The sequence below is a fragment of the Salvelinus alpinus genome, chromosome 3 (assembly GCF_045679555.1).
Source record: "Salvelinus alpinus chromosome 3, SLU_Salpinus.1, whole genome shotgun sequence".
NCBI classification, from domain to species: Eukaryota; Metazoa; Chordata; class Actinopteri; order Salmoniformes; family Salmonidae; genus Salvelinus; species Salvelinus alpinus.
In genome coordinates, this window is record NC_092088.1 from 98,810,124 (window position 1) to 98,874,304 (window position 64,181).

The 64,181-nt window shown below is 43.7% G+C and overlaps 1 protein-coding gene across 2 annotated transcripts; it reads right to left on the reverse strand.

The window, feature by feature from the left end:
* Positions 1-31,859: 31,859 nt before the first annotated feature.
* On the reverse strand, positions 31,860-60,662 carry LOC139571610 (glutaredoxin 3-like). Of its 2 annotated transcripts, none has more exons than XM_071394637.1 (9): positions 60,594-60,662; positions 54,090-54,294; positions 49,258-49,430; positions 45,249-45,310; positions 44,671-44,728; positions 41,351-41,403; positions 34,296-34,335; positions 34,004-34,096; positions 31,860-33,115 (listed from the first exon to the last, which is right to left on the reverse strand). In XM_071394637.1, the coding sequence occupies exons 2-9, from the start codon at positions 54,127-54,129 to the stop codon at positions 33,065-33,067; spliced, it is 570 nt and encodes a 189-aa protein (XP_071250738.1). In that variant the 5' UTR covers positions 54,130-54,294; positions 60,594-60,662; the 3' UTR covers positions 31,860-33,064. The 2 variants fall into 2 exon arrangements, with proteins under 2 accessions (XP_071250738.1, XP_071250739.1); XM_071394638.1 differs by lacking the exon at positions 60,594-60,662 and adding an exon at positions 60,429-60,444.
* Positions 60,663-64,181: the final 3,519 nt, after the last annotated feature.

The window sequence follows — 64,181 nt, forward strand, 5'->3', positions numbered from 1 at the left end:
ATCTGCTAACCATGTGTATGTGACCAATAACATCTGCTAACCATGTGTATGTGACCAATAACATCTGCTAACCATGTGTATGTGACCAATAACATCTGCTAACCATGTGTATGTGACCAATAACATCTGCTAACCATGTGTATGTGACCAATAACATCTGCTAACTACGTGTATGTGACCAATAACATCTGCTAACCATGTGTATGTGACCAATAACATCTGCTAACCATGTGTATGTGACCAATAACATCTGCTAACCATGTGTATGTGACCAATAACATCTGCTAACCATGTGTATTGACCAATAACATCTGCTAACCATGTGTATGTGACCAATAACATCTGCTAACCATGTGTATGTGACCAATAACATCTGCTAACCATGTGTATGTGACCAATAACATCTGCTAACCATGTGTATGTGACCAATAACATCTGCTAACCATGTGTATGTGACCAATAACATCTGCTAACCATGTGTATGTGACCAATAACATCTGCTAACCATGTGTATGTGACCAATAACATCTGCTAACCACGTGTATGTGACCAATAACATCTGCTAACCACGTGTATGTGACCAATAACATCTGCTAACCACGTGTATGTGACCAATAACATCTGCTAACCATGTGTATGTGACCAATAACATCTGCTAACCATGTGTATGTGACCAATAACATCTGCTAACCATGTGTATGTGACCAATAACATCTGCTAACCACGTGTATGTGACCAATAACATCTGCTAACCACGTGTATTGACCAATAACATCTGCTAACCATGTGTATGTGACCAATAACATCTGCTAACCATGTGTATGTGACCAATAACATCTGCTAACCACGTGTATGTGACCAATAACATCTGCTAACCATGTGTATGTGACCAATAACATCTGCTAACCATGTGTATGTGACCAATAACATCTGCTAACCATGTGTATGTGACCAATAACATCTGCTAACCATGTGTATGTGACCAATAACATCTGCTAACCATGTGTATGTGACCAATAACATCTGCTAACCATGTGTATGTGACCAATAACATCTGCTAACCATGTGTATGTGACCAATAACATCTGCTAACCATGTGTATGTGACCAATAACATCTGCTAACCATGTGTATGTGACCAATAACATCTGCTAACCATGTGTATGTGACCAATAACATCTGCTAACCATGTGTATGTGACCAATAACATCTACTAACCATGTGTATGTGACCAATAACATCTGCTAACTACGTGTATGTGACCAATAACATCTGCTAACCATGTGTATGTGACCAATAACATCCGCTAACCACGTGTATGTGACCAATAACATCTGCTAACCATGTGTATGTGACCAATAACATCTGCTAACCATGTGTATGTGACCAATAACATCTGCTAACCATGTGTATGTGACCAATAACATCTGCTAACCATGTGTATGTGACCAATAACATCTGCTAACCATGTGTATGTGACCAATAACATCTGCTAACCATGTGTATGTGACCAATAACATCTGCTAACCATGTGTATGTGACCAATAACATCTGCTAACCATGTGTATGTGACCAATAACATCTGCTAACCATGTGTATGTGACCAATAACATCTGCTAACCATGTGTATGTGACCAATAACATCTGCTAACCATGTGTATGTGACCAATAACATCTGCTAACCATGTGTATGTGACCAATAACATCTGCTAACCATGTGTATGTGACCAATAACATCTGCTAACTACGTGTATGTGACCAATAACATCTGCTAACCATGTGTATGTGACCAATAACATCTGCTAACCATGTGTATGTGACCAATAACATCTGCTAACCATGTGTATGTGACCAATAACATCTGCTAACCACGTGTATGTGACCAATAACATCTGCTAACCACGTGTATGTGACCAATAACATCTGCTAACCACGTGTATGTGACCAATAACATCTGCTAACCATGTGTATGTGACCAATAACATCTGCTAACCATGTGTATGTGACCAATAACATCTGCTAACCATGTGTATGTGACCAATAACATCTGCTAACCACGTGTATGTGACCAATAACATCTGCTAACCACGTGTATGTGACCAATAACATCTGCTAACCTTGTGTATGTGACCAATAACATCTGCTAACCATGTGTATGTGACCAATAACATCTGCTAACCATGTGTATGTGACCAATAACATCTGCTAACCATGTGTATTGACCAATAACATCTGCTAACCTTGTGTATGTGACCAATAACATCTGCTAACCATGTGTATGTGACCAATAACATCTGCTAACCACGTGTATGTGACCAATAACATCTGCTAACCACGTGTATGTGACCAATAACAGCTGCTAACCATGTGTATGTGACCAATAACATCTGCTAACCATGTGTATGTGACCAATAACATCTGCTAACCATGTGTATTGACCAATAACATCTGCTAACCATGTGTATTGACCAATAACATCTGCTAACCATGTGTATGTGACCAATAACATCTGCTAACCATGTGTATGTGACCAATAACATCTGCTAACCATGTGTATGTGACCGATAACATCTGCTAACCATGTGTATGTGACCAATAACATCTGCTAACCATGTGTATGTGACCAATAACATCTGCTAACCATGTGTATGTGACCAATAACATCTGCTAACCATGTGTATGTGACCAATAACATCTGCTAACCATGTGTATGTGACCAATAACATCTGCTAACCAGGTGTATGTGACCAATAACATCTGCTAACCACGTGTATGTGACCAATAACATCTGCTAACCACGTGTATGTGACCAATAACATCTGCTAACCACGTGTATGTGACCAATAACATCTGCTAACCACGTGTATGTGACCAATAACATCTGCTAACCATGTGTGTGACCAATAACATCTGCTAACCATGTGTATGTGACCAATAACATCTGCTAACCATGTGTATGTGACCAATAACATCTGCTAACCATGTGTATGTGACCAATAACATCTGCTAACCATGTGTATTGACCAATAACATCTGTTAACCATGTGTATTGACCAATAACATCTGCTAACCATGTGTATGTGACCAATAACATCTGCTAACCATGTGTATGTGACCAATAACATCTGCTAACCACGTGTATGTGACCAATAACATCTGCTAACCATGTGTATGTGACCAATAACATCTGCTAACCATGTGTATGTGACCAATAACATCTGCTAACCATGTGTATGTGACCTAATAACATCTGCTAACCATGTGTATTGACCAATAACATCTGCTAACCATGTGTATGTGACCAATAACATCTGCTAACCATGTGTATGTGACCAATAACATCTGCTAACCACGTGTATGTGACCAATAACATCTGCTAACCATGTGTATGTGACCAATAACATCTACTAACCATGTGTATGTGACCAATAACATCTGCTAACCATGTGTATTGACCAATAACATCTGCTAACCATGTGTATGTGACCAATAACATCTGCTAACCATGTGTATGTGACCAATAACATCTGCTAACCATGTGTATGTGACCAATAACATCTGCTAACCATGTGTATGTGACCAATAACATCTGCTAACCATGTGTATGTGACCAATAACATCTGCTAACCACGTGTATGTGACCAATAACATCTGCTAACCATGTGTATGTGACCAATAACATCTACTAACCATGTGTATGTGACCATTAACATCTGCTAACCATGTGTATTGACCAATAACATCTGCTAACCATGTGTATGTGACCAATAACATCTGCTAACCACGTGTATGTGACCAATAACATCTGCTAACCACGTGTATGTGACCAATAACATCTGCTAACCACGTGTATGTGACCAATAACATCTGCTAACCACGTATATGTGACCAATAACATCTGCTAACCATGTGTATGTGACCAATAACATCTGCTAACCACGTGTATGTGACCAATAACATCTGCTAACCACGTATATGTGACCAATAACATCTGCTAACCATGTGTATGTGACCAATAACATCTGCTAACCATGTGTATGTGACCAATAACATCTGCTAACCATGTGTATGTGCCCAATAACATCTGCTAACCAGGTGTATGTGACCAATAACATCTGCTAACCACGTGTATGTGACCAATAACATCTGCTAACCACGTGTATGTGACCAATAACATCTGCTAACCATGTGTATGTGACCAATAACATCTGCTAACCACGTGTATGTGACCAATAACATCTGCTAACCACGTGTATGTGACCAATAACATCTGCTAACCACGTGTATGTGACCAATAACATCTGCTAACCATGTGTATGTGACCAATAACATCTGCTAACCATGTGTATTGACCAATAACATCTGCTAACCATGTGTATGTGACCAATAACATCTGCTAACCATGTGTATGTGACCAATAACATCTGCTAACCACGTGTATGTGACCAATAACATCTGCTAACCACGTGTATGTGACCAATAACATCTGCTAACCATGTGTATGTGACCAATAACATCTGCTAACCACGTGTATGTGACCAATAACATCTGCTAACCACGTGTATGTGACCAATAACATCTGCTAACCATGTGTATGTGACCAATAACATCTGCTAACCATGTGTATGTGACCAATAACATCTGTTTTGACTGGAGCGGAATCAGTGGAATGGAATCAAATACATCAAACGCATGGTTTCCATGGTTTCCAGGTGTTTGATGCCGTTCCGTCTGCTCCGTTCCGGTCATTCTTATGAGCCGTCCTCCTCCTAGCAGCCTCCTGTTGTACCAACACAGCTCTTATCTGACAGTGTGTGATCCCCAACATGACGTTTTAACTGCTACCCTGATGTGAAATCACACATCTGGTCTCTGTCTCATCACATACATGGAAGTGCTGACGTTTAGCTGTTAAAACATACAGAGAGGAGAGAGCAGAGTTAGAGACCTGGGTCGTGTTCATTAGGACCCCAAAACAGAAGAAAATGGACTGAAACAGGGAGCGACTACTTGGGCTTGTCCATTAAGAAAGGCACGTTTTTGTTTTCTGTTGTAAATTGATTCAAAACCGTTTTTCTGTTGCACGCCCTAATGAATACAACCCTTGTTTCACAGTGAGGGGTGAGAGGCGTATAGGCCAGAGTCAATCAGTCCAACTAATGAACACTTTCCCACGACAAAGTGACACCTTCCAGAGAGCTGCTGCTTCCTCGCAATTTCAATATTTTTCACATTCCTCCAGGTTGTTTTATTATGTTGTGCCACTCAGTCCACTACTCCACAGTCGGCGCTACTGGAGGCTAGAGATCAATCAACCACTGTGTGGCTCAGGTTCACACTGAGATAAAGCCTGGGCTTCTCTCCTCTCTGACGTAAAGCCTGGGCTTCTCTCCTCTCTGACATAAAGCCTGGGCTTCTCTCCTCTCTGACGTAAAGCCTGGGCTTCTCTCCTCTCTGACGTAAAGCCTGGGCTTCTCTCCTCTCTGACATAAAGCCTGGGCTTCTCTCCTCTCTGACATAAAGCCTGGGCTTCTCTCCTCTCTGACGTAAAGCCTGGGCTTCTCTCCTCTCTGACGTAAAGCCTGGGCTTCTCTCCTCTCTGACGTAAAGCCTGGGTAACTCTCCTCTCTGATATAAAGCCTGGGCTTCTCTCCTCTCTGACGTAAAGCCTGGGCTTCTCTCCTCTCTGACATAAAGCCTGGGCTTCTCTCCTCTCTGACATAAAGCCTGGGCTTCTCTCCTCTCTGACATAAAGCCTGGGCTTCTCTCCTCTCTGACACAAAGCCTGGGCTTCTCTCCTCTCAGGGGCAGGGTTGAGGAGGGGTAATGGACAGGGACAGGGGGGAGAAGGGGTAATGGACAGGGGGGAGGAGGGGTAATGGACAGGGACAGGGGGAGGAGGGGTAATGGACAGGGACAGGGGGGAGAAGGGGTAATGGACAGGGACAGGGGGGAGGAGGGGTAATGGACAGGGACAGGGGGGAGGAGGGGTAATGGACAGGGACAGGAGGGAGGAGGGGTAATGGACAGGGACAGGGGGAGAAGGGGTAATGGACAGGGACAGGGGGGAGGAGGGGTAATGGACAGGGACAGGGGGGAGGAGGGGTAATGGACAGGGGGGAGGAGGGGTAATGGACAGGGGGGAGGAGGGGTAATGGACAGGGGGGAGGAGGGTAATGGACAGGGGGGAGGAGGGGTAATGGACAGGGGGGAGGAGGGTAATGGACAGGGACAGGAGGGAGGAGGGGTAATGGACAGGGACAGGAGGGAGGAGGGGTAATGGACAGGGACAGGGGGGAGGAGGGGTAATGGACAGGGGGGAGGAGGGTAATGGACAGGGACAGGAGGGAGGAGGGGTAATGGACAGGGACAGGAGGGAGGAGGGGTAATGGACAGGGACAGGGGGGAGGAGGGGTAATGGACAGGGGGGAGGAGGGGTAATGGACAGGGGGGAGGAGGGTAATGGACAGGGGGGAGGAGGGGTAATGGACAGGGGGAGGAGGGGTAATGGACAGGGGGGAGGAGGGGTAATGGACAGGGGGGAGGAGGGGTAATGGACTGGGGCACAGACAATCACTTGGCCTGACTGAGTTCTGCTCGTAGCAAACCCAACCTAGTAGGTAGACGCCTTAAGGGAGAGGGGGGAAACCCAACCTAGTAGGTAGACGCCTTAAGGGAGAGGGGGGAAACCCAACCTAGTAGGTAGACGCCTTAAGGGAGAGGGTGGAAACCCAACCTAGTAGGTAGACGCCTTAAGGGAGAGGGTGGAAACCCAACCTAGTAGGTAGACGCCTTCAGGGAGAGGGTGGAAACCCAACCTAGTAGGTAGACGCCTTCTGGGAGAGGGTGGAAACCCAACCTAGTAGGTAGACGCCTTCAGGGACGCGGTGGAAACCCAACCTAGTAGGTAGACGCCTTCAGGGAGAGGGGGGAAACCCAACCTAGTAGGTAGACGCCTTCAGGGAGAGGGGGGAAACCCAACCTAGTAGGTAGACGCCTTAAGGGAGAGGGTGGAAACCCAACCTAGTAGGTAGACGCCTTAAGGGAGAGGGTGGAAACCCAACCTAGTAGGTAGACGCCTTAAGGGAGAGGGTGGAAACTCAACCTAGTAGGTAGACGCCTTAAGGGAGAGGGGGGAAACCCAACCTAGTAGGTAGACGCCTTAAGGGAGAGGGTGGAAACCCAACCTAGTAGGTAGACGCCTTCAGGGAGAGGGTGGAAACCCAACCTAGTAGGTAGACGCCTTAAGGGAGTGGGTGGAAACCCAACCTAGTAGGTAGACGCCTTAAGGGAGAGGGTGGAAACCCAACCTAGTAGGTAGACGCCTTCAGGGACGCGGTGGAAACCCAACCTAGTAGGTAGACGCCTTCTGGGAGAGGGTGGAAACCCAACCTAGTAGGTAGACGCCTTAAGGGAGAGGGTGGAAACCCAACCTAGTAGGTAGACGCCTTAAGGGAGTGGGTGGAAACCCAACCTAGTAGGTAGACGCCTTAAGGGAGTGGGTGGAAACCCAACCTAGTAGGTAGACGCCTTAAGGGAGAGGGGGGAAACCCAACCTAGTAGGTAGACGCCTTAAGGGAGAGGGTGGAAACCCAACCTAGTAGGTAGACGCCTTAAGGGAGAGGGTGGAAACCCAACCTAGTAGGTAGACGCCTTAAGGGAGAGGGTGGAAACCCAACCTAGTAGGTAGACGCCTTAAGGGAGTGGGTGGAAACCCAACCTAGTAGGTAGACGCCTTAAGGGAGAGGGTGGAAACCCAACCTAGTAGGTAGACGCCTTCAGGGACGCGGTGGAAACCCAACCTAGTAGGTAGAAGCCTTCAGGGAGAGGTTGGAAAGAGCTCTTCACCTGAAGTGAGACCTAGTCAGCATCCAAAATGGCACACTTTTCACCTACATAGTCCACTACTATGGTACCCTATTCACCTACATAGTCCACTACTATGGTACCCTATTCACCTACATAGTCCACTACTATGGTACCATATTCACCTACATAGTCCACTACTATGGTACCCTATTCACCTACATAGTCCACTACTATGGTACCCTATTCACCTACATAGTGCTTTAGGCGCTGGTCAAACGTAGGGAATAGGATGCCATTTGAGACGCAGACCCCTGCTTTTTCACACTGGGGAACACAGAGCAGTCAGGCTGAGATAAAGTGAGGCCAATCTCCCAGGCACAGAATCACAAATGACCTGGAAATGATCTATAGTGAACTGTGGAACAGAGCAATGACAAGGACCTGGCTGGGGAACAGAGCAATGACAAGCACCTGGCTTTACTGCTTCTGAACCAGAACATGTTGCTGTTTATTTATGCATGCACATAGACACACACACAGACACACACACACACACACACACACACACACACACACACACACACACACACACACACACACACACACACACACACACACACACACACACACACACACACACACACACACACACACACACACACACACACACACACACACAGGAAGTAGAAGCACACACCTTGAATGGTCACATCATATAAGTCCCTGATTTGTTCTCTCCAATGGAACCAACCGAGCTAGTAGGGAGAGAAGCTGGAATACATGTGAAGATGTACTCCAGCAGCTTTATCATCACAGCTTTACACAACAGCTTTAACATCACATGGATGGTCTGGGGCTGGTGAGAGCATGGACTGGGGCTGGTGAGAGGATGGACTGGGGCTGGTGAGAGGATGGTCTGGGGCTGGTGAGAGGATGGACTGGTGAGAGGATGAGCCCGGACCTGAACCCGATCTAGCCTCTGGAGACACACGGAAATAGCTGTGCAGCGACGCTCTCTATCCAACCTGACAGAGCTTGAGAGGATCTGTGGAGAATAATGGGAGAAACTCCCCAAATACAGGTGTGCCAAGCTTGTAGCGTCATACCCAAGAAGACTCAAGGCTGTAATCGCTGCCAAAAGTGCTTCAACAAAGTTCTGAGTAAAGGGTCTGAATTCTTATGTAAATGTGATATTTCAGTTTATTAAACATTTTTGTAAACTGTTTTTGCTTTGTCATTATGGGGTATTGTGCTTAAATTGATGAGGGGAAAAAATCCACAATTTATTCCATTTTAGAATAAGGCTGTAACGTAACAAAATGTGGAAAAAGTCAAGGGGTCTGAATACTTTCAGAATGCACAGTAGGTCACTTGTTTTTCCCATTCAATCAAACAGTAACTGAATGCCTCGATGCCTGTCTGCCTGCTTCATATACGTAGCAACGGTCATGTGACTCATGGAGCCGATCAGATTTCGTGAACGGGCTGGTGTCCCTTGTAAACTGTATATATTCTATATTCTATATGGTACACAAACAATGCTGTAGATCCTAGCTGACATCATTTACACATATGGAACCCCTCTGCTAGAAATCCATTGAAGTCACCCATGATAATAATAATCATTATAATGGGGAATCATTAGTTTACACAGCTTGAGAGTCAATAGAAAAAAACGTCACAGAGTTTACTAGCTGCATTAACTGTCAAAATAATAATACATTATATTTTTCACACGGGCGTTTCAGAGAACTAGATCCTTTGTTTGGCCCATCATCTCTGGCTGCTCGTGGTTGGTTGCTTTGAGCTGGCGGAGCGTGATTCCTGTAGATATTGTTTAATGCCTATGTATTTTCTTGCTAAAATGGTAAATAGGTAATCCGTCACAGCGGGTTGACGTTACACACTGGTTGTACGCCATCGTGGTATTTTTATGTCACAGGAAGCGCCTGCTATTAATATGCTTCGTCAAATAGCTCAAAGACACATTTACATAGATAGGGTGAGGTCCAAATGGTACCCTATTCTCCATAGGCACCCTATTCCCCATAGGGATCTGGTCAAAAGTAGTGTACTACATAGGTAATCGGGTTCCTCCGTGGGAATAGGATGTCGTTTGGGACGAGGCCATACATACTCTTTCAGAAGACTGTGCTCCCAATATGTGACAGTGAAGGGGAAAGATGATAGACCACAACATCAGAAATATGCTGGAAGGCACCAAGCACAATACTAGTGAGAACTGACTATTTGATCAAGAAAAATAACATTGAAATATTTCAAAGGATCTTATCTGGCAAAGTGGAGGCACTTTATTTTTTTGGTTTTAACTTTTATGTATTATAGAAAAAAGAGGTCACTGTACTTTGTTTTTAACCTTGCAACAGAATGTATAAGTCCATGTTACTTGGTAGGCCTTGGGGTTGATTTTGACTGAGGAGCAGGGCTGGGGTCAGTTCCTATTCAATTCCAGTCATTTCAGAATGTTAACCAAATTCCAATTTCAATTCAACATTTTCCTAATTGAAAAAGCCTTGAAGAGAATTTGGAATTTCAGTGTACTTCCTGAATTGACCCCAACTCTGCTGAAGAGTACAACAACATAGAAAGGCTAACCTCTACCCACTGGGAACACCACATCATTTCAACGTGGATAACTGGGTAATATTTGGTTGAGACGCTGATCAATGAGATTACTACCTATATTCCGCTACATAAAAAGAGCCAAAAGTTAGTTGAATTTCCAATGTTTTATCACAGTTCTTTCAACCATCTAAAAGCACAACCAAATTCTCATAGAGAAAACTATTTCAGATATTTCGTTTATTTATACGACAGATTCAAATCAAATTGTATTTGTCACATGCTGTGTAATCAAGAGGTGTAGACTAACAGTGAAATGTTTACTTACGGGAAATAATAACACAAGGAATAAATACACAATGAGTAACGATAACTTATTAATTAAAACCCCCTAGAGTCACACGGTGACTTCATTTTGAATATTGAATAGCTTCCCATGTGTTTATGCTAGAGCAGGGCTACCCAAACCTCTTCCTGGAGGTCTACTGTCCTGTAGGTTTTCACTCCAAACCTAATTTAGAAAATCTGATTCAGCTAGTTAAGGTCTTGTTGAGCAGCTAGTTAGTAGAATCAGGTGTGTTAAATTAGGGTTGGACTGAAAACCCACAGGACGGTAGATCTCCAGGAAGAGGGTTGGACTGAAAATCCACAGGATGGTAGATCTCCAGGAAGAGGGTTGGACTGAAAATCCACAGGACGGTAGATCTCCAGGAAGAGGGTTGGACTGAAAACCCACAGGACGGTAGATCTCCAGGAAGAGGGTTGGACTGAAAACCCACAGGACGGTAGATCTCCAGGAAGAGGGTTGGACTGAAAACCCACAGGACGGTAGATCTCCAGGAAGAGGGTTGGGCTGAAAACCCACAGGACAGTAGATCTCCAGGAAGAGGGTTGGGCTGAAAACCTACAGGACAGTAGATCTCCAGGAAGAGGGTTGGACTGAAAACCCACAAGACGGTAGATCTCCAGGAAGAGGGTTGGGCTGCTCTGGTCTTGTGGTGTCTGCAGCTCAAGCCCCTATTTCTGCTGATAGTTTGTGCCTAATTCCATGACATGAGGCTTGTGGAAGCAGACTTTTTCTACACGAGAGGATCCGGACAAGAACATTGTCACGAAATCTTCAAACCCGATCTGGTTGAGCTACAAACTAATATGTCACCAACATCAAAAGGGGAGACTCTGTTTGGCTCTACGACATCCACAGGCTTTATGGCAGTCATCTGAACTCTCCGTCACGGACGTCCTCATTTCCAAGAGGTCTTCTCCCAAAACCGACTGTCCAGACCTGAACCGTTGGAGCTACGAAACGAATATGTCACCAACATCTAAAGGGGAGACTCTCTCGGACACAACGGTGTCGGTTGTTCTGCTCTACAATGCGAACCAGCTTCAGATTAGTCATCTGAAGGTAACCCAGTCCCAGCATGTAGAAATTGAATAGGGGGTCAAATGTGCCAAAAATAACGTGAACAAACATGGGTAAAACAATAAAATACATCCTGTTTTCTTAAATCTAAACCGTGTTTCTTATGATTTATTTCTTGACTGGCTGTTTTGCCATTTATTAATGTGTCATTCAATGTATTTCTATGGGCCATAGCAGTAAAAAGACCTGGGTTGAATTGAAACAATATACTGTATATTGATGACATTGCAAATGTTATATAGGCCTAAATAGTATAACTGATGATAGGAGTGAAAGTCTGGTCACATTTTAATTTGCTTTGTTAAAACTACCCTGTGGAACGACTTCAATAACAACAGTTAATCTATGTCATTTAAGTGGAGATTTATCAACAATAATTGGCAATAGTCAGTAACAAATATCAAAGATAAGCAGGGCTGGGCTTGGTTACAGACCCTGGATGGGAGACCAAAGATAAGCAGGGCTGGGTTTGGTTACAGACCCTGGATGGGAGACCAAAGATAAGCAGGGTTGGGTTTGGTTACAGACCCTGGATGGGAGACCAAAGATAAGCAGGGCTGGGCTTGGTTACAGACCCTGGATGGGAGACCAAAGATAAGCAGGGCTGGGTTTGGTTACAGACCCTGGATGGGAGACCAAAGATAAGCAGGGCTGGGCTTAGTTACAGACCCTGGATGGGAGACCAAAGATAAGCAGGGTTTGGTTACAGACCCTGGACAGGAGACCAAAGATAAGCAGGGCTGGGCTTGGTTACAGACCCTGGATGGGAGACCAAAGATAAGCAGGGCTGGGCTTGGTTAAAACCTTGGATGAGAGACCAAAGATAAGCAGGGCTGGGTTTGGTTACAGACCCTGGATGGGAGACCAAAGATAAGCAGGGCTGGGTTTGGTTACAGACCCTGGATGGGAGACCAAAGATAAGCAGGGCTGGGTTTGGTTACAGACCCTGGATAGGACACTAAAGATAAGCAGGGCTGGGCTTGGTTACAGACCCTGGATGGGAGACTAAAGATAAGCAGGGCTGGGCTTGGTTACAGACCCTGGATGGGAGACCAAAGATAAGCAGGGCTGGGCTTGGTTACAGACCCTGGATGGGAGACCAAAGATAAGCAGGGCTGGGTTTGGTTACAGACCCTGGATGGGAGACCAAAGATAAGCAGGGCTGGGTTTGGTTACAGACCCTGGATGGGAGATCAAAGATAAGCAGGGTTGGGCTAAGTGTGTAACTAGGAGGTGCTGCTCAGTCCATCATTTTTTCACCCCTTCTGATAGTGGATATAACTTTGAAGATCTGACATTGTTTTAAAGGTACAAATTCAACATATTGTATTCACAGTTTGTCTATGTTGAAATGTGGTTACCATGATTACATAATCCTGTGGTGAAATTTCACCCTCAAAACAACAGCTTACATTGAGGACTTTTTTTTCTCCAAATCCAATGTATTTTCCACGTAGATTCGTCACGTCACAATACGTTGACAAATTACGCTGAAACACTGTTGATTCAACCAGTTTGTGTCCAGTGGGTAAATAACTTACAGTAGGTGTTAACAGTATATGCAACATGCCATAGATCTTTCCCCAAGTTGTTGGATTCTTCTCCGAGAAGTGCAGTACATCTTGAAATAGTGAAACACCGGCATATATCCACTCAAGTCAAGTGAAACGGCTACACATTCTAACTGTGTAACGGTTAAATCTGAGTCTCATACCTCTTAGGTAAACATTGTAGGCTGTATCCTTGAACCTTTTGTGTTGGTAGTCGAGAGATACAGAAGCTTTTAACTGTCAGTCACGTGTATGTTCTCTTGGCTCATTCTAAAAACACTCATACAATCCAAGCTACAAAAAAACCAACCTTCACATCAGTTAACCATTACCATCCATCTGACAGGTCAAGTCGGCCCCCTCCTGTTCATACAAGTACCAACAGAAGAATCCTTTACCATCTCTGGTCGCCTGGTCTTTGGCGCCACCTGGTGGTGGAAGTGTTCCTGTCTCCATTCCAAATGGAACCCTATTCAAATCTAATCAAATGAAATTGTATTTGTCACACGCGCTGAATACAACAGGTGTAATAGACCTTACCGTGAAATGCTTACTTACAACCTCTTAACCAACAATGCAGTTCAAGAAATAGAGTTAATACAAATATTTACTAAATAAACTAAAGTAAAAATAAATATACCTACTCCCTGTGTAGTTCACTACTTTAGGCCCTGGTCAAAAGTAGTGCACTGCAATATATAAGGAATAGTTAGCTGTTTGGGACTTCTATTGACTGGATGAAGCTCAATCAGTAGGGTGTGATGAATGAACAAGAATGGAGAGATCCCAGGAGAGGAGAGAAATGAAAGGATCCCAAGCCATCTCTCTGTCTCTCTAGTCTCTCTCTTAGTTTCTCTTAGTTTCTCTCTCTGTCTCTCTAGTCTCTCTCTTAGTTTCTCTCTCTGTCTCTCTAGTCTCCCTCTTAGTTTCTCTTAGTTTCTCTCTCTGTATCTCTAGTCTCTCTCTTAGTTTCTCTTAGATTCTCTCTCTGTCTCTCTAGTCTCTCTCTTAGTTTCTCTTAGTCTCTCTCTCTGTCTCTCTAGTCTCTCTCTTAGTTTCTCTTAGTTTCTCTCTCTGTCTCTCTAGTCTCTCTCTTAGTTTCTCTCTCTGTCTTTCTAGTCTCTCTCTTAGTTTCTCTCTCTGTCTATCTAGTATCTCTCTTAGTTTCTCTTAGTCTCTCTCTCTGTCTCTCTAGTCTCTCTCTTAGTTTCTCTCTCTGTCTTTCTAGTCTCTCTCTTAGTTTCTCTCTCTGTCTATCTAGTCTCTCTCTTAGTTTCTCTTAGTCTCTCTCTCTGTCTCTCTAGTCTCTCTCTTAGTTTCTCTTAGTTTCTCTCTCTGTCTCTCTAGTCTCCCTCTTAGTTTCTCTCTCTGTCTCTCTAGTCTCCCTCTTAGTTTCTCTTAGTTTCTCTCTCTGTCTCTCTAGTCTCTCTCTTAGTTTCTCTCTCTGTCTCTCTAGTCTCTCTCTTAGTTTCTCTTAGTTTCTCTCTCTGTCTCTCTAGTCTCTCTCTTAGTTTCTCTCTCTGTCTCTCTAGTCTCTCTCTTAGTTTCTCTTAGTTTCTCTCTCTGTCTCTAGTCTCTCTCTTAGTTTCTCTCTCTGTCTCTCTAGTCTCTCTCTTAGTTTCTCTTAGTTTCTCTCTCTGTATCTAGTCTCTCTCTTAGTTTCTCTTAGTTTCTCTCTCTGTCTCTCTAGTCTCTCTCTTAGTTTCTCTTAGTTTCTCTCTAGTCTCCCTCTTAGTTTCTCTTTGTTTCTCTCTCTGTCTCTCTAGTCTCTCTCTTAGTTTCTCTTAGTTTCTCTCTAGTCTCCCTCTTAGTTTCTCTTTGTTTCTCTCTCTGTCTCTCTCCTAGTTTCTCTTAGTTTCTCTCTCTGTCCCTCTCTTAGTTTCTCTTAGTTTCTCTCTAGTCTCCCTCTTAGTTTCTCTTTGTTTCTCTCTCTTAGTTTCTCTTAGTTTCTCTCTAGTCTCTCTCTTAGTTTCTCTTTGTTTCTCTCTCTGTCTCTCTAGTCTCTCTCTTAGTTTCTCTTTGTTTCTCTCTCTGTCTCTCTCTTAGTTTCTCTTTGTTTCTCTCTAGTCTCTATCTTAGTTTCTCTTTGTTTCTCTCTAGTTTCTCTCTTAGTTTCTCTTTGTTTCTCTTTGTTTCTCTCTAGTCTCTCTCTTAGTTTCTCTTTGTTTCTCTCTCTGTTTCTTTTGTGTGTCTCAGTCTCCCCTCTGTCCCTCTCTCCCTCCACCCCCCCTATCTCTATAGAGTGGGTCTGTTTGCTTTAATCACCACTATATATTTGCATTCTGTGATTCTGGAAGTGTTTTCAGGGACAGCCAGCGTGTGGCACGCCCACCTTGGCCAGCGCATCAGAGCAATACTAATACCCTCAGAAACACAATCAATCCAGAGCTATCCAGCTGGAAAAAGTCCTTCCACTTGGAATCGAAAGTATTTTAATGGTTTTTAGGTACTGAATTCACTACGGGCCTCCGGAGAGACTTGGAAACTGAAATTGTGTGAAAGGTGAGACATAGACTTTAAAACGGTTGTTGCATTCTGTGCGAGAAATCTTTGGCTGAGAAAAAAATTTGAAACGTTTTTCTTTTTCATGACAGAAAATCCCTTCTAAACAATAAGGCAACAAGGCGAATTTATAAAGAGTGAAAAGTCTCAGCATTCTTCTGACAACTGAAAGGTATTTTAATTCCAAGCTGACGGGACGCCATAGACGTCAGAAATATGGTCTTGTTAAAATTGAGGGCAGTTGACTGTTCATTTCTTTGTAAATATTTCAATATCAAGTCATCTATTCTTCAAGCCAAGGCGTAGCCTGTATGTCTTGTAGTGTACTAGGAAATGGAGAGTCCTGGGTGGTTCCTGTCCTGTTTGGTTATAACACTATACTCACATTCTCTCTCTCTATCCCTCTCTCCCTCACGCTCTCCAACTCTCTCTCTATCCCTTTCTCTCTCTCTCTCTTCACTGAATAATGGAAGAAATGGATGAATAGAAACTACTGGCACTCCAAATAATGTTGTTTCCCTGCAAAGTTACAGTTAAGGACTGTACCATTACAGCAGAGAGATGAAAGGGACCGAACACAGAGAGAGAGAGAGAGAGAGGGGTAGAGAGAGAGAGAGAGAGAGGGGTAGAGAGAGAGAGAGAGGGGTAGAGAGAGAGAGAGAGAGAGAGAGAGAGAGAGAGGGAGGGGTAGAGAGAGAGAGAGAGAGAGAGAGAGAGAGAGAGAGAGAGGTAGAGAGAGAGAGAGAGAGAGAGAGAGAGAGAGAGAGAGAGAGAGAGAGAGAGAGAGAGAGAGAGAGAGAGATATTTGGCCCTAAACAGAGAGTACACAGTGGCAGAATACCTGACCACTGTGACTGACCCAAACTTAAGGAAAGCTTTGACTATGTACAGACTCAGTGAGCATAGCCTTGCTATTGAGAAAGGCCGCCGTAGGCAGACATGGCTCTCAAGAGAAGACAGGCTATGTGCACACTGCCCACAAAATGAGGTGGAAACTGAGCTGCACTTCCTAACCTCCTGCCCAATGTATGACCATATTAGAGAGACATATTTCCCTCAGATTACACAGATCCACAAAGAATTCGAAAACAAATCCAATTTTGATAAACTCCCATATCTACTGGGTGAAATTCCACAGTGTGCCATCACAGCAGCAAGATTTGTGACCTGTTGCCACAAGAAAAGGGCAACCAGTGAAGAACAAACACCACTGTAAATACAACCCATATTTATGTTTATTTATTTTAACTTGTGTGCTTTAACCATTTGTACATTGTTACAACACTGCATATATATAATATGACATTTGTAATGTCTTTATTGTTTTGAAACTTCTGTATGTGTAATGTTTACTGTTCATTTTTATTGTTTATTTGACTTTTGTATATTACCTACCTCACTTGCTTTGGCAATGTTAACACATGTTTCCCATGCCAATAAAGCCCCTTGAATTGAATTGAATTGAATTGAGAGAGAGAGGGGTAGAGAGAGAGAGAGAGGGGTAGAGAGAGAGAGAGAGAGAGAGAGAGGGAGGGGTAGAGAGAGAGAGAGAGAGAGAGAGAGAGAGAGAGAGAGAGAGAGAGAGAGAGAGAGAGAGAGAGAGAGGGGGAGAGAGAGAGAGAGAGGGAGAGAGAGAGAGAGAGAGAGAGAGAGAGAGAGAGAGAGAGAGAGAGAGAGAGAGAGAACCACAGTTACTGACTATACCATTACAGCAGGGAGATGAGAGAGAGAGAGATACTGCAGGGAGGTTAAAGGGACCGTTTACTTAACAAACAGTAAGATATTTCTGTCCTGCTAATGCTGTGTTTTATGGTCTCCACTCTAGCACCCTGCAGCCAGTCTGGGTGTTGAGGACATGGGTTCTACTAGAGATACAGTGGGGAGAACAAGTATTTGATACACTGCCGATTTTGCAGGTTTTCCTACTTACAAAGCATGTAGAGGTCTGTCATTTTTATCATAGGTACACTTCAACTGTGAGAGACGGAATCTAAAACAAAAATCCAGAAAATCACATTGTATGATTTTTAAGTAATTAATTTGCATTTTATTGCATGACATAAGTATTTGATCACCTACCAACCAGTAAGAATTCCGGCTCTCACAGACCTGTTAGTTTTTCTTTAAGAAGCCCTCCTGTTCTCCACTCATTACCTGTATTAACTGCACCTGTTTGAACTCGTTACCTGTATAAAAGACACCTGTCCACACACTCAATCAAACAGACTCCAACCTCTCCACAATGGCCAAGACCAGAGAGCTGTGTAAGGACATCAGGGATAAATTGTAGACCTGTACAAGGCTGGGATGGGCTACAGGACAATAGCCAAGCAGCTTGGTGAGAAGGCAACAACTGTTGGCACAATTATTAGAAAATGGAAGAAGTTCAAGATGACGGTCAATCACCCTCGGTCTGGGGCTCCATGCAAGATCTCACCTCGTGGGGCATCAATGATCATGAGGAATGTGAGGGATCAGCCCAGAACTACACGGCAGGACCTGGTCAATGACCTGAAGAGAGCTGGGACCACAGTCTCAAAGAAAACCATTAGTAACACACTACGCCGTCATGGATTAAAATCCTGCAGCGCACGCAAGGTCCCCCTGCTCAAGCCAGCGCATGTCCAGGCCCGTCTGAAGTTTGCCAATGACCATCTGGATGATCCAGAGGAGGAATGGGAGAAGGTCATGTGGTCTGATGAGACAAAAATAGAGCTTTTTGCTCTAAACTCCACTCGCCGTGTTTGGAGGAATAGAAGGATGAGTACAACCCCAAGAACACCATCCCAACCGTGAAGCATGGAGGTGGAAACATCATTCTTTGGGGATGCTTTTCTGCAAAGGGGACAGGACGACTGCACCGTATTGAGGGGAGGATGGATGGGGCCATGTATCGCGAGATCTTGACCAACAACCTCCTTCCCTCAGTAAGAGCATTGAAGATGGGTCGTGGCTGGGTCTTCCAGCATGACAACGACCCGAAACACACAGCCAGGGCAACTAAGGAGTGGCTCCGTAAGAAGCATCTCAAGGTCCTGGAGTGGCCTAGCCAGTCTCCAGACCTGAACCCAATAGAAAATCTTTGGAGGGAGCCGAAAGTCCGTATTGCCCAGCGACAGCCCCGAAACCTGAAGGATCTGGAGAAGGTCTGTATGGAGGAGTGGGCCAAAATCCCTGCTGCAGTGTGTGCAAACCTGGTCAAGAACTACAGGAAACGTATGATCTCTGTAATTGCAAACTAAGGTTTCTGTACCAAATATTCAGTTCTGCTTTTCTGATGTATCAAATACTTATGTCATGCAATAAAATGCAAATTAATTACTTAAAAATCATACAATGTGATTTTCTGGATTTTTGTTTTAGATTCCTTCTCTCACAGTTGAAGTGTACCTATGATAAAAATTACAGACCTCTACATGCTTTGTAAGTAGGAAAACCTGCAAAATTGTCAGTGTATCAAATACTTGTTCTCCCCACTGTAGCTTGAAGCTGACAATTGATTTGTGTTGGTGATAAAAACGTAAAAGCTAGCATTCTATAGACAAGATGTGGTGTGTGTGACTCGAGATAGAGAGAGCCTGGAAGAATTAAGAACAATGCCTCATTGTCTCATCTTCCTGGCATCTGGGAAACTAAGACCATCCTGTGTAGATAACCAAGGTGGCTTATGGGAAGGTTAGAAGTGACTGACTAAGCATACTTGGTATCAGCTATATAAAAACTGTGCATCGTCTATAAAGGCTAGACTCTCAGCCTAACAGTCAGTCAAGATGGTGGTCTGACGGTCTCATTATTAGAATAATGAATCATTAAATAAAGATGATTGTTTTAAAGAAACGACTGAGACCGAGTTTCTCTCAGTAGTGAATTTCCACGACAGGAGAGACCATCATCCTCCTCTACATTAGGGATCCCTGTGAAGATCTAAACTGAAGCTGGGGTGATTTGACTACATGCCTCCTGCTGCTCTCCCTCTCCAGGTCCGGTCACTGGTCGACTAACCACCGGTCCTGGAACCATCATTACGCACACCTGGACCTCATCACCTTGATTCCCTTCATCTAGCCCTCTGTAGCCTCAGTCATCAGACAGTATCTTTACAATTGGCTCATTCCTCTCCCCTGTAACTATTCCCCAGGTCATTGCTGTAAATGAGAACGTGTTCTCAGTCAACTTACCTGGTAAAATAACGGTTAAATAAATAAATACAAGTATTGGGTTTTGGGTTACGTTCATTATGCTGCTCCTGTTCTGTATTATCTAGTCCTCTGTAGTCTCAGTCATCAGACAGTATTGGGTTTTGGGTTACGTTCATTATGCTGCTCCTGTTCTGTATTATCTAGTCCTCTGTAGTCTCAGTCATCAGACAGTATTGGGTTTTGGGTTACGTTCATTATGCTGCTACTGTTTCATTATCTAGTCCTCTGTAGCCTCAGTCATCAGACAGTATTGGGTTTTGGGTTACGTTCATTATGCTGCTACTGTTCTGTATTATCTAGTCCTCTGTAGCCTCAGTCATCAGACAGTATTGGGTTTTGGGTTACGTTCATTATGCTGCTACTGTTCTGTATTATCTATCCCTCTGTAGCCTCAGTCAAAACAACGTTCAACTTGAATCGCGCAGCACAAGAGCGAAGCGCACATACCAACGTCCTTTGCTGAGCAGTGGCGCGGGAGATTTGGCTCTTGGATTCTTCTCGTTTCTCTGGGAAATGTTTGTCACCATCCGTGTTCCTTGTCACAGACACAGCATGAACGATAACAATAACCCGGCATGCTGCATGCAATGATCTATTAGTCCATTTCCAACCAGAGTTAAGGTCTTACTTTTGTTGTGGTGATTCCCTATGAAAAGCCACTGGCACAGGAGAGAGCTGTCCATTACACGTCTACAAACATCAGCCTTCCAAACGTTACTCTTTTGGGGTCAAGTTCCCATTTACTCCAAAACACACATTCCTATAGAAAAGGTGCAGAGAGATGCATTCTATAAGCTGTATCTGTGATACAGTAACACCTGAATGTGCTCTCCTCTCACCTGTACTAACCCTCCCTGATCACCTGTACTAACCCTTCCTGATCACCTGTACTAACCCTCCCTGATCACCTGTACTAACCCTTCCTGGTCACCTGTACTAACCCTTCCTGGTCACCTGTACTAACCCTCCCTGATCACCTGTACTAACCCTCCCTGATCACCTGTACTAACCCTTCCTGGTCACCTGTACTAACCCTTCCTGGTCACCTGTACTAACCCTTCCTGGTCACCTGTACTAACCCTTCCTGGTCACCTGTACTAACCCTTCCTGGTCACCTGTACTAACCCTTCCTCTCACCTGTACTAACCCTTCCTGGTCACCTGTACTAACCCTCCCTGGTCACCTGTACTAACCCTTCCTGGTCACCTGTACTAACCCTTCCTGGTCACCTGTACTAACCCTTCCTCTCACCTGTACTAACCCTTCCTGGTCACCTGTACTAACCCTCCCTGGTCACCTGTACTAACCCTTCCTGGTCACCTGTACTAACCCTTCCTGGTCACCTGTACTAACCCTTCCTGGTCACCTGTACTAACCCTTCCTGGTCACCTGTACTAACCCTTCCTGGTCACCTGTACTAACCCTTCCTGGTCACCTGTACTAACCCTTCCTGGTCACCTGTACTAACCCTTCCTGGTCACCTGTACTAACCCTTCCTGGTCACCTGTACTGACCCTTCCTGATCACCTGTACTAACCCTTCCTGGTCACCTGTGTTAACCCTTCCTGGTCACCTGTGTTAACCCTTCCTGGTCACCTGTACTAACCCTTCCTGGTCACCTGTGTTAACCCTTCCTGGTCACCTGTACTAACCCTTCCTGGTCACCTGTGTTAACCCTTCCTGGTCACCTGTACTAACCCTTCCTGGCCATCTGTACTAACCCTTCCTGGCCATCTGTACTAACCCTTCCTGGTCACATGTGCTAACCCTTCCTGGTCACATGTGCTACCGATATACACACGGATGTGACCATCGACCCATGACCCCAACATGTAAAAAGAACCCTTGGCAGACAACATATACTTTTTTATTTTACTAGGCAAGTCAGTTAAGAACAAATTCTTATTTACAATGACAGCCTACCGGGGAACAGTGGGTTAACTGCCTTGTTCGTGGGCAGAACAACATATTTTTACCTTGTCAGCTCGGGGATTCGATCTCACAACCTTTATGGTTACTGGCCCAACGCTCTAACCACAAGGCTAACTGCCGCCCCATAAACAGACCAAAACAGCTCCCCCCCCTACTGCGATGCTATTGGTGCTATCCTCGGAGTTGGTCATATTAGGGGATGTGAATCTGGATTGGCTATCCCCGGCCTCAGATCAATGGAAGAGTATATGGATGGATTTTAATCTGACTCAATTGATCTCAAAACCCACACGGCTAAATGTGAAAAACCCTCTTCACTCCTCATTGATTGATTCAATACTTACTAATAACCCCCATACATATTTGTCTAGTGGAGTACTTGCATAGGATCTCAGTGATCATTGTCCCATAGTTCTTATTTTATTTTATTTTACCGTTATTTTACCAGGTAAGTTGACTGAGAACACGTTCTCATTTGCAGCAACGACCTGGGGAATAGTTACAGGGGAGAGGAGGGGGATGAATGAGCCAATTGTAAACTGGGGATTATTAGGTGACCGTGATGGTTGAGGGCCAGATTGGGAATTTAGCCAGGACACCGGGGTTAACACCCCTACTCTTACGATAAGTGCCATGGGATCTTTAATGACCTCAGAGAGTCAGGACACCCGTTTAACGTCCCTTCCGAAAGACAGCACCCTACACAGGGGCATTGGGATATTTTTTTTAGACCAGAGGAAAGAGTGACTCCTATTGGCCCTCCAACACCACTTCCAGCAGCATCTGGTCTCCCATCTAGGGACTGACCAGGACCAACCCTGCTTAGCTTCAGAAGCAAGCCAGCAGTGGTATGCAGGGTGGTACAGTGCTGGCAATATAGTGTGTATAATAGTGTGTATCAGAGATTAGAAACAGCAAAATACTAATCCTCATTTAATTAAGAAGATAACTTTTTAAAATGTTTTCTCCTCAAAGTGTTTTGACATGACCTGTTCTACTGTGATTTAGCCTCCTAAATCAGTTTTAGGAATTTAGTCTCCTGTATTCCTGACCCTGACTTGGCTCTAGAATCCATATTTATACCTCTGGCAGATAAACATGCCCCTTTTAAAAGATAGATCTAACCCTTGGTTTTCTTCGGGAGCTATCTGAGCTCAGTCAGATGAGAAATCAGGCCTGGGCCAAAGCAAGGAAAACTGACTCTGTAATGGAACTGGCAATCTTTCTGACAATTGAGAATCAGATGTACTATCTTGATTAGGAAATCTAAATCAAGATATTTGTATTTTTTAAGCTCTCTGACTCTGCTGGTGATCCTTCTAAATGTTTGCAAAACAGTAAATGCACTGAAACGTATAAATTCCTCTTCCTCCCTTCCTGAGCAACGTCTGTCTGACTCGCACCATAACTGAGAAGAATGCAATAAGTGATGTTTTTAATGACAATTGTATGATGGCAGGCTTTTTATTTGAGAGAAGCGGTGGTTTAATTGACCCCGGTCAGTCAATCTACTGGTCTTTCCACTGCCAGCCTCTAAGCTGACTCAACGGTTTAACCCGTCAACTTCTAGTGAATCTTTGTTTTCATTTCAACTATTTAATATCTGTGATGTGCCTCGTGCCTCGATTAAGATGTATGTTTAAAAAACAATCCACTGGGGAGGATATGCTTGATCCATTTTTGCTGCAGCTCTCTGCCCCCGATTGCTGAATCATTCGTTTTTCCCTGATGATTATATCTGCTGCTATCCCCAAGGTTTGGAAGGCGGCCCGAGGTGGTGAACCTTGTGACCTAAATAATTAATCTCCTTAGTTCTTTCTTGCCTCGCTAAAACATTAGAATTGTTCGTAGATTCTCAGCGTTGATCGTTCGTATCTTTGAAATGTAAATGAGCATCAGTCAGGTTTTAGACCAGGTCACAGCATCATCTCTGCTGCAACCCTAGTTATAAATGATGTGGTTAAACTGCATGGATAAAAGGCAACATTGACCTGTCAAAGGCTTTCAACACTGTTGATCACTCACTGCTAATTCAGAGGACTTTCTCAATGGGCCATAGACCAGGCTGCATGTAACTGGTTTAAAAATGACTTGACATATAAGAACTCAATGTGTATCTACTGATGAATTGAAATCAGGTTTCCTGGATATTACAAAAGGTATCCCGCAGGGGTCAGTTCTGGGTCCTGTACATTTTAGTGTTTACATTAACAATATCGACTTGTCTTTAAAAAAAATGTAACCTGCACTTGTATGCCGATGATACTGTTGTCGCCCCCACGGTTGACCAGGTTCTATCTGATCTACAGTCTGCCTTCATTGTATTACAGAAAATAATTGAAATTGAAATGAAATTAGTATTGAATGCAGGTAAAACGAAGTACACTGCTCAAAAAAATAGCGGGAACACTAAAATAACACATCCTAGATCTGAATGAATGAAATATTCTTATTAAATACTTTTTTCTTTACATACTTGAATGTGCTGACAACAAAATCACACAAAAATGATCAATGGAAATCAAATTTATCAACCCATGGAGGTCTGGATTTGGAGTCACACTCAAAATTAAAGTGGAAAACCACACTACAGGCTGATCCAACTTTGATGTAATGTCCTTAAAACAAGTCAAAATGAGGCTCAGTAGTGTGTGTGGCCTCCACGTGCCTGTATGACCTCCCTACAACGCCTGGGCATGCTCCTGATGAGGTGGCGGATGGTCTCCTGAGGGATCTCCTCCCAGACCTGGACTAAAGCATCCGCCAACTCCTGGACAGTCTGTGGTGCAACGTGGCGTTGGTGGATGGAGCGAGACATGATGTCCCAGATGTGCTCAATTGGATTCAGGTCTGGGGAACGGGCGGGCCAGTCCATAGCATCAATGCCTTCCTCTTGCAGGAACTGCTGACACCCAAAGAAATGCCACCCCACACCATGACTGACCCACCGCCAAACCGGTCATGCTGGAGGATGTTGCAGGCAGCAGAACGTTCTCCACGGCGTCTCCAGACTCTGTCACGTCTGTCACATGTGCTCATGTGCTCAGTGTGAACCTGCTTTCATCTGTGAAGAGCACAGGGCGCCAGTGGCGAATTTGCCAATCTTGGTGTTCTCTGGCAAATGCCAAACGTCCTGCACGGTGTTGGGCTGTAAGCACAACCCCCACCTGTGGACGTCGGGCCCTCATACCACCCTCATGTAGTCTGTTTCTGACCGTTTGAGCAGACACATGCACATTTGTGGCCTGCTGGAGCTCATTTTGCAGGGCTCTGGCAGTGCTCCACCTGCTCCTCCTTGCACAAAGGCGGAGGTAGCGGTCCTGCTGCTGGGTTGTCTCCCTCCTTCGGCCTCCTCCACGTCTCCTGATGTACTGGCCTGTCTCCTGGTAGCGCCTCCATGCTCTGGACACTACGCTGACAGACACAGCAAACCTTCTTGCCACAGCTCGCATTGATGTGCCATCCTGGATGAGCTACACTACCTGAGCCACTTGTGTGGGTTGTAGACTCCGTCTCATGCTACCACTAGAGTGAAAGCACCACCAGCATTCAAAAGTGACCAAAACATCAGCCAGGAAGCATAGGAACTGAGAAGTGGTCTGTGGTCACCACCTGCAGAACCACTCCTTTATTGGGGGTGTCTTGCTAATTGCCTATAATTTCCACCTTTTGTCTATTCCATTTGCACAACAGCATGTGAAATTTTTTGTCAATCAGTGTTGCTTCCTAAGTGGACAGTTTGATTTCACAGAAGTGTGATTGACTTGGAGTTACATTGTGTTGTTTAAGTGTTCCCTTTATTTTTTTGAGCAGTGTATATGTTGTTCTCTAGAGTGCATAAAAATAACTCTGATTTCAGCACATGTACTTTGGATGGTGTCCATAATGATCGTGTCCCTGCTTACAAATATCTTGGAATCTGGATAGATGAAAAACTTAGTGAAGAAGCTGAGAATAAAAATGTGCTTCTTCTATAGAAATAGGTCCTGCCTCTCGCTACATAGTAGTAAACAGATTATTCAGTCGACGTTCCTATCGGTCCTAGACTATGGCCAATCAGAATTAGTTTTTTCCCGACAAAAAGGGCTTTATTTCAGAAATAAATACTCGTCAGTTTCATCAACTGTCCGGGTGGCCGGTCTCAGACGATCCCGCAGGTGAAGAAGCCTGATGTGGAGGTCCTGAGCTCATAGTGCACTGTGCTTTATTACGGGTGACAATTCTAGTACTCATCCCTGCATTCTCTACCAGAAAGTTGGTTGGCCCTGTGATGTCATCCCTGCATTCTCTACCAGAAAGTTGGTTGGCCCTCTGTGATGTCATCCCTGCATTCTCTACCAGAAAGTTGGTTGGCCCTCTGTGATGTCATCCCTGCATTCTCTACCAGAAAGTTGGTTGTCCCTCTGTGATGTCATCCCTGCATTCTCTACCAGAAAGTTGGTTGTCCCTCTGTGATGTCATCCCTGCATTCTCTACCAGAAAGTTGGTTGTCCCTCTGTGATGTCATCCCTGCATTCTCTACCAGAAAGTTGGTTGTCCCTCTGTGATGTCATCCCTGCATTCTCTTCCAGAAAGTTGGTTGGACCTCTTTGATGTCACTTAGGTTGATACATTGCTATGTTTTAATGCATAAAGCTCTTTTACAAAAAGTCCCACTGTACCTAACATCATTACTACACTTTAGACATACGAGTTATCACACTCTGGTAATTCCTTTGGTCTCTACTGAGTTCGGTAAATCAGATTAAAATTTTCTTGCACCTTATTTGTGGAACTATCTTCAAAATGTTCTGAAATGTGATGTTCTGGTGTCTCTTGGTGAATTCAGAAAGCTGATTGAGGTCCGTATTACTGATGAATGTGACGTTCTGGTGCCTCTAGGTGAATTCAGAAAGCTGATTGAGGTCCGTATTACTGATGAATGTAATGTTCTGGTGCCTCTTGGTGAATTCAGAAAGCTGATTGAGGTCCGTATTACTGATGAATGTGACGTTCTGGTGCCTCTAGGTGAATTCAGAAAGCTGATTGAGGTCCGTATTACTGATGAATGTGATGTTCTGGTGCCTCTTGGTGAATTCAGAAAGCTGATTGAGGACCTTATTACTGATGAATGTGATGTTCTGGTGCCTCTTGGTGAATTCAGAAAGATGATTGAGGTCCGTATTACTGATGAATGTGATGTTCTGGTGCCTCTTGGTGAATTCAGAAAGCTGATTGAGGTCCGTATTACTGATGAATGTGATGTTCTGGTGCCTCTTGGTGAATTCAGAAAGATGATTGAGGTCCGTATTACTGATGAATGTGATGTTCTGGTGCCTCTTGGTGAATTCAGAAAGATGATTGAGGTCCGTATTACTGATGAATGTGATGTTCTGGTGCCTCTAGGTGAATTCAGAAAGCTGATTGAGGTCCGTATTACTGATGAATGTGATGTTCTGGTGCCTCTTGGTGAATTCAGAAAGCTGATTGAGGTCCGTATTACTGATGAATGTGACGTTCTGGTGCCTCTAGGTGAATTCAGAAAGCTGATTGAGGTCCGTATTACTGATGAATGTGATGTTCTGGTGCCTCTTGGTGAATTCAGAAAGATGATTGAGGTCCGTATTACTGATGAATGTGATGTTCTGGTGCCTCTTGGTGAATTCAGAAAGCTGATTGAGGTCCGTATTACTGATGAATGTGATGTTATGGTGCCTCTTGGTGAATTCAGAAAGCTGATTGAGGTCCGTATTACTGATGAATGTGACGTTCTGGTGCCTCTAGGTGAATTCAGAAAGCTGATTGAGGTCCGTATTACTGATGAATGTGATGTTCTGGTGCCTCTTGGTGAATTCAGAAAGCTGATTGAGGTCCGTATTACTGATGAATGTGACGTTCTGGTGCCTCTAGGTGAATTCAGAAAGCTGATTGAGGTCCGTATTACTGATGAATGTGATGTTCTGGTGCCTCTAGGTGAATTCAGAAAGCTGATTGAGGTCCGTATTACTGATGAATGTGATGTTCTGGTGCCTCTTGGTGAATTCAGAAAGCTGATTGAGGTCCGTATTACTGATGAATGTGACGTTCTGGTGCCTCTAGGTGAATTCAGAAAGCTGATTGAGGTCCGTATTACTGATGAATGTGATGTTCTGGTGCCTCTTGGTGAATTCAGAAAGATGATTGAGGTCCGTATTACTGATGAATGTGATGTTCTGGTGCCTCTTGGTGAATTCAGAAAGCTGATTGAGGTCCGTATTACTGATGAATGTGATGTTATGGTGCCTCTTGGTGAATTCAGAAAGCTGATTGAGGTCCGTATTACTGATGAATGTGACGTTCTGGTGCCTCTAGGTGAATTCAGAAAGCTGATTGAGGTCCGTATTACTGATGAATGTGATGTTCTGGTGCCTCTTGGTGAATTCAGAAAGCTGATTGAGGTCCGTATTACTGATGAATGTGATGTTCTGGTGCCTCTTGGTGAATTCAGAAAGATGAGGTCCTCATGTTCTTTGTGCATTTTGTATTTATATTGATGTGTGTATTTTCTGTCATTCAGGGCTCATTTGTAAAAGACACATTGGTCTCAGTACGACCCCCTAATAAAATAAATCTTCAATTTTAAAAAATCGAATAAATTACATTTCTATGGCTAGGCCTGTGTCATGAAATGTATCATGCTCATATTGCTAAATAGTCCAATAAAACATGTGTTAATGTAATCATTTGCAATTCATCTTAATAAACCAATATTCCTCAAGTCAAAGAGGGGTGAATAGTTTTTTTTTTACGGTGGTCTCCAGAGCTCATCTCACGATTTGGGACGATATAAAAACGCTGGAGGGAGTCTGAATATACTGACACCCTGCGGCATCATCGCCAGCTCTGAGGAAACAGACAGATGTAAAGCACCGGCTGCAGACAGACGGGGTGTCAGAGCTTCTCTGGAGGAGAACAGTCTATTCTAAAGACCACTAATGTCTTGACTCTCATATTCTGCATGGAAAAATGGCTCAATGTAATGAGCATAAAACTGAATAGCTGAATCACAACTGGTAATGAGAGCACTTATCCAACAGTAGTCTAAAGGATGGACATTTATTTTTTGGAAACTACACACACACACACACACACACACACACACACACACACACACACACACGAAACGTCGCTGATCTCCCAAAATGTTACTTCCTGTCTAGGAAGCTATACTGACACACACACACACACACACACTGTAGTGACACGAAACGTCTGTGATCTCCCAAAATGTTACTTCCTGTCTAGGGAGCCACACACACACACACACACACACACACTGTAGTGACACGAAACGTCTGTGATCTCCCAAATGTTACTTCCTGTCTAGGAAGCTATTTGAGCTTATGGCATCTTTATGAATTGCCATTATTTAATCATGGATCTGCACTGCAATTTAGGATTTAAAAACAGTAGAAATTCCACCATTTTGGACAAGATTCCTTCCCAAAAACAATCTAAACAAACAATGAAAAACGCATACAAAGATGGGATACACAGTGGAACAGATCTGCATTACAATATTTCCCCCTGACATAGCATCAGGCCCAGTCACAACATGTTGTTGGGTTATTGGACGGACTAAATGAGTGCTCCACCTGGTGGTTGATCTAGGCAATTACACATTGGTGTTTCCATCAGCGTCTAAACACATTATAAACACCTATTAACATCTAACAGCATCTCTCTCTGTCAGCAGTCACTAACAGGCAGCATCTCTCTGTCAGCAGTCACTAACAAACAGCATCTCTCTGTCAGCAGTCACTAACAGGCAGCATCTCTCTGTCAGCAGTCACTAACAAACAGCATCTCTCTGTCAGCAGTCACTAACAGGCAGCATCTCTCTGTCAGCAGTCACTAACAAACAGCATCTCTCTGTCAGCAGTCACTAACAGGCAGCATCTCTCTGTCAGCAGTCACTAACAAACAGCATCTCTCTGTCAGCAGTCACTAACAAACAGCATCTCTCTGTCAGCAGTCACTAACAAACAGCATCTCTCTGTCAGCAGTCACTAACAAACAGCATCATATCTTTGTCAGCAGTCACCTACAAACAGCATCTCTCTGTCAGCAGTCACTAACAGGCAGCATCTCTCTGTCAGCAGTCACTAACAGGCAGCATCTCTCTCTGTCAACAGTCACTAATAGGCAGCATCTCTCTGTCAGCAGTCACTAACAGGCAGCATCTCTGTCAGCAGTCACTAACAGGCAGCATCTCTGTCAGCAGTCACTAACAAACAGCATCTCTGTCAGCAGTCACTAACAGGCAGCATCTCTCTCTGTCAGCAGTCACTAACAGGCAGCATCTCTCTGTCAGCAGTCACTAACAGGCAGCATCTCTGTCAGTAGTCACTAACAAACAGCATCTCTGTCAGCAGTCACTAACAGGCAGCATCTCTCTGTCAGCAGTCACTAACAGGCAGCATCTCTCTGTCAGCAGTCACTAACAGGCAGCATCTCTCTGTCAGCAGTCACTAACAGGCAGCATCTCTGTCAGCAGTCACTAACAAACAGCATCTCTCTGTCAGCAGTCACTAACAGTCAGCATCTCTCTGTCAGCAGTCACTAACAGGCAGCATCTCTCTGTCAGCAGTCACTAACAGGCAGCATCTCTCTGTCAGCAGTCACTAACAGGCAGCATCTCTCTCTGTCAGCAGTCACTAACAGGATTCCTCACTAACTGGAGTAACAGCATGGCAATCTGAGTGATTTGGTGGAGAGGAGACAGTCCTCCTGAACACAGTAGTGTGGAGAGAGGATGTGTGTGTGTGTGTGTGTGTGTGTGTGTGTGTGTGTGTGTGTGTGTGTGTGTGTATCAGGTGAGGTGAGCACACGGACACACGGCTCACCACCGTCAATTAATATGAATGCTTTGTTGACTTGTATTGACTCCGGTGTGCAGAGCACCGACCGACCCACACTTCATTACCCAGACGCTGTGGCAGTGGGTCTCACTCTGGATAAATGATGGCCCTGCCTTTCCAGCATATGTCTACATGTAACCATCCCTTCTGTACTAAGTGATTGTGCATGCTTAAATAAATTAAGGTAAAATAAATAAAAGTGTGAATAAATAAAGGTTAAAGAAAAAGGTTGAATAAATAAAGGTTGAATAGAGTTTGAATAAATAGTTTGAATAAATAAAGGTTGAATAAGTAAAGGCTAAAGAAAGGTTAAAGAAATGTTGAATAAATAAAGGTTAAAGAAAGGTTGAATAAATAGTTTGAATAAATAAAGTTTGAATAAATAAAGGTTGAATAAATAAAGGATGAATAAATAAAGGTTGAATAAATAAAGGTTGAATAAATAAAAGGTTGAATAAATAAAGGTTGAATAAATAAAGGATGAATAAATCAAGGATGAATAAATAAAGGATGAATAAATAAAGGATGAATAAATAAAGGATGAATAAATAAAGGATGAATAAATAAAGGTTGAATAAATAAAGGTTGAATAAATAAATGTTGGATAAATAAAGGTTGAATAAATAAAGGTTGAATAAATAAAGGATGAATAAATAAAGGATGAATAAATAAAGGATGAATAAATAAAGGATGAATAAATAAAGGATGAATAAATAAAGGTTGAATAAATAAAGGTTGAATAAATAAAGGTTGCTCTGACTGCTGTGTTCTAAGGTTCTAGTTCTTTGCTCTGACTGCTGTGTTCTAAGGTTCTAGTTCTTTGCTCTGACTGCTGTTTTCTAAGGTTCTAGTTCTTTGCTCTGACTGCTGTGTTCTAAGGTTCTAGTTCTTTGCTCTGACTGCTGTGTTATAAGGTTCTAGTTCTTTGCTCTGACTGCTGTGTTCTAAGGTTCTAAAGACAGATAAGGAAAACAGTCAGGTAGCATCATGGATGACTTTATTATATGTGCAGCTGGTGGTGACTTTATTATATGTGCAGCTGGTGATGGAAAAATGCACTTTGATCAATCGGGTTTATTTGGACACCTGTGCTATGTTCAGAAATCAATGGATGGATAAAATATGACTTATTTCATCCCTTGTGCCGCAGACTGCATTCACTGTGACCTTGTTGGCTTTAAGTGGGAGGTTAAGGAAGTTCTAAGGTGGTAGAGGAGAAGAGGGTAGAGGGGAAGAGGGTAGAGGGTAGAGGGGAAGAGAAGAGGGAAGAGGGGGGAAGAGAAGAGGGAAGAGAGGGGAAGAGAAGAGGGTAGAGAGGGGAAGAGAAGAGGGTAGAGGGGAAGAGAAGAGGGTAGAGAGGGGAAGAGAAGAGGGTAGAGGGGAAGAGAAGAGGGTAGAGAGGGGAAGAGAAGAGGGTAGAGAGGGGAAGAGAAGAGGGTAGAGAGGGGAAGAGAAGAGGGTAGAGAGGGGAAGAGAAGAGGGTAGAGAGGGGAAGAGAAGAGGGTAGAGAGGGGAAGAGAAGAGGGTAGAGGGGAAGAGAAGAGGGTAGAGGGGGGAAGAGATGAGGGAAGAGGGGGGAAGAGAAGAGGGTAGAGAGGGGAAGAGAAGAGGGTAGAGAGGGGAAGAGAAGAGGGTAGAGGGGAAGAGAAGAGGGTAGAGAGGGGAAGAGAAGAGGGTAGAGAGGGGAAGAGAAGAGGGTAGAGAGGGGAAGAGAAGAGGGTAGAGAGGGGAAGAGAAGAGGGTAGAGAGGGGAAGAGAAGAGGGTAGAGAGGGGAAGAGAAGAGGGTAGAGGGGAAGAGAAGAGGGAAGAGGGTAGAGAAGAGGGTAGAGGGGAAGAGAAGAGGGTAGAGGGGGGAAGAGAAGAGGGTAGAGGGGAAGAGAAGAGGGTAGAGGGGAAGAGAAGAGGGTAGAGGGGAAGAGAAGAGGGTAGAGGGGAAGAGAAGAGGGTAGAGGGGAAGAGAAGAGGGTAGAGAATAGGGTAGAGGGGAAGAGAAGAGGGTAGAGGGGAAGAGAAGAGGGTAGAGGGGAAGAGAAGAGGGAAGAGGGTAGAGAAGAGGGTAGAGGGGAAGAGAAGAGGGTAGAGGGGAAGAGAAGAGGGTAGAGGGGAAGAGAAGAGGGTAGAGGGGAAGAGAAGAGTGCAGTAGTCCATAGCTTATTCCCATCACAGTAACAGTGCTGCAGGAATCTAGCATTCACCCCTCAGGACAGAAGAAAGGTCTCCACTCTCTTTAAGCTCCTGTAAAAACACAGAAAACATGTCAATACAGGTCTGATTTCATACCAGCTGATACATGAGACAATAACATCCTACTGGACCTGTCATGTAAGTCCCGTTCCAACAGGATCAGGAAACAAATATTCTATTGATGCACAATAACTATGTATATAGATACACAGAGAACTCCTGTCTCATGAAACGAACTATGTATATAGATACACAGAGAGAACTCCTGTCTCATGTTATCACAATGCAGTCCTTAAAAGAACAGTGATTGACAGGTGATCTATTAAAACTGAACTCCAGCTGACTTCAATCACTAGCCACTGGCTGGGCAATACGCTGCTTTAAACCCACCCGGACTACAGGCCTAGTTTATGCAAAGCAACGCTCTTGGTGAAATAAGTAGGTATATCTAACCGAGGATTACTATGAGACACACCCTGGGGACTTTACTATCTCAATGTTGTGGACTTAGCATGGTTCAATGTAGTTCACTAAGAAACCTTGGTGTTTACATTACACCAATCTTTTCCTCTGTGCTTTTTACTACCGAGGGTGACCCCCCCCCCCCCCCCCCCCCCCTTCATGCCGCATGTCTGACTGCATATGGATGAGGACATTAAGCAGGGCGAAGCTAACAGAACACGGTGCTTTAGTGACACCTGGTGGAGGGTCTGTGGTACTGCTGTTGCCTCTGTCTGTGACACTGTGACATGCTTGGCTGATCCTGTAAGAGTTGGTTTCCCCAGACACAGATTGAGCCTAGTTTAAGACTAAAAAGCTATTTTAAATGGACGATCTCCATTGTGAACGGTTTATAGACATATTAAGACTAGTCCAGGACTAAGTGGAGGTAATAAGTGTAATTATGGTCTGAGGTGTAAAACAAAAATCACTTCTCACTTTCACAATGTCCAGCCCGCCAATGAGTTCCCCCTTGACGTATAGCTGAGGGTACGTTGGCCAGTTTGAGTATGTCTTCAGACCCTGTCTAACCTGGACATCGGTGATTGGAAGATAAATGAAGAAAACAATGTTAACATGTAGAAAAACATCTTTAGATTTTAACAACATAGTTTTGTGACAATAATGACAATATACAATCTGCTTTTCTGAATATCACTGCTGAGAAAAAAAAAGACTTGACTTAAAATAATCTAAAGCAAATGTCATAGCCAGATACAGCCTCTTTTACCTCCTCATCTTCCAGGATATCAAAGGTACTATATTCCACTCTGCAAACAGAAAACACAGACATTATATTAACCATCATATTATATTATAAACACAGACATATTAACCAAGGCATCATATTATAAACACAGACATATTAACCATCACATCATATTATAAACACAGACATATTAACCATCACATCATATCATAAACACAGACATATTAACCATCACATCATATTATAAACACAGACATATTAACCATCACATCATATCATAAACACAGACATATTAACCATCACATCATATTATAAACACAGACATATTAACCATCACATCATATTATAAACACAGACATATTAACCATCACATCATATTATAAACACAGACATATTAACCATCACATCATATTATAAACACAGACATATTAACCAAGGCATCATATTATAAACACAGACATATTAACCATCACATCATAAACACAGACATATTAACCATCACATCATATTATAAACACAGACATATTAACCATCACATCATATTATAAACACAGACATATTAACCATCACATCATATTATAAACACAGACATATTAACCATCACATCATAAACACAGACATATTAACCAAGGCATCATATTATAAACACAGACATATTAACCATCACATCATATTATAAACACAGACATATTAACCAAGGCATCATATTATAAACACAGACATATTAACCAAGGCATCATATTATAAACACAGACATATTAACCATCACATCATATTATAAACACAGACATATTAACCATCACATCATATTATAAACACAGACATATTAACCATCACATCATATTATAAACACAGACATATTAACCAAGGCATCATATTATAAACACAGACATATTAACCAAGGCATCATATTATAAACACAGACATATTAACCATCACATCATATTATAAACACAGACATATTAACCATCACATCATATTATAAACACAGACATATTAACCATCACATCATATTATAAACACAGACATATTAACCATCACATCATATTATAAACACAGACATATTAACCATCACATCATATTATAAACACAGACATATTAACCAAGGCATCATATTATAAACACAGACATATTAACCATCACATCATATTATAAACACAGACATATTAACCATCACATCATATCATAAACACAGACATATTAACCATCACATCATATTATAAACACAGACATATTAACCATCACATCATATTATAAACACAGACATATTAACCATCACATCATATTATAAACACAGACATATTAACCATCACATCATATTATAAACACAGACATATTAACCATCACATCATATTATAAACACAGACATATTAACCATCACATCATATTATAAACACAGACATATTAACCATCACATCATATTATATTATAAACAAACTTTTCTCCGTCTCCATTCATTCCCTTAAGATCTGTACTCCTCAGCAGTGAACACTAAGGAATATCCCACTGGAGTTAACATGTGATTGAAATTTATCAGAATCTATATTAATATTTAACACTAAATATAACATCAAGTCATCTTATCTAAATAAATAAACAACAACATGATACAGTGGTGTTATTTTACCCTGCGCTGTTCATTATCAAATCAAATCAAATGTTATTAGTCACATACACATGGTTAGCAGATGTTAATGCGAGTGTAGCGAAATGCTTGTGCTTCTAGTTCCGACAATGCAGTAATCACCTCATCATGATATAGTGGTGTTATTTTACCCTGAGCTGTTCAGTATCATGATATAGTGGTGTTATTTTACCCTGAGCTATTCATTATCATGATATAGTGGTGTTATTTTACCCTGAGCTATTCATTATCATGATATAGTGGTGTTATTTTACCCTGAGCTGTTCAGTATCATGATATAGTGGTGTTATTTTACCCTGCGCTGTTCAGTATCATGATATAGTGGGATCGTACCCTGTGCTGTTCAGTATCATGGTATAGTGGTGTTATTTTACCCTGAGCTGTTCATTATCATGATATAGCCCTATGGTGGCAGTGGAACAGCTCCGGGGTTGGTCCGCAGGTAGTATAACTTTTCATTACATTTCATTACATTTCATTATAGTACAACGGTTTGATTTGTCTAATCTTAGCAATTTCTTCTTAGCTAGCTACATAGCCGTCTTTGTATCAAAGATAATTGCGTAATTATCGTATTTCGTCGTCCTAACGCAGTCTACACTGCTATCTGCCCAGCAGCTAGCCAGCTAGCAAACGTCCACCGTCTACCGAATAGCAGCACTGTAGCAACTATTACACTCAACTGAACGACTTGATTAGTGTAGTGTTAGCTAGCTACATAGCTGTCTTTGCTGTCTTCGTATCCAAGATAATTGTGTAGTTTAGAGTGTGTAGTTTTAGAGTGATTATCTTAATTTACCGAGGTTAGCTAGCCAGCTACTTGTCGTCCTTAACGTAGGAGACACTGCTAGCTAGCCAACAGCTAGCCAACGTCTACCGAATACAACCCGGTCGCATTCCGCTTCGCTCCACAGGTAGTATCACATTTTCATTTCATTTCATTACAGTACAACGGTTTGATTTGTTTGATCGTAGCTAGCTACACAGCTAGCTACATAGCCGTCTTTGTATCAAAGATAATTGTGTAGTCTAGAGCGATTTTCTAGGTTAGCTAGCCAGCTACTGTCGTTCTTTTAACGCAACGTAACGTAATCAACACTGCTAGCTAGCCAGCTAGCCCCCGAATTGCAGCACTGTAGAAACTATTACACTCAACGGAACGACTTGATTAGTGTAGTGTCAACAACGCAGCCACTGCCAGCTAGCCTACAAAGTCAACAACGCAGCCACTGCCAGCTAGCCTACTTCAGCAGTACTGTATCATCTTAATCTTTTTAGTCTATAAGATTCTTGCGTAAGCTTAACTTTCTGAACATTCGAGACGCGTAGTCCACTTGTCATTCCAATCTCCTTTGCACTAGCGTAGTCTCTTCTGTAGCCTGTCAACTATGTGTCTGTCTATCCCTGTTCTCTCCTCTCTGCACAGACCATACAAACGCTCCACACCGCGTGGCCGCGGCCACCCTAATCTGGTGGTCCCAGCGCGCACGACCCACGTGGAGTTCCAGGTCTCCGGTAGCCTCTGGAACTGCCGATCTGCGGCCAACAAGGCAGAGTTCATCTCAGCCTATGCCTCCCTCCAGTCCCTCGACTTCTTGGCACTGACGGAAACATGGATCACCACAGATAACACTGCTACTCCTACTGCTCTCTTCGTCCGCCCACGTGTTCTCGCACACCCCGAGAGCTTCTGGTCAGCGGGGTGGTGGCACCGGGATCCTCATCTCTCCCAAGTGGTCATTCTCTCTTTCTCCCCTTACCCATCTGTCTATCGCCTCCTTTGAATTCCATGCTGTCACAGTTACCAGCCCTTTCAAGCTTAACATCCTTATCATTTATATCCCTCCAGGTTCCCTCGGAGAGTTCATCAATGAGCTTGATGCCTTGATAAGCTCCTTTCCTGAGGACGGCTCACCTCTCACAGTTCTGGGCGACTTTAACCTCCCCACGTCTACCTTTGACTCATTCCTCTCTGCCTCCTTCTTTCCACTCCTCTCCTCTTTTGACCTCACCCTCTCACCTTCCCCCCCTACTCACAAGGCAGGCAATACGCTCGACCTCATCTTTACTAGATGCTGTTCTTCCACTAACCTCATTGCAACTCCCCTCCAAGTCTCCGACCACTACCTTGTATCCTTTTCCCTCTCGCTCTCATCCAACACTTCCCACACTGCCCCTACTCGGATGGTATCGCGCCGTCCCAACCTTCGCTCTCTCTCCCCCGCTACCCTCTCCTCTTCCATCCTATCATCTCTTCCCTCTGCTCAAACCTTCTCCAACCTATCTCCTGATTCTGCCTCCTCAACCCTCCTCTCCTCCCTTTCTGCATCCTTTGACTCTCTATGTCCCCTATCCTCCAGGCCGGCTCGGTCCTCCCCTCCCGCTCCGTGGCTCGACGACTCATTGCGAGCTCACAGAACAGAGCTCCGGGCAGCCGAGCGGAAATGGAGGAAAACTCGCCTCCCTGCGGACCTGGCATCCTTTCACTCCCTCCTCTCTACATTTTCCTCTTCTGTCTCTGCTGCTAAAGCCACTTTCTACCACTCTAAATTCCAAGCATCTGCCTCTAACCCTAGGAAGCTCTTTGCCACCTTCTCCTCCCTCCTGAATCCACCTCCCCCTCCCCCCCCCTCCTCCCTCTCTGCAGATGACTTCGTCAACCATTTTGAAAAGAAGGTCGACGACATCCGATCCTCGTTTGCTAAGTCAAACGACACCGCTGGTTCTGCTCACACTGCCCTACCCTGTGCTCTGACCTCCTTCTCCCCCCTCTCTCCAGATGAAATCTCGCGTCTTGTGACGGCCGGCCGCCCAACAACCTGCCCGCTTGACCCTATCCCCTCCTCTCTTCTCCAGACCATTTCCGGAGACCTTCTCCCTTACCTCACCTCGCTCATCAACTCATCCCTGACCGCTGGCTACGTCCCTTCCGTCTTCAAGAGAGCGAGAGTTGCACCCCTTCTGAAAAAACCTACACTCGATCCCTCCGATGTCAACAACTACAGACCAGTATCCCTTCTTTCTTTTCTCTCCAAAACTCTTGAACGTGCCGTCCTTGGCCAGCTCTCCCGCTATCTCTCTCAGAATGACCTTCTTGATCCAAATCAGTCAGGTTTCAAGACTAGTCATTCAACTGAGACTGCTCTTCTCTGTATCACGGAGGCGCTCCGCACTGCTAAAGCTAACTCTCTCTCCTCTGCTCTCATCCTTCTAGACCTATCGGCTGCATTCGATACTGTGAACCATCAGATCCTCCTCTCCACCCTCTCCGAGTTGGGCATCTCCGGCGCGGCCCACGCTTGGATTGCGTTCTACCTGACAGGTCGCTCCTACCAGGTGGCGTGGCGAGAATCTGTCTCCTCACCACGTGCTCTCACCACTGGTGTCCCCCAGGGCTCTGTTCTAGGCCCTCTCCTATTCTCGCTATACACCAAGTCACTTGGCTCTGTCATAACCTCACATGGTCTCTCCTATCATTGCTATGCAGACGACACACAACTAATCTTCTCCTTTCCCCCTTCTGATGACCAGGTGGCGAATCGCATCTCTGCATGTCTGGCAGACATATCAGTGTGGATGACGGATCACCACCTCAAGCTGAACCTCGGCAAGACGGAGCTGCTCTTCCTCCCGGGGAAGGACTGCCCGTTCCATGATCTCGCCATCACGGTTGACAACTCCATTGTGTCCTCCTCCCAGAGCGCTAAGAACCTTGGCGTGATCCTGGACAACACCCTGTCGTTCTCAACTAACATCAAGGCGGTGGCCCGTTCCTGTAGGTTCATGCTCTACAACATCCGCAGAGTACGACCCTGCCTCACACAGGAAGCGGCGCAGGTCCTAATCCAGGCACTTGTCATCTCCCGTCTGGATTACTGCAACTCGCTGTTGGCTGGGCTCCCTGCCTGTGCCATTAAACCCCTACAACTCATCCAGAACGCCGCAGCCCGTCTGGTGTTCAACCTTCCCAAGTTCTCTCACGTCACCCCGCTCCTCCGCTCTCTCCACTGGCTTCCAGTTGAAGCTCGCATCCGCTACAAGACCATGGTGCTTGCCTACGGAGCTGTGAGGGGAACGGCACCTCAGTACCTCCAGGCTCTGATCAGGCCCTACACCCAAACAAGGGCACTGCGTTCATCCACCTCTGGCCTGCTCGCCTCCCTACCACTGAGGAAGTACAGTTCCCGCTCAGCCCAGTCAAAACTGTTCGCTGCTCTGGCCCCCCAATGGTGGAACAAACTCCCTCACGACGCCAGGACAGCGGAGTCAATCACCACCTTCCGGAGACACCTGAAACCCCACCTCTTTAAGGAATACCTAGGATAGGATAAAGTAATCCTTCTCATCCCCCCCCCCCCTTAAAAGATTTAGATGCACTATTGTAAAGTGGCTGTTCCACTGGATGTCATAAGGTGAATGCACCAATTTGTAAGTCGCTCTGGATAAGAGCGTCTGCTAAATGACTTAAATGTAAATGTAAATGTAGTGGTGTTATTTTACCCTGAGCTGTTCAGTATCATGATATAGTGGTGTTATTTTACCCTGAGCTGTTCAGTATCATGATATAGTGGTGTTATTTTACCCTGAGCTGTTCAGTATCATGATATAGTGGTGTTATTTTACCCTGAGCTGTTCATTATCATGATACAGTGGTGTTATTTTACCCTGCGCTGTTCATTATCATGATATAGTGGTGTTATTTTACCCTGAGCTGTTCATTATCATGATACAGTGGTGTTATTTTACCCTGAGCTGTTCAGTATCATGATATAGTGGTGTTATTTTACCCTGAGCTATTCATTATCATGATATAGTGGGATCGTATACTGCACTGTTCATTATCATGATATAGTGGTGTTATTTTACCCTGAGCTGTTCAGTATCATGATATAGTGGTGTTATTTTACCCTGAGCTATTCATTATCATGATATAGTGGTGTTATTTTACCCTGAGCTGTTCAGTATCATGATATAGTGGGATCGTACCCTGTGCTGTTCAGTATCATGGTATAGTGGTGTTATTTTACCCTGAGCTGTTCATTATCATGATATATGGGTGTTATTTTACCCTGAGTTGTTCATTATCATGATATAGTGGTGTTATTTTACCCTGAGCTGTTCATTATCATGATATAGTGGTGTTATTTTACCCTGCGCTGTTCATTATCATGATACAGTGGTGTTATTTTACCCTGAGCTGTTCAGTATCATGATATAGTGGTGCTATTTTACCCTGAGCTGTTCATTATCATGATTTAGTGGGATCGTACCCTGTGCTGTTCAGTATCATGATATAGTGGGATCGAACCCTGCGCTGTTCAGTATCATGATATAGTGGTGTTATCTTACCCTGAGCAGTTCATTATCATGATATAGGGGTGTTATTTTACTCTGAGCTGTTCAGTATCATGATATAGTGGTGTTATCTTACCCTGCGCTGTTCATTATCTCCAGTATCTGAAGACTGAATCCACATTTGGCTTGCTACAGATACAGGAAGAAAAACAGACTTTAGAAATAAAACAGATAACTTAATCATACCCATGTATCTTAACAAAGAACACGTTATAATCAACATATTAACTAATTTCAGATCCTCCAACAGGTGAGTCCAACACAAAACCATTTTATTGCAGAACAAAATCACAGGAAGTAATGTTTCTGGTCATCATTTTTATTTTTTTTAAAGACAAAGATAATTTCAAATAGCTAAAATAAAAATGTTGCTTTCTGAGTGAGTAGGAGAAATGCTTTCAAGATAACACACGGTTAAGTGGCGGCAGGTAGTCTAGTGGTTAGAGTGTTGCGCCAGTAACCGAAAGGTTGCTGGGACGAATCCCAGAGCTGACAAGGTAAAAACATCTGTCGTTCTGCCCCTGAACAAGGCAGTTTAACCCACTGTTCCCCGGTAGGCCGTCAATGTAAATAAGAATGTGTTCTTTACTGACTTGCCTAGTTAAATTAAATAATTAAAATAAACTACTCTGAAGCAGGAGAAGTTGGGACTTCTTCACTCCAGAACGAATAGCACCAAACTAAAGCTTTCATTGAGCAAGTTTCAACTGCTATTGGGTTTCACAGGACCCACTTAGAAAAGGTCTTTTAAGAAATGGAGGCAAAACGAATAAAAGATCCATATCTAAAAATAAAAACCCAGCGAGTGAAAAGGGAGAGACGGGATTCACAGGGGACCTGGTTTAAAGTGCTCTGAAGATATCTGTTCATCTGTGAGCAGCAGCAATCAATAGGTGTATGAAGAGGTAGGAGGGGGGTACTCCTGAACCATTAGTGTGTTTGTGTGTGTGTGTGTGTGTGTGTGTGTGTGTGTGTGTGTGTGTGTGTGTGTGTGTGTGTGTGTGTGTGTGTGTGCGCTCTGCTCTGTGCAGAACATTATTGATTTCAGATTAGCCTCATCTCTGTTGACATGTATGCAATACCAATTGTCCTTATCTACTAGATTGGCAGAGTATATAGGCCAACTGTTACCTCTTGAAGTACTGTACTGGAGTTATATTAGAATAGTATTATATAGTAATGTACTGGAGTTATATTAGAATAGTATTATATAGTAATGTACTGGAGTTATATTAAAATAGTATTATATAGTATTATATAGGCCGACTGTTACCTCTTGAAGTAATGTACTGGAGTTATATTAGAATAGTATTATATAGTAGTATATAGTAATGTACTGGAGTTATATTAGAATAGTATTATATAGTAATGTACTGGAGTTATATTAGAATAGTATTATATAGTAATGTACTGGAGTTATATTAGAATAGTATTATATAGTAATGTACTGGAGTTATATTAGAATAGTATTATATAGTAATGTACTGGAGTTATATTAGAATAGTATTATATAGTAATGTACTGGAGTTATATTAGAATAGTATTATATAGAACAAACACAAGCCTCAGTTTATTGTCCATCTATGTTTATGCATAGTATTTATTTGTAAGTCGCTCTGGATAAGAGCGTCTGCTAAATGACTTAAATGTAAATGTAAATTTACAATTAGCTGCAATTATATTCAAGTCCTATTCTCCTTTCCTTTTCCATTTTTTTTTTTTTTTTATCTTTATTTAACTAGACAAGTCAGTTAAGAACAAATTCTTATTTCAATGACGTCCTAGGAACAGTTGGTTAACTGCCTTGTTCAGGGGCAGAACGACAGATTTTTTACCTTGTCAGCTCGGGGATTCGATCCAGCAACCTTCCGGTTACTAGTCCAACGCTCTAACCACTAGGCTACCTGCTGGTTACTAGTCCAACGCTCTAACCACTAGGCTACCTGCCGCCCCCATTCTATTCCATGAATTAAGTACACAAACCAAACAAACACATAGGTTCATTGCCCTGTTATGATATAGTGACACCCACGTACCTCTTTATTGCCCTGTTATGATATAGTGAACACTACGTACCTCTTTATTGCCCTGTTATGATATAGTGAACACTACGTCCCTCTTTATTGCCCTGTTATGATATAGTGAACACTACGTACCTCTTTATTGCCCTGTTATGATATAGTGAACACTACGTACCTCTTTATTGCCCTGTTATGATATAGTGACACCTACGTACCTCTTTACTGCCCTGTTATGATATAGTGACACCTACGTACCTCTTTATTGCCCTGTTATGATATAGTGACACCTACGTACCTCTTTATTGCCCTGTTATGATATAGTGACACCTACGTACCTCTTTATTGCCCTGTTATGATATAGTGACCACTACGTACCTCTTTATTGCCCTGTTATGATACAGTGAACACTACGTACCTCTTTATTGCCCTGTTATGATATAGTGACACCTACGTACCTCTTTATTGCCCTGTTATGATATAGTGACACCTACGTACCTCTTTATTGCCCTGTTATGATATAGTGACACCTACGTACCTCTTTATTGCCCTGTTATGATATAGTGACCACTACGTACCTCTTTATTGCCCTGTTATGATATAGTGACACCTACGCACCTCTTTATTGCCCTGTTATGATATAGTGACCACTAGGTACCTCTTTATTGCCCTGTTATGATATAGTGACACCTACGTACCTCTTTATTGCCCTGTTATGATATAGTGACACCTACGTACCTCTTTATTGCCCTGTTATGATATAGTGACACCTACGTACCTCTTTATTGCCCTGTTATGATATAGTGACACCTACGTACCTCTTTACTGCCCTGTTATGATATAGTGACCAATACGTACCTCTTTATTGCCCTGTTATGATATAGTGACACCTACGCACCTCTTTATTGCCCTGTTATGATATAGTGACCACTACGTACCTCTTTATTGCCCTGTTATGATATAGTGACACCTACGTACCTCTTTATTGCCCTGTTATGATATAGTGACCACTACGTACCTCTTTATTGGCCTGTTATGATATAGTGACCACTACGTACCTCTTTATTGCCCTGTTATGATATAGTGAACACTACGTACCTCTTTATTGCCCTGTTATGATATAGTGACCACCACGTACCTCTTTATTGGCCTGTTATGATATAGTGACCACTACGTACCTCTTTATTGCCCTGTTATGATATAGTGAACACTACGTACCTCTTTATTGCCCTGTTATGATATAGTGACCACTACGTACCTCTTTATTGCCCTGTTATGATATAGTGACCACTACGTACCTCTTTATTGCCCTGTTATGATATAGTGACCACTACGTACCTCTTTACTGCCCTGTTATGATATAGTGACCACTACGTACCTCCTTATTGCCCTTCATGAACAGCATGACTGGACTCCTGTTGATGGTCGACTTCAACCTGGAGGTTATAAGGACAGTCCATAAGTCACACAATACAACGTGCCATCTTCAACGTGTGTGTGAGCGTGTGTGTGTGTGTATGTGCGTGTGTGTAAAGGTGTGTTTTACCTGTGCTCCAGTGTGTGTGTGTATATATAAAGGTGTGTTTTACCTGTGCTCCAGTGTGTGTGTGTATATAAAGGTGTGTTTTACCTGTGCGCCAGTGTGTGTATATAAAGGTGTGTTTTACCTGTGCTCCAGTGTGTGTGTGTATATAAAGGTGTGTTTTACCTGTGCTCCAGTGTGTGTGTGTATATAAAGGTGTGTTTTACCTGTGCTCCAGTGTGTGTGTGTGTATAAAGGTGTGTTTTACCTGTGCTCCAGTGTGTGTGTGTATATAAAGGTGTGTTTTACCTGTGCTCCAGTGTGTGTGTGTATATAAAGGTGTGTTTTACCTGTGCTCCAGTGTGTGTGTGTATATAAAGGTGTGTTTTACCTGTGCTCCAGTGTGTGTGTGTATATATAAAGGTGTGTTTTACCTGTGCTCCAGTGTGACAGCCTTGGGACAGGTATTCTGTAGCTCTCCAGATTCAGCTAGTTCCTACAACAGGTATCAACACTGAGATGGGTCACTGCAGAGGCCCTTTGTTCTACTGTACCTACACAGTAACACACACCTACAGTCTGAATCACACTAACACATACCTACAGTCTGAATCACACTAACACATACCTACAGTCTGAATCACACTAACACACACCTACAGTCTGAATCACACTAACACACACACCTACAGTCTGAATCACACTAACACACACACCTACAGTCTGAATCACACTAACACACACCTACAGTCTGTATCACACTAACACACACACCTACAGTCTGTATCACACTAAAACACACACCTACAGTCTGAATCACACTAACACACACACCTACAGTCTGTATCACACTAAAACACACACCTACAGTCTGAATCACACTAACACACACCTACAGTCTGTATCACACTAACACACACACCTACAGTCTGAATCACACTAACACACACACCTACAGTCTGAATCACACTAACACACACACCTACAGTCTGAATCACACTAACACACACCTACAGTCTGTATCACACTAACACACACACCTACAGTCTGTATCACACTAAAACACACACCTACAGTCTGAATCACACTAACACACACACCTACAGTCTGTATCACACTAAAACACACACCTACAGTCTGAATCACACTAACACACACCTACAGTCTGTATCACACTAACACACACACCTACAGTCTGAATCACACTAACACACACACCTACAGTCTGAATCACACTAACACACACACCTACAGTCTGAATCACACTAACACACACACACCTACAGTCTGAATCACACTAACACACACACACCTACAGTCTGAATCACACACACCTACAGTCTGTATCACACTAACACACACATCTACAGTCTGAATCACACTAACACACACACACACACACCTACAGTCTGAATCACACACCTACAGTCTGTATCACACTAACACACACACACCTACAGTCTGAATCACACTAACACACACACCTACAGTCTGTATCACACTAACACACACCTACAGTCTGAATCACACTAACACACACACCTACAGTCTGTATCACACTAACACGCACACACACACACACACCTACAGTCTGTATCACACTAACACACACACCTACAGTCTGTATCACACTAACACACACACCTACAATCTATATCACACTAACACACACCTACAGTCTGAATCACACTAACACACACACCTACAATCTATATCACACTAACACACACCTACAGTCTGAATCACACTAACACACACACCTACAGTCTGAATCACACTAACACACACACCTACAGTCTGAATCACACTACAACACACCTACAGTCTGAATCACACTAAAACACACCTACAGTCTGAATCACACTAAAACACACCTACAGTCTGAATCACACTACAACACACCTACAGTCTGAATCACACTACAACACACCTACAGTCTGAATCACACTAAAACACACCTACAGTCTGAATCACACTAAAACACACCTACAGTCTGAATCACACTAAAACACACCTACAGTCTGAATCACACTAAAACACACCTACAGTCTGAATCACACTAAAACACACCTACAGTCTGAATCACACTAAAACACACCTACAGTCTGAATCACACTAAAACACACCTACAGTCTGAATCACACTAAAACACACCTACAGTCTGAATCACACTAAAACACACCTACAGTCTGAATCACACTAAAACACACCTACAGTCTGAATCACACTAAAACACACCTACAGTCTGAATCACACTAAAACACACCTACAGTCTGAATCACACTAAAACACACCTACAGTCTGAATCACACTAAAACACACCTACAGTCTGAATCACACTAAAACACACCTACAGTCTGAATCACACTAAAACACATACACTACCGTTCAAAAGTTTGTGGTCACTTAAAAATGTCCTTGTTTTAGAAAGAAGCTAATTTTTTTCCATTAAAATAACATCAAATTGATCAGAAATACAGTGTAGACATTGTTAATGTTGTAAATTACTTTTGTAGCTTTAAAAACGGCAGATTTGTTATGGAATATCTACATAGGCGTACAGAGGCCCATTATCAGCATCCATCACTCCTGTGTTGCAAAGGCACGTTGTGTTAGCTAATCCAAGTTTATCATTTTAAAAGGATCATTGATCATTAAAAAAACCTTTTGCAATTATGTTAGCACAGCTGAAAACTGTTATTCTGGTTAAAGAAGCAATAAAACTGGCCTTCTTTAGACTAGTTGAGTATTTGGAGCATCAGCATTTGTGGGTTTAATTACAGGCTCAAAATGGCCAGAAACAAATAACTTTCTTCTGAAACTCGTCAGTCTATTATTGTTCTGAGAAATTAAGGCTATTCAATGCGAGAAATTGCCAAGAAACTGAAGATCTCGTACAACGCTGTGTACTACTCCCTTCACAGTACAGCACAAACGGTCTCTAACCAGAATAGAACGAGGAGTGGGAGGCCCCGGTGCACAACTGAGCAAGAGGACAAATACATTAGAGTGTCTAGTTTGAGAAACAAGTCCTCAACTGGCAGCTTCATTAAATAGTACCCGCAAAACACCAGTCTCAACATCAACAGTGAAGAGGCGACTCCGGGATGCTGGCCTTCTAGGCAGAACGCCAGTCTCGACGTCAACAGTGAAGAGGCGACTCCGGGATGCTGGCCTAATGTCTATAGACTCGTTACAACTTCAACTCGCTACAAGTGGTTTTGTCCGTCTGCGACCACGAGAAAGTGGTCTTGTCAATTCTACGAAATAGTTTTGTAATTTTTCCTGTGGAGCACTTTAAATCGACCTGAGACCATCACAGTGAGATGAAGCTGTTATTGTTGCGTCCGCACAGCTACGAGGTTCACAGACACAGGAAATCCTTCTTTTGTCTGGATAGGCCAGAAAATGTCACGTGTCACTCCCCATGCAAATGGCCGATTTCCTGTGTCTGTAAACCTCACAGCTGCACTTGTAATAGTGCATATGAAAAAAAAAATATATATATACAAAAAATAAATTATTTATTTATTTTATTTATATAAAAATCGGGAAAACCAGCGCTTTTAGGGAGTGTAAAGTGATTGATGTTACGCCGTTCACAGAGCCCACTGTACACAGAAACCAGTCCAGAACGGCTCAGTCCCCCCAATTGTTTTTTTCAAATCGAATGATTCGCCTCGCCATTGTAGTAGTTGGGATTCGGTTTGATCGCGGTGAATCAAATCCTGGGAATTAAAATAATATTTTGTGAGTCGCGAACAGTAACAGGAAAACATTTTAGTAGCTTCCCTTTTTGGATTCTGTTGCTGTAGAACATGTTTGGTAGATACATCAGGTTGATCTGGGCATGTATTTAAATGGGACACTGCAACTTCATAGCTGCTAGTCAGCCTGCAGTGAACACATCTAAAAGGTAAGAAAAATATGACTCAAGAAGTACACTTCCTGAAGACAATGTGATTTGATTTGTGCTTTTGCGTCAGCTGTCTAAATATATTTACATGCTTAGATTGTGTTAAATGTAGAATTCAAGCTAAATAGAAGCTGAAGCAGATCAATACAGTAAAGACGGGGGCCTGATTACTTTAATAGAATTCTATACATAGAACATCCATTATGAAGAATGACAGAACGATGCCCTTTAACTTGCCTGGGACCTGCTGTCAATAGCGCTATCCAACTGCTGCAACCAATGTAGCTCATTAGGAGGGTATCCTGACCAGGGCTCAAACCCTGGTCTCGGTCATTCCAAACCCATTACACCAAAAGGCTCAAATCTCTTGGTGAGGTCTCTAGGTGTTGTACCAAGGTTATTTAGTATTTTTACAAGGGTTCCATTTTTCATTATTTTGTTGTTCACGTTTGTTTTGTTTTTGGCTCGCCTCACTTCTCTGGAAAATAAAAATGTGTCGGGCTAAATGTGTGTTTAACATTACTCACCTTGACAATGTCCAGTCCCCCTACGAGTTCTCCGTTAATGTAAACCTGAGGGTAGGTGGGCCAGTTGGAGAAGGTCTTCAGCCCCCCTCTCACTTCCTCGTCTGACAGGATGTCAAAACTGCTGAACTGGATAGCGTGGTCCTTGAAAAGAGCCACTATCTGACGGCTGAAACCTGGGTGATGAGGAGAACACAGTGTGTTTGTAAACCTGGTATAAGACAGGTACACGGCTGTTATACTGGATAGCATGGTACTGAAATAGAACTACAATCTGAAGGCTGAAACCCTGAGGAAAAATCAACGAGTTGTTAGTTACATGTTATTGTATGTTAACAGGAACAACAGAGTCAGGATATTAATCAGGTTAGTTACATGTTATTGTATGTTAACAGGAACAACAGAGTCAGGATATTAATCAGGATGTTAGTTACATGTTATTGTATGTTAACAGGAACAACAGAGTCAGGATATTAATCAGGTTAGTTACATGTTATTGTATGTTAACAGGAACAACAGAGTCAGGATATTAATCAGGTTGTTAGTTACATGTTATTGTATGTTAACAGGAACAACAGTCAGGATATTAATCAGGTTAGTTACATGTTATTGTATGTTAACAGGAACAACAGAGTCAGGATATTAATCAGGACATAATTGCAGATGAGTTTGGTCAGCAGCATGTTTGTTACCCTCATATTATAGGGGACATTTGGAAACAAATGAACAAGACATGAAGTTAAAAGGTAAAGTAAAGATGGTCCCAAACCCTAGCCTGGTATCATCACATTCATTAAGTAATACGTGTAACACTGATAAAAGTGTATATATATATTCATTTTATCAGTGTTACACATATTACTTAAATTGAATGTCATATACACACACACACACACACACACACACACACACACACACACACACACACACACACACACACACACACACACACACACACAGTGCATTCGGAAAGTATTCAGACCCCTTGACTTTTTCCACATTTTGTTACAGCCTTATTCTAAAATGTATGTAAAAAAACTCTTTGGCCTGAATGCCAAGCATCACGCCTGGAAGAAACCTGGCACCATCCCTACGGTGAAGTATGGTGGGGGCAGCATCATGCTTTGGGGATGTTTTTCAGCGGCAGGGACTGGGAGACTAGTCAGGATCGAGGGAAAGATGACAGGAGCAAAGTACAGAGATATCCTTCATAAAAACCTGCTCCAGAGCGCTCAGGACCTCAGACTGGGGCAAAGGTTCACCTTCCAACAGGACAATGACCCTAGGCACACGGACAAGACAACACAGAAGTAGCTTCGGGACAAGTCTCTGAATGTTCTTGAGTCGCCCAGCCAGAGCCCGGACTTGAATCCGATCGAACATCTCTGGAGAGACCTGAAAATAGCTGTGCAGCAATGCTCCCCATCCAACCTGACAGAGCTTGAGAAGATCTGCAGAGAGAATTGGATAAACTCCCCAAATACAGGTGTGCCAAACTTGTAGCGTCATACCAAATAAGACTTGAGGATGTAATTGCTGCCAAAAGTGCTTCAACAAAGTACTGAGTAAAGGGTCTGAATACTTATGTAAATGTGATCAGTGTTTTTATGTTTAATAAATTAGCAAAAATTTCTAAAAACCTGTTTTTGCTTTGTCATTATGGGGTATTGTGTGTAGATTGATGAGGAAATGAGAGACAGTTTTTTTGTTGTCAATTTTAGAATAAGGCTGTAACGTACAAAATGTGGAAAAAGTCAAGGGGTCTGAATACTTTCCAAATGCAGTGTATCTATTGTAATAGCTCTTTCTATCTTACTACTGACATGGGTCCACATTGGCACGGACAGGATCACTGTTTAAATGAGGCAGGTATGTGTTATGTCCTTGATACATGGGTGTGAGTCAGTGTTTGAGAAGAGACTGTGACAGAGGGGAATATAGATGGAAAGAGAGAGGGGGAGGGAGAGAGCGAGCGAGAGAGAGAGAATGAGAGAGGAGAGCGAGTGAAAGACAGCAAGAGAGAGGAGAAAGAGGGAGAGAGAGGAGAAAGAGGGAGCGAGAGGAAAAAGAGGGAGAGAGGAGAAAGAGGGAGAGGAGAAAGAGGGAGAGGAGAGCGAGAAAGAAAGAGGAGAGAGAGCGAAAGACAGCAAGAGAGAGGAGAAAGAGAGGGAGAGAGGAGAAAGAGAGGGAGGGAGAGAGAGAGAGAGGAGAAAGAGGGAGAGAGGAGAAAGAGAGGGAGAAGGAGGGAGAGGGGAGAAAGAGGGGAGAAAGAGGGAGAGAGGAGAAAGAGGGAGAGAGAGATGATAAAGAGAGAGAGGGAGAGAGAGAGCGAGTGAAAGACAGTGAGAGAGAGGGAGAGAGGAGAACGAGGAAGATAGGAGAAAGAGAGGGAGAAGGAGGGAGAGGGGAGAAAGAGGGGAGAAAGAGGGAGAGAGGAGAAAGAGGGAGAGATGATAAAGAGGGAGAGATGATAAAGAGAGAGAGAGGGAGAGAGAGCGAGTGAAAGACAGCGAGAGAGAGGGGAGAGGAGAAAGAGAGGGAGAAAGAGAGGGAGAGAGAGGAGAGCGAGCGATCAAGAAAGAAAGCGAGAGAGGCAGAGAAGAAGAGAAGGAAACAGAAAGAGGGAACAGGAGTGGGAGGAGGGGAGGGGTGATATGTTGCCTGCATGTAGAGCCTGCAGTGAAACTCTCATTCTGATACTTCATTCATTCATGGGGGAATTCATTATAAAACAGCTAGAGGCCCCTAACTAATGGTTATTCAGCTACATGCCACTATATTAACTTGTTTCTACTACACCAGGCCCAGCTGCTTTCTCTGGCTAGAGGCTCTCTATCCTAGACCCAGACACGCACGATTGATTGGCGAGAGGTTGTTCCCCCTCTCTCCTTCTCCTAAAGGGTCAGGGGGATCGCGCTCCGCAGACAGACGATACAGCTCCAGGAAAAAGGGAACATAAAAAGCTGATTTCTTATTTCAAGGAAAGTTAGGTTATTATGCACACACACACACACACAGACACACACAAAGAGCGTGTAATGTGTTAGGAACATGTGTTTTACATGGTGTATGAGTGTGTAACCTTTAAATTCAGGTTTAGAGGGCTTCTTTAAAGAAGTAGCGAGGTCGTAGTCACAGCATCGCGCGGCTTGGTGGGGATTCAACTAGAGTTCACAAACACTACGACTTGGCTTCTTTACAGTTTAAAAATATTTACAGACACATTTCAGGATGAGGTGAAAACACTTATGGGTTTAGATTTTAAACTAAAATGTAACGTTAGACGTTTGGCAAACTGCCTTGAACATAATACTGATACTTATAATCAGCGGCGTGGTTGGGAGTGGAACCTCAACCCTGTACAGTGTAATGTCCTCCTCCACCACCAGGCCTGCCTCTCCTCCTCCACCACCACCAGGCCTGCCTCTCCTCCTCCACCAACACCAGGCCTGCCTCTCCTCCTCCACCACCACCAGGCCTGCCTCTCTGCCTCCACCACCACCAGGCCTGCCTCTCCTCCTCCACCACCAGGCCTGCCTCTCCTCCTCCACCACCAGGCCTGCCTCTCCTCCTCCACCACCACCAGGCCTGCCTCTCCTCCTCCACCACCACCACCAGGCCTGCCTCTCCTCCTCCTCCACCACCACCAGGCCTGCCTCTCCTCCTCCACCAGGCCTACCTCTCCTCCACCACCACCAGGCCTGCCTCTCCTCCTCCACCAGGCCTACCTCTCCTCCTCCACCAGGCCTACCTCTCCTCCTCCACCACCAGGCCTGCCTCTCCTCCTCCACCACCACCAGGCCTGCCTCTCCTCCTCCACCACCACCAGGCCTGCCTCTCCTCCTCCACCACCACCAGGCCTACCTCTCCTCCTCCACCACCACCAGGGCTGCCTCTCCTCCACCACCACCAGGGCTGCCTCTCCTCCTCCACCACCACCAGGCCTGCCTCTCCTCCTCCACCACCACCAGGCCTGCCTCTCCTCCTCCATCACCACCAGGCCTGCCTCTCCTCCTCCATCACCACCAGGCCTACCTCTCCTCCTCCACCACCACCAGGCCTGCCTCTCCTCCTCCACCAGGCCTACCTCTCCTCCTCCACCACCAGGCCTACCTCTCCTCCTCCACCACCAGGCCTGCCTCTCCTCCTCCACCACCACCAGGCCTGCCTCTCCTCCTCCACCACCACCAGGCCTGCCTCTCCTCCTCCACCACCACCAGGCCTGCCTCTCCTCCTCCACCACCACCAGGCCTACCTCTCCTCCTCCACCACCACCAGGCCTGCCTCTCCTCCACCACCACCAGGGCTGCCTCTCCTCCTCCACCACCACCAGGCCTGCCTCTCCTCCTCCACCACCACCAGGCCTGCCTCTCCTCCTCCATCACCACCAGGCCTGCCTCTCCTCCTCCATCACCACCAGGCCTACCTCTCCTCCTCCACCACCACCAGGCCTGCCTCTCCTCCTCCACCACCACCAGGCCTGCCTCTCCTCCTCCACCACCACCAGGCCTGCCTCTCCTCCTCCACCACCACCAGGCCTGCCTCTCCTCCTCCACCACCACCAGGCCTGCCTCTCCTCCTCCTCCACCACCAGGCCTGCCTCTCCTCCTCCACCACCACCAGGCCTGCCTCTCCTCCACCACCACCAGGCCTGCCTCTCCTCCACCACCACCAGGCCTGCCTCTCTAATTACCAGGCCTGCCTCTCGTCCTCCACCACCAACCCCCCTCTGTCTCTCTCTAATTACCAGGCCTGGCCCCTGTGTGTTTTCCACAACGGGAGCCTGTTCATGAAGACCCCACACACCCACACACACACACTCTCTCTCTCTTTACCGCAGCGGGGTTCCTGGGGGGATCCCTTCATGAAGAGCATGCAGGGTGCTGCGTTGATCAGTCTCTTCAGACGCTCATTAAGGTCCTCTTTAGGGGGCTCCGCCCCTGGCCCGCCCAGCCCCCCCGAGCTGACCGACAGCCTCTGGACCTTATTGGTCAGCTCTGGGGCATGAGCTCCGTCCAGCCTGTCAATCTTCTGGCCACCCTGAGACCCGCCAGAGGATGGGGGAGAAAGAAAAATAACATTAATATTTTAACGCAATGGTTTTTCTTTTTGTTTGTATTATTCTAGAGGAGGAGGGTTGAGAGAGAGAGATCAAGAAAGAGAGAGAGGCTGAGAAAAAGAGAGAGACAGAGAGAGATTGAGATTCAAGGACAGGAGTCCTCTCCCAGTTGAATGTTTGGCATGTTAAATCATCAGTGAAGGCCTGACAGAAGGACTGATGGTACTAACTGTGGAGAAGCTCTAAACTAGGTGATATTCTCCTATTGATCCTGATATCCAGTGTGTGTTACCTCTCCTAACAGACAAGCACTTACCAGCAGCCTCTAAGGCTGATATAGGCATCCTAACTTACCAGCAGCCTCTAAGGCTGATATAGGCATCCTAACTTACCAGCAGCCTCTAAGGCTGATATAGGCATCCTAACTTACCAGCAGCCTCTAAGGCTGATATAGGCATCCTAACTTACCAGCAGCCTCTAAGGCTGATATAGGCATCCTAACATACCAGCAGCCTCTAAGGCTGATATAGGCATCCTAACTTACCAGCAGCCTCTAAGGCTGATATAGGCATCCTAACTTACTAGCAGCCTCTAAGGCTGATATAGGCATCCTAACTTACCAGCAGCCTCTAAGGCTGATATAGGCATCCTAAGGGCAGCATATTACTTTCCATACTGTACAAAAATGAATAAAAGGACTAATGAACTTGACACTGTAAATGTGTATTTCAAACACAGGTTTTTTTCTGCCAGTTTTCCGTTATAAACGACAAGAAAAGTTCATAAAATTCCACATGAATTCACAACAAATGCAGCTGTGCTGCTGCCAGCAGTGGTTTGGGCGTCACAGTGCGTCCCTTTCAGATGGTGAAGCCTTGTACCTGCTCTACTATTACTGTACCTCAGTTCCACCTCACAAAGTCTGCACTTCCTTCTCATTCAACTTCTCAAAGTATTGTCATACAGTACTGCTGTCGCTGGCCTTTCTCTGCCATTTTTCCAACTGTTAACGACGATGACGTAGTGGTGAAGAGTCGAATCCAAAATAATTTGATTCCTTGACTCCTTGCAAGTCAACTCCCGGTGTCGACTCCCATTTCGGAGTGTCAAGATTCAATTCCGCCAGGAATCGACTCCTAATATTCAGTATTTTTGGAATGGAGGAAACTGATTAGTTGTCGTAATTCCGAGAACACAAACACTTGCATCTTTCATAGCGAGCTAGTGAGGGACGGAGAGAGAGAGGGCAGACAGACCTAGTGTTCGGTTCTGACTCTATCAGCAATCCAAAGTTGTAGCTCGCAACGGAATGCTGTAGCTCACAATTTCTTGGCTTCAATGTCTCGCAACTTCAGTAAAGCAAGTGATCAGGATACGTGGGAACTCCTTCAAGACTGTTGGAAAAGCATTCCACGTGAAGCTGGTTGAGAGAATGTCAAGAGTGCGCAAAGCTGTCAACAAGGCAAAGGGTGGCTACTTTGAATAATCTCAAATATTAAATATGTTTTGATTGTTTATCACTTTTTTGTTTACTACATGATTCCATATGTGTTATTTCATCTTTTTGATGTCTTCACTATTATTCTACAATGTAGAAAATAGTAAAAATAAAGAAAAACCCTGGAATGAATAGGTGTGTCCAAACTTTTGACTGGTACTGTGTATATATACAGTGGGGAGAACAAGTATTTGATACACTGCCGATTTTGCAGGTTTTCCTACTTACAAAGCATGTAGAGGTCTGTAATTTTTATCATAGGTACACTTCAACTGTGAGAGACGGAATCTAAAACAAAAATCCAGAAAATCACATTGTATGATTTTTAAATAATTAATTTGCATTTTATTGCATGACATAAGTATTTGATCACCTACCAACCAGTAAGAATTCCGGGTCTCACAGACCTGTTAGTTTTTCTTTAAGAAGCCCTCCTGTTCTCCACTCATTACCTGTATTAACTGCACCTGTTTGAACTCGTTACCTGTATAAAAGACACCTGTCCACACACTCAATCAAACAGATTCCAACCTCTCCACAATGGCCAAGACCAGAGAGCTGTGTAAGGACATCAGGGATAAAATTGTAGACCTGCACAAGGCTGGGATGGGCTACAGGACAATAGGCAAACAGCTTGGTGAGAAGGAAACAACTGTTGGCGCAATTATTAGAAAATGGAAGAAGTTTAAGATGACGGTCAATCACCCTCGGTCTGGGGCTCCATGCAAGATTTCACCTCGTGGGGCATCAATGATCATGAGGAAGGTGAGGCATCAGCCCAGAACTACACGGCAGGACCTGGTCAATGACCTGAAGAGAGCTGGGACCACAGTCTCAAAGAAAACCATTAGTAACACACTACGCCGTCATGGATTAAAATCCTGCAGCGCACGCAAGGTCCCCCTGCTTAAGCCAGTGCATGTCCAGGCCTGTCTGAAGTTTGCCAATGACCATCTGGATGATCCAGAGGAGGAATGGGAGAAGGTCATGTGGTCTGATGAGACAAAAATTGAGCTTTTTGGTCTAACTCCACTCGCCGTGTTTGGAGGAAGAAGAAGTATGAGTACAACCCCAAGAACACCATCCCAACCGTGAAGCATGGAGGTGGAAACATCATTCTTTGGGGATGCTTTTCTGCAAAGGGGACAGGACGACTGCACCGTATTGAGGGGAGGATGGATGGGGCCATGTATCGCGAGATCTTGGCCAACAACCTCCTTCCCTCAGTAAGAGCATTGAAGATGGGTCGTGGCTGGGTCTTCCAGCATGACAACGACACGAAGCACACAGCCATGGCAACCAAGGAGTGGCTCCGTAAGAAGCATCTCAAGGTCCTGGAGTGGCCTAGCCAGTCTCCAGACCTGAACCCAATAGAAAATCTTTGGAGGGAGCTGAAAGTCCGTATTGCCCAGCGACAGCCCCGAAACCTGAAGGATCTGGAGAAGATCTGTAGGGAGGAGTGGGCCAAAATCCCTGCTGCAGTGTGTGCAAACCTAGTCAAGAACTACAGGAAACGTATGATCTCTGTAATTGCAAACAAAGGTTTCTGTACCAAATATTAAGTTCTGCTTTTCTGATGTATCAAATACTTATGTCATGCAATAAAATGCAAATTAATTACTTAAAAATCATACAATGTGATTTTCTGGATTTTTGTTTTAGATTCCGTCTCTCATAGTTGAAGTGTACCTATGATAAAAATTACAGACCTCTACATGCTTTGTAAGTAGGAAAACCTGCAAAATCGGCAGTGTATCAAATACTTGTTCTCCCCACTGTATATATATATATATATATATATATATATATATATGAACTCAGCAAAAAAAGAAACGTCCTCTCACTGTCAATTGCGTTTATTTTCAGCAAACTTAACATGCGTAAATATTTGTATGAACATAACAAGATTCAACAACTGAGACATAAACTGAACAAGTTCCACAGACATGTGACGAACAGAAATGGAATAATGTGTCCCTGAACGAAGGGGGGATCAAAATCAAAAGTAACAGTCAGTATCTGGTGGCCACCAGCTGCATTAAGTACTGCAGTGCATCTCCTCCTCATGGACTGAACCAGATCTGCCAGTTCTTGCTGTGAGATGTTACCCCACTCTTCTACCAAGGCACCGGCAAGATCCTGGACATTTCTGGGGGGAATGGCCCTGGCCCCTCACCCTCCGATCCAACAGGTCCAAGACGCGCTCAATGGGATTGAGATCCGGGCTCTTCGCTGCCCATGGCAGAACACTGACATTTCTGTCTTGCATGAAATCACGCAAAGAACGAGCAGTATGGCTGGTGGCATTGTCATGCTGGAGAGTCATGTCAGGATGAGCCTTCAGGAAGGGTACCACATGAGGGAGGAGGATGTCTTCCCTGTAATGCACAGCGTTGAGATTGCCTGCAATGACAACAAGCTCAGTCCGATGACGCTGTGACACACCGCCCCAGACCATGACGGACCCTCCACCTCCAAAACGATCCCGCTCCAGAGAACAGGCCTCGGTGTAATGCTCATTCCTTCGATGATAAACACGAATCCGACCATCACCCCTGGTGAGACAAAACCACGACTCGTCAGTGAAGAGCACTTTTTGCCAGTCCTGTCTGGTCCAGCGACGGTGGGTTTGTGCCCATAGGCGACGTTGTTGCCGGTGATGTCTGGTGAGGACCTGCCTTACAACAGGCCTACAAGCCCTCAGTCCATCCTCTCTCAGCCTATTGTGGACAGTCTCAGCACTGATGGAGGGATTTTGCGTTCCTGGTGTAACTCGGGCAGTTGTTGTTACCATTCTGTCCCGCAGGTGTGATGTTCGGATGTACCGATTCTGTGCAGGTGTTCTTACACGTGGTCTGCCACTGCGAGGACGATCAGCTGTCCGTCGTGTCTCCCTGTAGCTCTGTCTTCAGCGTCTCACAGTACGGACATCGCAATTTATTGCCCTGGCCACATCTGCAGTCCTCATGCCTCCTTGCAGCATGCCTAAGGCACGTTCACGCAGATGAGCAGAGACCCTGGGCATCTTTCTTTTGGTGTTTTTCAGAGTCAGTAGAAAGGCCTCTATAGTGTCCAAAGTTTTTATAACTGTGACCTTAATTGCCTACTGTCTGTAAGCTGTTAGTGTCTTAACATCCGTTCCACAGGTGCATGTTCATTAATTGTTCATGGTTCATTGAACAAGCATGGGAAACAGTGTTTAAACCCTTCACAATGAAGATCTGTGAAGTTATTTGGATTTTTCACGAATTATCTTTGAAAGACAGGGTCCTGAAAAAGGGACGTTGCTTTTTTTGCTGAGTTTATACACACACACTCACAAAATACATGACCAAAGGTATGTTGACACCTGCTCGTCGAACATCTCATTCCAAAATCATGACCATAATATGGAGTTGGTCCCCCCCTTTGCTGCTATAACAGCCTCCACTCTTCTGGGAAGGATTTCCACTAGATATTGGATCATTACTGCGGGGCTTCCATTCAACCACAAGAGCATTAGTGAGGTCGGGCACTTTTGTTGGGTGATTAGTCCTGGCTCGCAGTCGGTGTTCCAATTCATCCCAAAGGTGTTCGACTGGGATGAGATCAGGGCTCTGTGCAGGCCAGTCAAGTACTTCCACACCGATCTCGACAAACCATTTCTGTATGGACCTCGCTTTGTGCACAGGGGCATTGTCATGCTGAAACAGGAAAGGGCCTTCCCCAAACTGTTGCCACAAAGTTGGAAGCACAGAATCGTCTAGAATGTCATTGTATGCTGTAGCGTTAAGATTTCCCTTCACTGGAACTAAAGGGCCCAAACTATGAAAAACATCCCCAGACCATGATTCCTCCTCCACCAAACAGTTGGCACTATGCATTGGGACAGGTAGTGTCCTCCTGGCATTCGCCAAACCTAGGTTCGTCCATCGGACTGCCAGATAGTGAAGCGTGATTCATAACTCTAGAAAAACGCGTTTCCACTGCTCCAGAGTCCAATGGCGGTGAGCTTTACACCACTCCAGCTGACCCTTGGCATTTCGCTTGGTGATCTTAGGCTTGTGTGCGGCTGCTCGACCACGGAAACCCATTTCATGAAGCTCCCGACAAACAGTTCTTGTGCTGACGTTGCTTCCAGAGGCAGTTTGGAACGAGGTAGTGAGTGTTACAAATGAGGACATACGATTTCTACGTGCTACAGCACTCGACAGTCCCGTTCCGTGAGCTTGTGTGGCCTACCACTTCGAGGCTGAGCCGTTGCTGCTCCTAGACGTTTCCATTTCTCAATAACAGCACTTACAGTTAACCGGGGAAGCTCTAGCAGGGCAGAAATTTGACCAACTGATTTGTGGGAAAGGTGGCATCCTATGACAGTGCCACGTTGAAAGTCACAGCTCTTCAGTACAGGCCATTCTACTGCCAATGTTTGTCTATGGAGATTGCATGGCTGTATGCTCAATTTTATACACGTGTGTGTGGCTGAAATAGCCGAATCCAATAACACTTTTGGCCAAGTAGTGTAAATTTGTTTTTTTACACTACTTGACTCACCTTAAAGAAGAGGAAGGTCAGGACTGAGGTAATAAGACTCACCTTAAAGAAGAGGAAGGTCGGGACTGACGCAATAAGACTCACCTTAAAGAAGAGGAAGGTCGGGACTGAGGCAATAAGACTCACCTTAAAGAAGAGGAAGGTCGGGACTGAGGCAATAAGACTCACCTTAAAGAAGAGGAAGGTAGGGACTGAGGCAATAAGACTCACCTTAAAGAAGAAGGTCGGGACTGAGGCAATAAGACTCACCTTAAAGAAGAGGAAGGTCGGGACTGAGGCAATCTCATATTTCTCTGATACCTCTGGCACTGCTTCTGCCTCCAGCTGTAAGACAGAGAGGAGGGAGGAAGGGATGGAGGGAGAGAGAGAGGAGGGAAGGAGGAAGGGATGGAGGGAGAAAGGGAAGGAGGGAGAAAGGGATGGAGGGAGGGAGCGAGAGAGAAGTGAAGGAGGGAGAAAGGGATAGAGGGAAAGAGAGGAGGGAGGAAGGGAGGGAGGGAGGGGGGAGAGAGAGGACAAAGCAAGGGAAGAGGAAGGGAGAAAGAGATGGAGTGAATGAGGGATCATCCACACAATGTTGATACCCCTTTGTTCCCTTTCCAAGCCATCAAACAATGTCTGCATCCACACACGAAGAACCCCACTGAATCTCCCCTCAACACGAGGTTTATTTAGCCAGCAGGCATCACCCTTCAGGGAGAAAATAAAGCACACATTCACCACTTTGATATGTCTAACAAGCAAAGACAAATGAGAGAGCAGAGCAGCACCACCTCCTGCTCTGCTCGGGGTGCTGTGATCTGGGATTGGTGAGCTGGGATCTGTGATCTGTGATTGGTGATGGATAGTTGCTTTGTTCTTGACAGTGCTATGGCAATCCACCAGGACCAAATTAAAAGGAACGAGTGTGACCACACACACCTCAAACTAACAGAGGAATAAAATAGTTCCAAGTTTGCCATTTACTTTAAAATCATTAAAAAAATATATATAATCACATGTTCAAGTCAATTCAATGGGTAAAAACAATAGGCTACATGAGAGGTAACACAATGATGTTTCTGAGTTCAACAGGGGTTACTTTAAAAAGGTCACGTTAGCTACCGTCCAACCCTGGACCACCACACAAACAGGGCTCTGAGAAGGTTTGTATTTCACCATGAATGTCCAGAACCACCCCCCCCCCCCCGCCCCCCAGGCAGAGGAAAGAAAACCAACATTGATGCACAAATTGACCCAGAGATTGTTCAATCATATTTAGCTCGCACATATTGAAATCCATAAATCACTGACCCAGGTTGTGGCAGCCAGCCATTACAGACAGGCGATTACAGACATCACTTATTTCCTGCCTCGAGCGAACTCTGCTGTTTGTGTTCCTGATCCACGAGGCAGGGCATTATGGGTGACAGACACTTACAGGCTGTATGAACACAACCTACATTAACGCAGTCAAATAAAGCTATGAGGATGGCAACATATGGTCACTAAATATGTATAGTAAAATGCTTGTTTCCATGTGACATGGGTATTAACAGTGCTATTGGTTGGTTAGAGACAACGTAGGCTGGGTACAGGAACAGCAGACTCATATTGGAGAATGTAGGAATATTGTTCATAATTGGGGGAAATTATTTGAAACAGAAATTAAGAAAATAGCTAATTTCCAGTGTACAATATATGTAGGATCAAATATCCTAATGCTCGTCCAAATATTTATATATTCTTAATTCCATTCCTTTACTTTAAATGTGTGTATTATTGTGAAATTGTTAAGATATTACTTGTTAGATATTACTGCATTGTTGGGAGCTAGAAACACAAGCATTTCGCTACACCCGCAATAACATCTGCAAACCACGAATATGTGACAAATAACATGCGATTTAAAATGGCATAATATTCCATATATAACTAGTGTACTACATCATATTCCCTATATAGCTAGTGTACTACACCATATTCCCTATATAACTAGTGTTCTACATCATATTCCCTATATAACTAGTGTTCTACATCATATTCCATATATAACTAGTGTACTACATCATATTCCTATATAACTAGTGTACTACATCATATTCCCTATATAACTAGTGTACTACATAATATTCCTATATAGCTAGTGTACTACATCATATTCCTATATAACTAGTGTTCTACATCATATTCCTATATAGCTAGTGTACTACATCATATTCCCTATATAACTAGTGTACTACATCATATTCCTATATAACTAGTGTACTACATCATATTCCTATATAACTAGTGTACTACATCATATTCCATATATAACTAGTGTACTACATCATATTCCATATATAACTAGTGTACTACGTCATATTCCTATATAACTAGTGTACTACATCATATTCCCTATATAGCTAGTGTACTACATCATATTCCATATATAACTAGTGTACTACATCATATTCCTATATAACTAGTGTACTACATCATATTCCTATATAACTAGTGTACTACATCATATTCCATATATAACTAGTGTACTACATCATATTCCATATATAACTAGTGTACTACATCATATTCCATATATAACTAGTGTACTACATCATATTCCCTATATAACTAGTGTACTACATCATATTCCTATATAACTAGTGTACTACATCATATTCCCTATATAACTAGTGTACTACATAATATTCCTATATAGCTAGTGTACTACATCATATTCCTATATAACTAGTGTTCTACATCATATTCCCTATATAACTAGTGTACTACATCATATTCCTATATAACTAGTGTACTACATCATATTCCTATATAACTAGTGTTCTACATCATATTCCTATATAGCTAGTGTACTACATCATATTCCCTATATAACTAGTGTACTACATCATATTCCTATATATCTAGTGTACTACATCATATTCCTATATAACTAGTGTACTACATCATATTCCCTATATAACTAGTGTACTACATCATATTCCTATATAACTAGTGTACTACATCATATTCCCTATATAACTAGTGTAATACACCATATTCCTATATAACTAGTGTACTACATCATATTCCCTATATAACTAGTGTACTACATCATATTCCTATATAACTAGTGTACTACATCATATTCCTATATAACTAGTGTACTACATCATATTCCCTATATAACTAGTGTACTACATCATATTCCTATATAACTAGTGTACTACATCATATTCCCTATATAACTAGTGTACTACATCATATTCCTATATAACTAGTGTACTACATCATATTCCTATATAACTAGTGTTCTACATCATATTCCCTATATAGCTAGTGTACTACATCATATTCCCTATATAACTAGTGTACTACATCATATTCCCTATATAGCTAGTGTACTACATCATATTCCCTATATAACTAGTGTTCTACATCATATTCCCTATATAGCTAGTGTACTACATCATATTCCTATATAACTAGTGTTCTACATCATATTCCTATATAACTAGTGTACTACATCATATTCCCTATATAGCTAGTGTTCTACATCATATTCCCTATATAACTAGTGTACTACATCATATTCCCTATATAACTAGTGTTCTACATCATATTCCTATATAGCTAGTGTACTACACCATATTCCCTATATAACTAGTGTACTACATCATATTCCCTATATAACTAGTGTACTACATCATATTCCATATATAGCTAGTGTACTACATCATATTCCCTATATAACTAGTGTACTACATCATATTCCCTATATAGCTAGTGTACTACATCATAGTCCCTATATAACTAGTGTACTACATCATAGAGAGAGAGAGAGCGAGAGAGAGAGCGAGAGAGAGAGAGAGC

What these genes read in the sequence shown, in the direction of transcription:
- LOC139571610 (XM_071394637.1), bottom strand. Translation starts at nt 54,129, where the DNA reads ATGCTCTTCATGAAGGGATCCCCCCAGGAACCCCGCTGCG. An exon ending in GCTGTCACACTGGAGCACAG is followed by an intron (nt 44,729 to 45,248) that starts GTAAAACACACC and finishes TATAACCTCCAG; the next exon opens with GTTGAAGTCGACCATCAACA. An exon ending in ATATCCTGGAAGATGAGGAG is followed by an intron (nt 34,097 to 34,295) that starts GTAAAAGAGGCT and finishes ACCGATGTCCAG; the next exon opens with GTTAGACAGGGTCTGAAGAC.